Here is a 70,278-nt window from a genome sequence, read left to right on the forward strand (position 1 = left end):
GTCATCTAACTGTAACTGTTACAGTTACCTTGCCCCACCCCAACTTTGTGCCATCTTTAGAATTCAGAGCATTCATCTTTAGCTCATGCAGAGGACTTCCAACCCCTAACTCCTGACTATAAATTTGGCCCTGAACAAAGGACAGGCTCCATTTTCTGCTCTCCCATGGGAGAGGGGGCCTTGTCAGCATCAGCTGGCAATAAACTGGTTCTCCTGATCGTAGGTGTGTCTGTGTGGTTTTCTGGGATGGGGTTTACAGAAAATACCTTCAAGAGTAAAGTAAACATTCCAATTTTGATCCTGATAGCTTTTCCTCAAGGTTCAAGCCTAAGCCCAGATCTCAACCACACCCATGGGCAACGTATATGGAGAGAGAGAAACATATTAAATACAAAGGTCCATGCAAACACAATTCTTCAGCCACTACTTTACAGTGAAAAGGATTTTTTTCCTCATATCTTTATATCATTTTAAATGGGATATTCCTACTCAATATTACTGGAACATTAAAATTTTTCCCACACACCAAAAGGCAGTTCGTCTTTCTCCCATAAAATATAAAAGCAAAGGAGTTTCTCTTGTGGCAATGAAGACAAAGCCACCGCTTACCCCTCTCTTGTGTGCTCATGGGACACGAGCTTGGCAGCAGCTCTGTTTCCTTGGTCTCCACACAAGTGTCAATCCACATGCGGGAGTCGGATCCACTTGCTGGAGTTTGTCTGCCAACATCTTCCCACCCTCTAGGGGCCAAAGAAAGCTTTCCTTCAGAGCACATGGCCCTCCAGAGTCACACTTTCTCAGCTGTCCAGACTCCTCTAAGGGCTTTGAGGATGAGGTTCTGGTTTCTTGAGGTGCTAAGCACCCAGTGTTATGAGGATCTAGGCACAGACTTCTAAGGGTCAACATCATCAAGGCCATTTCTTAATTCATAAGTCATCATGGGAAATTCTGATCCCTGAGGCAAAGAACAAGAAATTAAGGTTATTATAGTGAAAATGAAGGGAGAGATTTTCTACACCAAGTCCCTTATCTGTGTTCTATATGTCCACAACTAATCAATTAAATCTATGTCTCTTAAAAGGGAATGAAAACAGGCCAGTTGTATTCCCTGAGGCGAGGTCTCCCCACCATGCCTCCTGGCATCATGGGGAGCCTGGCAGGTCAGGAGCCCACAATAACTGAGGAGTGACCACCAGGATGGCCCACGTGTACACGGAAAATGGTAATGTTTGCCTGAGCGTCAGCTTAGAGTCAGGGTCTGCTTACGAGTCTGAGACCCTGTGCCGCTCCATGGCACTGCTCTCCATTTTGCCCTCAAACCCTGTGCTTCCTTTTCAGACATAAAGTGAAGGAAACACAGGACTGAGAGGCAGACTTGGGGTTGGACCCCAGCTCTGCTACTGAATTTATGGTGTGAGAGCTCCACATTGTTCTCTATGAATGGGTAGAGGGAGATGCCCTGAAGGGCTCTTGGTGAGATGCATGGGCATACCCAGAGCACACTGGCCAGAGGAGGACACTGAGGCTGGCTGAGTGGATTGAGGCCCACTTGCCTTGCCTTGCCTTGCCTTGCCTTGCCTTCCCTTCCCTTCCCTCCCCTGCCCTCCCCTCCCCTCCTCTCCTCTCCTCTCCTCTCCTCCCCTTTCCTCTCCTCTCCTCCCCTCCCCTTCCATCCCCTCCCCTCCCGTCCCCCCCCTCTCTTCTCTTCCCTTCCCTTTCCTTCCTTCCTTTCCCTTCCCTTCCCTTCTATTCCCTTCTCTTCTCTCCTCTTTCCCCTCCTCACCCCCCCTCTGGCCTGGTCCTCTGCCCCCATCCCACTAAGTCAGGCTGTGGGAGGAAGCAACCTATGACCAGTGCCTACCCAACTTCGGTCACATCCAGATGAAGGTTATGGGCTACAGCGAAGACCCCTGCCTGCTGCCGACCCTAGAGCTGAAGTTGGGAGTCAGTGGTGGAGGGGAGTGTCGCCCTCATGATGCTCAGAGCTGAATGGAGGCTGCCATGTTTGTCCAAAGGAGTTTGGACAAGAACGAACGGAAGGAACTCAAACTCAAGGTAGGTGAGTGTGCAAAGGAGGGGAGGCCTGTTGGGTCACCGAGGGTCAGAGGTACTTGGGAGTGAGGAGCAGGCAGCAGGGGATGTGGGACATGAAGGCAGCAGCAAACACATGAGTAGACGTATGGGTCACAGGAGCCTGGCTGCAAAACCAGCTTTTTGGCTCTGTCAACTTGGCAATTCTCTTACTCTCTGGAGCCTCAGTTTCCCCAACGGAATAGTCATTCCCACATACCCAGCTGTCTTGTGAAGCTTCGAGTAATACATTTCTGATGCCTGGCGCACAGTAGATTCTTGCTTTCTCTGGATGTTTGTCATGAGTGCTGAGGACAAGGAAGCAGAGGACGTGAGTCCACTGCTGTCAACCTCCCAGTGACCACAGGCCAGGCTGTCCCCCTGCACGCCTGTGTCTGCTGCTTGTGACTGAGCTCCTGACTCATCCACTTGTTTACTCATTCCACTGTTAGAACCTGGCACAAACTCCCTTCTAGTCTTGCCTGACCTCCAAGCTTTGGGGTCTCTAGTCTTGTGGAGGCAAACAGAGGAGATAACAGAGGGACTCTTCAGATGACAAGTGTTGTGAGGGACCAGAGAAGGTAGATGGCTGGAGATATGGATGACTGGAGGTGTAGTCTGCACAGTAATCTAACAGCCCTGTTTTGAGCACCTACCACATGCCGGGCATTGTGCAATGTGCTTTGCACATTGTTATCAGCTATGACTCTCAGAAACAGGCTCAGCAGTGCATATACTTATTTTTCCTCACCTTCTGGGGAAGGGAACTGTGTCTTGGAGATGTGAATTTTCTCTCTTCAGGCCTTGCAGCTAGTGGCTGTAATCAGGACCCAGGCAATCTGACTCAGGGCTCTTGACCTCCTTGTTTTTTGCCTTTGTAGCCCCCGGCCTGTCCCTTGGCCCCTGCAGCCTTGGCCTCCTTCAAAGATGACCTAGACATTGACTTCAGAGAAGTCAGCAGAGTTACTTCATCTCCAGCTGATGAAGGATGAGGATGAGCAGCCGTGCCCTGGGCCACAGTGGTCCTAGGCCCACATGGGCTTACTGTACTGCTTCCATGACTTTGCCCTAATCGATGACACCCCCACCTTGGATGACACAGCCCCAGAGAAGCAGGTTCAGGATGCAGCCTGGCCCCAAATCTGGCAGCCATCTCTGAGGACAAAGGAGAAGAAGGATGCTCTAGTCCCAGGCCCCTTAGAGCCTGAGGAAGACTTGTACTATGGGCCACCAGACAGCCTGGAGAACCCCCATTTTGACAGGGAGCGTGGCTCTGAGCCTGACACATGGGGCTACAGTGATTCTGCTCCCCCATTTCCATCCTGGTAGCTCTGTTAACCCGAAGTGTCCTGACAGAGCTTCAGTTTTCCAATATGCCAAGTGGGAATGGATGGGAGTCAAAGGAGACAGATGATGGGCTGGAGAATTCTGTGAACTGTAAAGGAATCCATGGGGCTGGGGCTAGGGGAACGTCGACTCTTCGGGGACCATTGCTCTTCCAGTTGTTAGCTTCTTCCTCCACACTCTTGAAGGTCCAATGAGATTTTTCAGCAGCTGATTTCTCAGAAACCCTTTCTAGTCTCCTTGAAGATGGCCTGTGATGGGACCGCTCTGTGGTGCTATCAGGGCCTGGTCCCTCATGAAGGCCTCACAGGGTCCCCTCTTAATCCGTTTCAATCCTGTGGTGGGTGGTGTGATCCATCCCCTTCAGAGCTGACTGCATTTCCTCCTGGTCCTGTCCCTCCTGGGGCTCCCATGATCCTCTACTGGGATGCATGACTGAGCTCTGCAGACTCTCGACTTCATTCTTGGACAACCCTGCCCCCCAATCCACACACACACACTCATTCTACAACATTCTATCCTTACTCTGCTGCCCATGCCCTGGCCTAGCTGCCCTTCTCTATCAAGATGTCATTTTTCCAGTAGTTGCAGAGATCACTCTCCAGGCATTTCTGGTATCCCAGCTTCCTCGAATAAGGGAGTCCTCACTTCTTGAGTTCCCCGGGGGACAGGCCCATTTCTCACTGTGGCTTGCCTCCTGCCTCTTGCTCTAGGGTGCCACCTCAACCTTACTTACCTTAGTCTCCAGTGTTCCAGAGTCCTAGAGTAGGTGGCCCCTGAGCATGTGTAGAACACACCAGACCCCTCAGACAATGCCACGCCCTTGAGTTCCCAAATTTTATACTCACAGCCCCTTGACTCTCCGCATTCACCTTTCATTTTTCTTTGGTCTTTTGCAGTGCTTGAATTCAGGGCCTGGGCCCTTTGCCTGAATTTTCTGCTCAATGTAGAGTTCTACCACTTTGAACCACAGCTCCACTTGCAGTTTTCTGGTGGTTAATTAGAGGTAAATGTCTCACAGACTTTCCTGCACGGGCTGGCTTGAACCATGATCCTCATACCTCAGCCTCCTGAGTTGCTAGGATTATAGACACAGGGCTTGTCTCATATTTTATTCCTTTCTTCCTTTCCCTCCTTCCTGTCTTTTTTCCTCCCTCTCTCCTTTCTTCCCTCCCTCCTTCCTCCTTTTTTCCTTTCTTTCCTTCCTTCCTTTCCTCCCTCCCTCCTTCTCTCGTCTCTCTATTTCGTTCTCTCTTTCTTTCTCTCTTTCTCTCTTTCTTTCTTTCTTTCTTTCTTTCTTTCTTTCTTTCTTTCTTTCTTTCGTTCTTTCCTTTGTTTTCTTCTTTCTTTCTTTTTGCTTTCTCCTTACTTCTCTCCTTCCTTCTTTCCTTCCTTTCTTCCTTCCTTTTTATTTTTTTGCTGGTAACAAAGATTGAACTCAGAACCTTGTGCTCTCACTTGGCTTTTTTTGGGGGGGGGTCCAGTAGTGGGTCCTGAACTCTGGGCCTGGGCGCTGTCCCTCAGCTCTTCAGCTCAAGGCTAGTGCTCTACCACTTGAGTCACAGTGCCACTTCCAGCTTTTTTCTTTCTTTTTGCTTATGTGGTGCTGAGGAATCGAACCCAGGGCCTCATGCATGCAAGGCAAGCGCTCTACCACTGAGCCACCTTCCCAGCCCTCACTTGGCTTCTTCATTCATAGCTTCTACTTGAGCCACATCTCCACATCAATAGTTTTCTGGTTAATTGGAGATAAGAGTCACATAGAAATGTCTTTCCAGGCTGGCTTTGAACCTTGGCCCTCAGATCTCAGCCTTCTGAGTTGTTAGGATCAAATTTATGAGCCATCAGAACCTGACTGAATGTTAACATTACTCAATGGCCTGCAGACATCCCAAAGCCAGGCAAGAAGGCTTCAGGACAACATCATAGCTCCCCTGAGACCCTGTAAGCCTGGGGTCCATTGAGGGGTCAAAGAGGCTGAGCAGCTGGTGCAGGTCTTGCTGTCACTGTCCATGGCCTTCCAGTCCCCCTGCTTCCTGTAGAGCTGGGCAAAGCCCTGGGCAGCCAGCCCTGAGCTGGGCCTGGTGCTGCTGACCCATAGCAGGTCTGCACACTCACATTCTGCCCTGGCTGCCTCAGAGTGGAGCCCTTTACCTGGGCTGGGCCTCTGCATGGAGAGTGGGCCCCCACCAAGGGAGGGAGATGCCCTGTAATATGTCAAAAGGGCCTGTGACCCCTAGATCACACCCTCCCCTCCCCGGGCCATTTCTACCTCTGCAGTGGCCGTACTCAGCTCCTCTCTGTACTGATGAGTCCCAGGGTGGGCGTCCCTGCTCGTGCCCAGGTCATGGTGAGGGGAGGTGCAGCCTGTTCCTGTGCTCTGCTGGCCAAGGTGGGGCACCTGTGACCCCATCAGAGAAGGCCCGCACCAAGGCCTGAAATGAAATCCTTGCCAACAGGAAAAGAGTCACCTTCATTTACCTCCAAATTAACTTCTGTGAAACACCCATGCTCTCAGGGCAGCATGCCTGTAAGGCAGCAGCCACAGCCACAGTGGTATGACAGTGTGATGGTGTGTGGTGTGACAGTGTATGGTATGTCCTCTGATGGTGTATGGGTGGTGATGGTGTGATAGTGTATGGTGTGAAGTGTGATGGTGTGTATTGTGATGGTGTAATGTGTGACAGTGTGTGGTTTGATGGAGTGTGGTATGATGGCTTTATGATATGACTGTGTGGTGTGATGGTAGAATAGTGTGTAGGATGACAGTGTATGCTGTGACCTGTGATGGTGTGAGAATAATGGTATAACTGTGTGATGTAACAGAGTACAGTGTGACAGTATACTTTGTGACAGTGTTATGGTATGTACTATGACAGTGTATGGTATGATATGACAATGTAGTGGCATAGGAGTGTGGTTTGACATTGTATAGCGTGATGCTATGTGGTGTGAAGGTGTGATGGTATAAAGGTATGTGATATGATGTGACAATATGCAATGGGATGGTGTAAGGTGTGATGGTGTGATGGTGTGGCTGTGGTGGTGTGATGATATGGTGTTATGATGTGATGGTATGGTGGTGTGATTGATTGTATGGTAGTGTGGTGGTATGGTATGGTTGTGTGATTGTATGGTGGTATGATGGTAAGGTGGTGTGATGGTATGGTGGTGTGATTGTATGGTAGTGTGGTCGTGTGATGGTGTGGTGGTGTGATTGTATGATGGTGTGATTGATGGTATGGTGGTGTAATGGTATGGTAGTGTGATTGTGTGGTGGTGTGATGATGTAATGGTGTGGTGGTGTGATGGTGTGGTGGTGTGATGGTGTGGTGGTGTGCTGGTGTGCTGGTGTAATGGTGTGGTGGTGTGATGATGTGGTGTTATGATGGTATGGTGATGTGGTGGAGTGACAGTGTATTAGTGTGATGATGTGGTGGTGTCATGGTTTCATTGTTATGTGTACAGTGTGACAGTATAATGGTGTGATATTATAAAGGTTTATGGTGTGATAGTGTGTGATGTTAGAGTATGCAGTGTGACATTGTATGGTGTGATGGTACAGTGGTGTGCTGCTCTACAATGTGATGATATATAGTATGACAGTGTGTAGTGTGACAGTATGATAGTAAGATAGTATGACAGTGTGTGGCCTGAGAGTGGGTGATGGTATGATGGCATGAATAAACAAAAGGAAGGAAGGAAGGAAGGAAGGAAGGAAGGAAGGAAGGAAGGAAGGAAGGAAGGAAGGAAAGAAGGAAGGAAGAAAATGTGACCCGGGCACTAGTGGTACTAGTAGAAACTCAGGAGGCTGAGACCTGAGATCATGTTTCAAAGCCAGCCTGGGCAAGAAAGTCCATGGGACTCTTATCTCCAGTAAACTATTTGGGGGAAAAACAGAAGTGGAGTTGTAGCTCAAGTGGTAGAATGCTAGCCTTGAATAAAAATAAAACTCAGGGACAATGCCCAGGACCAGAGTTCAAGCCCCAGATCCAGCAAAAAAAAGAAAGAAGGAAGGAAGGAAAGAAAGGAAGGAAGGAAGGAAGGGAGGAAGGAAGGAAAGAAAAAAAGAAAGAAAGGAAGGAAGGAAGGAAGGAAGGAAGGAAGGAAGGAAGGAAGGAAGGAAGGAAGGAAGGAAGATGGATTCGTATAAAGTGTCTATGCTATGAAGATCAGACAGGATATATTTGTTGGGTGTGCAGCCTGAAGACAGTGCCCAGCCAGCCCTAATGACCCGCAGTCACCATCATCCTCATCATTGTTGAGCTGAAGCTGTGTGGATCAAACCCAGAGCTGACAAGCTAGCTTGACCTCAGGTCAGCATCCACGCATGAAGTTGCCAAATGTGGTTTGGTGGATCCTGCTGAGCAGCTGTCATGCCAGGTAGCCTGGAAAAGCCCAGTTCAGTTCCAATCTAGGATGACAGCAAGTGAGGGACAAATGGCCTGGAAATGGAAAGTCCTGGGGTAGGTAACAGGCCCCACAGCTGAGAGTGTTCCTAGTTATAAGCTACCTGAGCATCCTCCCTGTCACCCAGGGAAGGGCAGCCTGGGATGGAGGGCAAATGGGCAGCAAGGATCACCCCAGCCAGCAGGGCTGGGAAGAGGCAGAGTTTATCCACTGTCTGTTCCTTCCACTGTTCTAGGAAGTAGAAGTGTAGCTCAAGAGGTAGAGCACAGCCTTAAGTGAAAAGCCATACCACAGCACACACACTGACACACACACACACACACATAGATACAGACACACAGACAGACACACAGACAGACATACACACACACATGCACGCATGCACACACACGCATGCACGCATGCACACACAGACACACACAGAGACATAGACACACACGCACGCATGCACACACACACGCATGCACACACACATAGACACACACACATAGGCACACACAGACATAGACACAAATGCACGCAAATGCACACACACGCATGCACACTCACACGCGCACACACACATAGACACACACACATAGACACACACACACGCATGCACACACACATGCACACACACGCACACACACATAGACTCATACACACATAGGCACACACACACAAAGACACACACGCACACACGCACACACACACATAGATACAGACACTCACACACATATACAGGTTCCAAGGCTGCTGACTCCGCAGCCTTCTACATATGTCCCTCATCATCTAGCTGTCACTTTTCCTTAGCACAGAAGCCTCTTTAGGGTCCACAGCCGCATGGAAGGGAGTGAAGATGGGGCGAGGGGAGCACAACCATGTCTAAGTCTTGAGGAAGTGTCCAGAGAGGCCTGCCTGGAGGAAGTGACCTTGCTGTCTGAAAGTAAATTTCGTTTGTGCATTGTCACCCCTTCCCTCCTCTCTCACTTTTCCCTCCCATCCCACTCACAAAGTGTATAGTTCATTTCAACATAGTATCTAGTGAGCACCATTGCTGCATTGGAGTAGAAACCAGTTCTCTCCTCAAGAGTAGGGGCTACCTGGAGAGGAGACCCTATCTACCTTGCTCGCTGATGCCACCTAGTGTCTGTGACTCATGCAGCGGTTGTTGTGGTCACTTTACTTTTGGACAGGCTCAGAGGTGAGCAGGAAATGGGGAGTGAAGACCCTGGCGCCATCTTCTCCTCACAGGTGCCTGCAAGGAGCTTCTGGGACCAAGAACAGGAGGACAGGAACAGGGAGAGGCCCCAAACTGTGTTGAACTTAGAGAAGTTCATACATGAGTGTGAATGAGTATGTATAGCAGAAAGCTAGTCAAGACTCTCTTCTGATTAGAAGCTTCCAGAATCCCCCTACCCTCAGGAAGTGCCCTGTCTTGTCTTGGTCTGAAATATTAATATTAAAATCGACCCTGCACGCCCCATCCCAGCATCTCCAAGTGGACCCTGCTGTGCTCTGTGGATGTGCTGCCTGTTACAGCTGGACCACAATGTTGAGCTGCCTCCTCCAGGAAGGCTGCTGGGACGCACTGCCCTCTGACTGGGCTCCCCCACACCTAACCTGCCTTTCCTGTGTGCTTTGCCTCTCTTACCACCATGCTCTTACCACCTCCCTGTGGGCTTTGGTGCGAAGGCTGGAGCAGGAGCTGCCCAGGCTGAGGTGGGCCCTGCCCTGCCTGCCTGTCAGGCTGCAGGCTGCAGGGCCTCACTCTGGCCACTGGGTGTCCTCTGCTGGTTCAGCTGGGCACTGCCACTGCTTCCCACAGAGTCTCCAGAACTTCATGGGGAGAAAGAAGCTCTTAGCCTGTCCCTCTGTCCCTCCTCCCTTCCTCACAGCTCCTCTGAGCTCTAGCCCTCCTGGTCCTATGCTAGCAGCCCCCATCCTCAGCACCCTCTCTCCACACACCCTTCCCCATGGCTCTATAGCTCCCTGTCCTGAGCATCTGCTTTCCCCACATCTGCCTGTCTCTAGTACCAGAGGCCATGAAGCATTCCCCCTGATGCTGAGGGCTGCCTCTCCCAGCTCAGTGTCCTCCAAAGTCCTTGACACACATCACATTACCCCTGGGCTACCCTAACCCTGTCTGTGACCACTGTCTCCCGTGGGGAGTCCAGCAGGCCTGGGAGGGCCCTCACCACAGGCCCTGCACCTAGGAGGCCTTGCTCAGATGCACTCTCCTCCCATCTGCCCTTGTCCCTCTGGAACCTGTGTCAACTCTGCAGACTTGATGTCACACATCCTGTTCCCAGAGGAGACTCAAACCTCTCTGGATCTGTATCCCACATTGGCCATCCTACTGCCTTCCTGCTGGGCAGCCCTGCCCCCGGGGCCGCGCTACATTGTCCTCACAGCCCATTTCCTCAATTTCCTCCATCAAAGAAGATTTTCCCACTGTTCTGCGTCCAAGCGCAGCTCTTCCTTCCCTGCCCACAATGTGCATCCCCTCCACTCAGCACTGGTGTCCAGTGACAACATCTCCACACTCTGTGTCACTGGTCACATGAAGGTGACCCTGACAATTCTCTGAGAGTTAGATGTGCAGGCAGGGAGCTTTTAATATTTGCCAGCCCTTATTAAATCTGGGGACTCATACACTGAGCCACATCACCGCCTTAGTATTTTTCCAGGTCCCTTAGCCCAGGGTGGAGCCTGGGGCTTCTGCGACATGATACAACTTTTACCTCACTGCCCCTTAGGGCTCCCAAGAAACAGTTGGAAAAATCAGATCTGCTTTGCCTCTAGCCTCGTGATGTTGATAAGATATTTCTGGTCCTCAATTTCTCTATCTGTGAAACGGGGAGATGACCCCAGTTCAGTGTACCCCTCAGGCAGGGCTAGATGCTTCAGAAGAGCAGACACGTTCTGACAAAGGTGCCAATGAACATGGAAAGGGGGAGTTGCCTGACCGCTGGTCATCCCATGTCAGAACAGCTGAATGCAGACATGGAGACTCCCTCCTGTTCAGCCTGTGGGGTTGTGTGGAGGGGGTGGGCTCTATTAGTATATAATCAGATGGGATTGACCCAGATTGCAGGTGTTCAACAATCTGCACCCTAGGTTTCCTGATACTTGGAGGCCCCTGGCTGCAGGCAGCTGCTACTTAGTGAGCCAGACAGCCCAGCTGTTCTGCCTGGCTCTGTGCTTGTTCCTGGCTGGTCCTGGTTCTGGGTGTCAGCACCAGGGTGCAAACTCTCTTCCTGCCCCATGGGCACCCATGGCTGTGGGTGGCCACAGTGGCCACTGCTGCCCTTGCTGCTGCTGCTGCTGAGCCCTGTGAAGGTCGAAGCCCAAAAGGAGCAGGATGAATCTGGAGCCCAAGAGCAGCTGAACAGACACAGAGTGGGGTCAGAGCTTGCCCGACCTTGGGAGATCCACGGCTGGCCCAGAACCATCATATACCGGCGCTCTGAGGTGCGGGAAGGCTGGGGGTGAGGAGCCATGTGGATGCCATTTCTTCTCCAGCTTCAGTGTAAGGGAAGGTCTGGAATGAAGATCCCTGAGAGCATTTGCTCATTTGCCCACTGGCTTGGTGTGGTCCTGGGACTGAAGGCACCAAAGTGGGGAGTTAGGATGGCCAGTGCTCCAAGGACTCCTGGCAGTTCACAGCTGAGTCTCAAGACAGGATCTGGGGAATGGCCAGGGTGGAGCCGGCTCAATATGCACTCACATGAGTGCTGAGGGTCATCCACAGTTCCTTTGGGGATGGATGCTATGTTTGGATGTGTGTGGATCTGTTGTGGGTGATGTCAGTGGGGCTTTGTGTGTGTTGGGGAGAGGTTTAAGCCTCACTGAGTCAGCTGGCATCTGTAGTCTCTCTTTGTCCTGGGTCTCTTCGGCTGTAAGTTGATTTGTACACAGGGAAGGGGTCTTTCTTTTGATGTCCTCATGCTCCTTTTCCTCCCTTGGGTCCAGAGTGCCTGGAAGGTGCCCAACACCTACCTGGTGGTGTTCAAAGAATTCAAAAAGAAGCAGATGGAGAGTATTGTCCACCGCCTGCAGAGCCAGGCTGCCAGCCAGGGCCTCATGTTCGAAGTGCTGCACGTCTTCAAAGACCTCTTTCCTGGCATCCTGATGAAGTCGGACAACTTGGGCCCACGGGACCTGGTGAGCCCCAGCTCAGGCATGCACATGCCTAGGCCTGTGCGCATCCCTTGGTTGACTCACTCAGGGGACAGCAGACACTTACTGAGTCCTGAGGGTCTGTAGCTCAATGGTGCTAGTGATGCCAGCCTCCTCAGGCAGCTTCCTTGTTAGCCTGGCCAATTCCCCTATGGCACTTTGTCTATTCACCCTCATTTGAAGCAGGAGGGATCCCGGTGTATACGGGGAAGCTGGGTTCCCAGCTTCTGGTGCACCAAGCCAGTGTCCTTGGGTTGGTGCATTGCAGCCTGGGTGCACAGCTGAGGTGAGAGAAGGGTCAGGTTGGCTCAGGATGATGCACGTGTGAGGCATGCTCCAGGGCAGGGATGGGTCTGAGCACACACACTCTGCCCTCAATTCCTGCTGGTCCCTTCTCCTGCCCCATTGGCTCAGCACCCAGATGGCACCACCAGGGTTCATAGCACTATGCTCTGAAGACTGGAAAGATGTGGGAAAAGAGTGGAGTCAAGGAAGGCCAGTGCCGACATCCTGATGTGGACATGGAATCCAGACCACAAGGACTTCCCCCACTGTCCAGCCTGCCTAGAACTGGCACTGCCTGGCTCCCAGATGAGATGTGGAAGCTGAATCCCTCCCGCCACTCACGTGGGCTCAGCTACCACTTGTGGGGGCACTGGTCCCAGCTCCCCTCACCCCCAAGCCTACTAGAGGAGTGAGGACCCTTTGTCTTCTGGTCCATGGAGGGAGCCTTTTGGTTCCGGTAGGAACTGGAGGGATCAGATGCGCCAAGTGCTGGGTGCTGCTGGAAAAGTGACTCATGAAATTGAGATCCTGTGTCCTTGGTGTCTGCAGGTCCTGAGGCTGAAGCCGGCGAAGTTCATTGAGGAGGATTCTTTTGCGTTTGCACAGAGCCTCCTGTGGAGCTCACATCTAATTTCCCCTCAGTGGAATCTGATTCGGAGCACCCTGTGGAACATGCAGTGGATTTCTCCTGAGTGGAACCAGTTTCGTAGCTTCAACCACAGCAGTAAGACCACAGCTGCCATGGCCCACCTCTCCTCTCTGTCCTGGGACCTCACCTGACCCTTCCTCTCTCTGTTCTCTCCTAACCCCACTTGGACTGTGCCCCCTACTGGTGTTCTGTGCAGAATACCGGGACATTTGCCTAAGGTACAAAATTCTATTTTTTTTTTTTTTTCAAATTTGGGGCCTTGAATTCAGAGCCTGGGTACTCTCCCTTAGTTTTTTCTGCTCAAAGATGGTGCTCTACCACTTGAGTCAAAGCTCTACTTCCAGGTTTTGGATGATTAATTAGAGATAAGAACCTCACAGTTTCCTGCCCAGGCTGGGTTTTGAATAGCCACCCTCAGATCCCAGCTTCCTGAGTAGCTAGTATTCCAAGCTAGAGCCACAAGTGCCTGAATAACCATCTTCTTTTCCTCATCTTCTCTCCAGCAGGCTGTACTTGCCTTAAGAGGAAACTGAACTTGACTGTGACTTACAGTCTCTGGTCTATATAACTCTCAGTCCTCAAAACAAAACCAGATCTCCAGAGCTTCCCTCTATAGGTCTCTGTCTCCAGGCCTCCAGGCCTCTCAGGAGGAGGCAAGTAAAATATCAGTTTGTTGGGGATAGGGGTGTCTCAGTGAACCTGAGCTGGGGAAGGCAGTAAGGGCACCTGATTGGGAGAGGATCAGAGGTTCTGGCTGGACCCTGTAGTGTTGGACGAGCCTGTGCAGATCTGGGTTTGGTTTGGTGCTAGGCCTCAGGTCTGGGGCTGAGCCCAATGCCTTCTCCTTATCCATGGATCTCAGGGTCTGAGGAGCCACCTACCTTTCTAGGCCTTTCCCTTAGCTGTGAACAGGCCGTGATCAGCCTTGTCCTCCCACTGTTTAGAGGCTAAGGGGAAGCTGAGGCAGTGTCTTCAGGACTGGAAGGTGGGTGATGGTGGCAGGCTGTCATTTGGCTCTGCCCCAGCTTCCCACCTTTGTGTGGTTTTTTGCTTTCTCCTTTTACCATTCTTTTTTTCCATTTCTCTTTCAATTCATTGACTTATTCTATTTATTTGATAAGTGGTATTGGTCTTGAACTCAGGGCTACCCATGTGCTCAGCTTACTTGTTCACCCTGGCACACTGCCACTTGAGCCACATCTCCAGCCTTGCTTTTTACTAGTAAATTGGAGATGGAACCTAGAGAACTTTGCTGCCTAGGTTGTCTTTGAACCATTAATGCTCTACATCTCTCCTTTCTGAGTAGCAAGATATGTTCTGTTTTCTCCTTTAGAGTCTTGGGCTTTGCATTCAAGGCCTCATGCTTGCTAGGCAGGTTCTCTACCACTCAAGACATGTATACATTAGTTACTGTTTAGATAACTTCTCATATTTATGCCAGAACCTGGACCACAATCCTCCTTGTTATGGTTACTGAGTAGATGGGATGAAAAGCTTGTGCTACTGCACCTAGCTTTGGTTGAGGTGTGGTCTTGTGAACTTTTTGACTGGGCTGGCTTTGATCTACCCATTCTCTGACTCACAAATAACAAGGATTACAGAAGTGAGACTCGCTGCCCAGCCTTCCTCTTCATTCTTGTGTGAGGCCACTCTGCACTGGATTTAGTGCTACTTGTTCATCCTGCATGAGCTCACCTAGAAAGACATCTTTTTCAGATAAGGCCTGGTGGTGGTGCTGTCATTTGAATCCAGGACCTCACATTTGCTAGGTTACTACTTAAGTCACACCTCTAGCCAGATAGATAGGTCTAAAAGGACATGGTGTGTCTTTTCTATGGTACTAGTGACTAGCTCTCCTGAAGTTTTGGAGTAGACACAGTCCATTTCCTGCTCCCTGGTGATGCCCATGATGTCTTTGTCCCTTCCTGGAGGAATAAAGACATGGCTAGGAAGCCTCTTCTAGAATCTTCTCAAGGGCTTGGCTGGAGGAGACCCTTTAGGAGCTGTTGGACTGGGACAGGGTAAAGCAGGTCCCGTATGGATGGGGATAAAGAAGGCTGGGCCGGCCCTGCACTGTCCCTTCACTCATAGAGGCCACACAGCACAGCTGTTTGTTATCCTCAAACCCAAACCTTGTAAAAGAAAGGCAATAGCAGGAGATGGGCAGAACTTGGGGTGAGGAAGCCACAAGCCAAGAAATGACAGCAGCCACCAGGAGGAGGTGCACAAGGCGAGTGAATCTTCAGGGGGAGTGCAGCATGATCTCTTGATCTTGAATTTCTGATCTCCAGAACTGCAGTTCTGCTTGGGCAACAATAGAAAGTGTGCTGCTGTAATTCTGCCTCAAGAGAACCAGTAGTACTAGCAGGTGCTTGAGGCCCTGCCTCCTGGCCTGCTCCCAGCCAATGACAGAGATCAAGGCGGAGCTAGGCCATTTGAGTTGATAACAAGACCCAGTAACAGGCAGCATGCGATTGGGGAGTTTCCTGACTCTCTCTCATTGGCCATCTACATGGCTTAGGACAGCTCCCTGTATCTAAGTCTCATTGGCCACGTCAGTAACATAGACCGACTAGGAGTGGCTTGGGAGGATTTTTAGATGAAAGACTGCACAATTGAGAAGCAGAGCATGCCATCATTGATACATGTGACCCACATATAACATCACCCTCTTGGTTCTCCCTGTTCTCTTCTTGCACAAATGTCATTGTGGGAAGACAAGGACAACCCTGTGGAGGTGTATCTCTTGGGCACTAGCATCCGGCCTAATCACCTGGAAAATAAGGGCAGGATCAACATCTCTAACTTTGAGAGAGTGCCTGAGGAGGAGTGGCAGAGCACCAGTGTGCCCAGGACACAGGTGAGCAAACCTTCCCCAGCCCATCCCAGAGGAAGATGAGGACCACCAGACCTGGGGCACCATGGCCACCCTCCCCAGTATTAACCGTCCATCCCCAGTCCTCAGCTGTAGGCAAGGGAGGGCGGGCATTGCAATCGATCCAGTGTCTATGGGGAAATTGTGGGGCGGGTGGCTTTCTCATCTGGACTTGTGTTGGTGGAGCAGGAGGGCAATTGTGGAGGCCATGGCACCCACCTGGCAGCCCTGGTCAATGGCCAGAGTGTTGGTGTGGCCAAGGACATCAACATACACAGCCTGCGTGTGCTCAACTGCCAAGGGAAGGGCACCGTCAGCAGCATCCTCATGGGTGAGTGGCAGACCCCAGAAGCCACTTTGGCCAGATGCATTGACCTATGTTGGGTTCAATAGTGAACTTCACTGTTGATTTGGGGGGAAGGAGCTGGGGGAGGGCAACATGCCCCTCTCCAGGCAGTCATCTTGTTCTCAGTCATCTATGTTCTCTCAGGCTTGGAGTTTCTTTGGAAAAAGCTGGTCTCCAATCCCTCCAAGCGCATGGTAGTGCTGCTGCCACTGGTGAGTGGGTACAGCCAGAGCATCAACGATGCCTGCAAGCGCCTGGCAAGGGCTGGAGCAGTGCTGGTGGCCGCTGCGGGCAACTTTCAGAGCAATGCCTGTGCCTACTCTCCAGCGTCGTCTCCTGAGGTAGGTGCCAGCAGGGCTTCCTGCTCATGTCCTGCCTTGCAGGTTGTCAGAGGCCCAGCATCCCCAAACCCCAGTGTGACAAGGGGTTTGCTAGCCCTGCCTCACCTTCAAAGGCCCTGCCACATTACCCCCTCCATCCCATCCTCCCTCTGCGCCATCCCTCTCCTGCTGATTGACATTTGCAGAGCCACTGCTTTGTGTGGGGCTTGTGTGGGCCTGGCAGTATCAGGGGGAGGACAGGTGTCCCATCTCCAGGACTTCTGGGCCCTGGAAGGAAGGGAAGATACAGAGGCAAATGGGCAGTGCTGCCCTCCCCTTTCCCTCTCCCTCCTTGTCCTGCAGAAACCTTCAGACTATAGCTCTAGGGGTTTTTCCATAGATGCTGAACTTACAACCGCCTGCATCCAGCCTGGCTCACTGTGGGTTGCCTCACAGCACTCTGGCTTTTTGATAACAACATTGTCAATTTAGTGTTTTTCTCCCATTAAGTACAATTTCTACAGGGCATCAAGAGTAGTGCCTGTGTCCTGTAGAAGCCCTGGGAGAGGCTAGGGTATCAGCTGTGCCCAGGAGCCAGATTTTCCTCTGGAGAAGACACTTACATGGGAGTTAAACCGGTAGTATAGGAGTTGATCAGTCTGCCTCATAGCCTTTCCTTCAACACTTTGCCACCTTCCAGGTCATCACTGTTGGAGCTGTTGATTATCAGATCCAACCACTCATCCAGGGTCTTCTAGGGACCAATTATGGATCCTGTGTGGACATCTTTGCTCCCGGGAAGAACATTGTCAGTGCCTCCAAAGACTGTAATGTTTGCTATGTAACGCAGAGTGGAACTTCGCAGGCGGCTGCCCATGTGGCTGGTGAGTCACCATGACACTACCTGGACCACCAGGATTCCCGCGGCCCCTTTGGCCAGATTCCCCATAAGCTTGGCTATGAGCAAGAGGACCAAATGGGCAAACCCGATGGTGATGGTGCCATTTTGCATCACTAGAATCTGGAGTATAAATAGGTGTTCACCTGGTGAACACAATGGCCAATACCAAGGCCTAGATGTAGGAGAACAAGATGTGTTACTTTCTATCTTTCACTAAGCAAGGGATTGCAGGTGACTTCATTTTGGGAAGAGCACATGATATGGGTATGTGTGTGCATTTGCGTCCTAAAAGGAGTTCCCAGCTAGGATGGAAGGCCAGGCTATCACCTTGTCTGAGCTCTCCCTCCTCCATCAGGAATAGCAGCCCTGATGCTCACTGCCCAGCCAAACCTCACTGTGGCTGAGCTGAGGCAGAGGCTGATCCACTACTCTATCAGAAATGCTATCAATGACACCTGGTTCCCTGAGGAGGAGCGATTCAAGACCCCCAACCTGTTGGCTGCACTGCCCCCCCGCACCCAGGACACAGGTGAGCAGGGCAGGTGGTTAGGCAGAGGCCAGCCTGGGTGTGAGAGGCCCGTGTGGAGGTGACAATCCCCTACCTGGTCTACAGAAGTACTGTCCTCCTCAGATAGGACTCCAGGCTCAGGGTAATGATTGCAACACTGAAGTTTTAACTAAAAGTTTCATGTGATATGGAAACTCCTCTCCCTTATGTAAGACTGAAACTTTCTGTGGAGTCTCTGGGTGTCCTATGCCCCCAAAGCCTCATTACTCATGGCCTTGTTGCAGGTGAACATTTGTTCTGCAGGACTGTGTGGTCAGCACCCTGGAACATCACACTGGCAGACCCTGCAGTGGCTGAGTGTGACCTGGAGGAGGAGCTGCTGGGCTGCTCCAGTTTCGCCCAGAGTGGGAAGCGGCAGGGCGAGCGTGTGGGGGTGAGCTGCACACTCTCTGTGCCCAGTCCTCTGTCCTCTGGATTCCAATCCCTGTCTCGACTTCAAAGTCCTGGGCAGGGCCAGGTGCTCCTGGGGGACTCAGGACAGACAGCACCCTCATGGGCACAGGAGGGAAAGGACAGCGGTGGCTTCGGCTCTCTGCCTTGTCTAAAGCCATCTCTATGCTGGGTGTTTCTGTCTCATGCCTGTTGTTCTAATGACTCAGGAAACTTAGATCTGAGGATTGTGGTTCAAAAACCAGCCCAGTCAGGAAATATCATGTAGTTCTTATCTCCAATTAAGCATGAAGGGGAGTTGGAGCTCTGCTGGTAGATTGCCAGGCTTGAATGATAAAGCTGAGGGACAGCACCTAGGCCCTGAGTTCAAGTCCCAGTACTGACACACCCTTTCCTTCTCCCTGCCAACCAAGAGAATCTACAGTCATGACCCTCAGGTTGGGATGACAGTGGCTCTGTGAGTTGAGAATTTCAAAGGTGATGAAGCAGCTGATGAGGTTCCCATACCCTGGGTGGCCCTGTGATGGGAAGAGGGCTTACAGGATATGGTACCTGAGCATTTCTGTGCAGAAATCAATGTTAGGTAGGTTTCTTAGGAGAGGCTCGATGGGTCATGGGGCCCGTAGGCCCTGTGCTGCTGTATCAGGTACCCTTATCTCCAGTTACAAGGCATTGTCAGTGTTGGGAAGATTCATCTGAGCTGCACATGGCACCAGAGCCTGCCTGGGCTCAACCAGTGCTGAGGACTCAGGAACCAGACATTGCAGACTGGGTCCCTCTCAGACCAGGTTCCCCACTCCCTAGACCTCTTCACAGCAAGTTCCCATTTCTTTCTTGGACTCTCAGATCCTAGGAAAGAGACGTGTTTGCCTGGCATTTGGAGATAGTCAGGTTTCTGCAGTGGCCAGATGCTGCCTGCTCCCCCAAGCCAACTGCAGCGTCCACACAGCTGCTCCAGCCTTGGTGTGGCTGAAGACCTACACCCACTGCCCGGATCCTGACCAAGTCCTCACAGGTAGGGGCTGGTCCCGCCAGGGTGAAGAAGATGACCTACCTCCTTCTGCTCAGGAGATTGTCTCACACACTTGGTCCCTATGAGTGTGAGCAGATGATATGGGAGCCTCAGGACCCATAGCCAAACAGGATCTGCAACTTGCATGCTATGTGGCCTTGGGCAAGTGGCTTCACCTCTCTCTTCCTCTCCTGCCTCTGTAGTGGTGATAAGAAGGGTGCCAAATGTCTTCGGGCTTGGGCACTGGGAGCTGTTTAGCCTCTGTGTGGGTAGGGTGCCCTAGTTCAGGCCTGTCAGAGTGGGACACAGCTCAGGTTGAATCTAATGCATAGCTAGCAAGTTCATTCTCAGCCTTGTGGCTTAGTTTTCCCTCATTGTGAATGCTCAGCTCTAATCCTGGGACAGTTGCATTCTGGTGGCCACCCTCACCGACCATCACTTTGAAGTCCTTTCTCTGGGTTAGGGACTTTCTTTTTTTGGGGAGGGGTGTCCAGTTATGGGGCCTGAACTCTGTGCCTGGACACTGTCCCTCAGCTCTTCAGCTCTAGGCTAGCACTCTACCACTTGAGCCACAGCGCCATTTTTTGGCTTTTTTTCCTGCTTCTTTGGTGCTGAGGAATTGAACCCAGGACCTCAGGCATGCAAGGCAAGCACTCTACCACTGAGCCACCTTCCTAGGCCTGGGCTAGGGACTTTCTATAACAAACCTGCCCAGGAAAGTGGCTGGAAGTCATGCGTGAGGGCTGCCTTAGGAACTAGGGACTGTTTTTCTTGGGCTGGAGCCATTCTTAGAAGGAGCTTGGTGCCAGCGGGGAGATTTAGGGGACAGTGGGAATTATCTTGAATCACTAGGTCAGGGCTGATCTTGGCCAGGTAAGTACTGGGGAGTCTGAGGTCTGGAATAGTAAGTGTTAGGTGGGGTTAGAAGTTGGCTGGATTAGCAGCAGTCAGATGAGCCCAGTGGCTAGAGCCTTGTCTGGGACAAGAGCTCTATGTGGCTGCTGGCCTGGCAGGAAGACTGGCCTGTGGCAGAGCTGGCAGGGCCACAGGCACTCACTGTGTATCTCATGCCAAGTCCCATATGCAGGTCAAGTTGCCGAGTGTCTTTCGTAAAGCCACAGAGCTGGGAGAAGGGCTCTGGTCCTGGTTACCAGATCCTGGGTCCTGCATGGGCAGTACTGGGACTTCCCATGCATGTTTCTGCTTTAGCTAAGCAGTATCTCTGTGAGTTGCTGCTATTGCTCTAGCTGTTTTACAAATAGGGAAACTGAGACTTGATGAAGTTCAGTAAAGCGCCCACAATTTTACAGCCAGGTGCACCTGATTCCCTAGCCCACAGACTCAGGCTAATGCCAGACTGCTCTTGGTGATGATGGATGAGGAAAGGACTTGAGGTGGGAGGGGTTTGGGTAAGCAGTGGTTGATCATCCCAGGCCTGGGAACCATGCCCCATGGCTCCACTTCTTTGGTGGAGAGGAGATCATGGAAACTATGGATCAGAGCGGTTGAGCTTCTCTCCCAAAGTTCTACAAGTCAGATCACCAGCAGAGCTATGCTGGAAGTCCTCCTGCTCAGCCCAATGTCTCTTCCACTCAGAGCTGCTCCTGGGTTTCCTTGGCTTTAATCCTTACAGAGAAAGGGATGTGGTAAGAGAAAAATGATAGTCTTCCACATTCAGTGTGTTAGCTGTTCCTCCTCTGCCCCAGGATGCAGCTCCCATTGGGGGATAGATGACCCTGGTGTCTACCAGCATTCGTCAAGCCAGCAAGGTCATCAGCCCAGAAAGTGCCTGGGGCACAGGACGGCCAGTGTCCATACTTCCTGCTGCCATGCTCCAGGCCTGCAGTGTACAACGAAGAAGTACAGGCGTTTCAGTCCCTTGGAGAAGGTGAAGGGTTGTGGTTGTGTGAGGTGGGGGGTGCAGATGGCTGGGGCCTGCAGTGCCCAGGGGAGGACCTGAGCACCTGTGCTGTCAGGTGCAGTGTGTGTGTGTGTGTGTGTGTGTGTGTGTGTGTGTGTGTGTGTGTGTGTGTGTGCATGTACTTGCACATGTGTTTGTATGAGTGTCAGTGTGAGTGTGGTGGGCTTGCTTTTGTATTTGGCCAGATTAGTAAGGATTGTTCTCCAATGCCCTGTCCCCCTTTAAGGATAGCACAAATAAATATGGCATAAAGAAATGAATTGCTAAGACTGGACACAGTAATATAATGCTGTACCTGTTTCACCTGCTCCTGATAAGGAACAAATAGGAGTTCAGTTTGAGGCCCACCTGGGCAAAAAATAAAATAGAATAAAAAATAAAAATAAAAAAGAGATTCTATCTGAAAAATAATTAAAGCAAAAGCAGCCAAATTGGTGACTAATGTGGTAGAGAACCTGCTTGGCACTCATAAGTTCAAACACCAGTACTGCTTGTTTTTTTTTAAAGCACCTGTATTCATAACTATTCTGGAGACTGAGATCTGAGGATTGGGGTTCAAAGCCAAGCTTGGCAAGAGAGATTATGAAACTTATGCCCTTAATTAACTGCCCCTGAAAAAGCCAGATCAGGAGCTGGGTTCAGCTCTGGAGTTTAAATGCCAGGGTTGGTGTGTGTGCACAACAAAAAAACAAAAGAAGCACAAAAAAACCTAAGCATCGCTTCTGCATTTCACAAACCTACTGGGAGTTGTTCAGGGCTGGAATGCCTGAGCAACCATGGAAGGTTGGAGGGAGAAGGAAGCTCTCTGAAGGGAGGGCAGGTCACACTTGGACTCTTGGAGTCTGAGAGCTAGCCTCTAGAGGCCATGGCAGGAGGAGTTTGGGACCTGAGGGTGGTGGCTCTGGTCTGGGATGAGCTGCAACAAGGAGTGGAGGGCTGTTGCAAGGTCTTGTGGAGCTGCTGGGGGGATGGAGTTGCCATCACTGGGTGGGGAAGGCTGTGGGAGGTGTGGCTTGTGGGGAAGTGGGAAGTGGGAGGGGCTTTGGTTTGTTGAGATGTTTGTCTGGGCTGCAGTTTCCTGGTAAGCTGGGGTTGAAGCACCCTGAGGGAGTGTTGGGCAGTGTTGGATACAGCCCCTTTGGGGTGTGAGGGGCAGAACCAAGCCAGGTGTTCACACTTTGGTCCCCACTGAGGGTTGCTGGGAGGGACAGTGTAGCAGATGGCTTAGCAACCTGACTGTGCATGGTGGACTTAGGCTTAGTTGTCTTCCCTGGACTCTGGCAGGTCACCGTGAGCTGTGATGCAGGCTGGACCCTGACCAGCTGCAGTGCCCATCCTGAGACCTCAGTCACCCTGGGAGCTTTCCCTGTGGACAACACCTGTGTGGTGAGGCACCAGGACACTGACGAAACAGGAGGGACCAGTGAGGAGTTTGTAATAGTCACCGCCATCTGCTGTCGCATCCAGCTCTCTGACCAGCCATAGAGTGAATGGAAAGACCTCAACCTGCTGGGTGGTATTGATCAGGGCATGGTTGCGGGGGGTATATGTGTCCTGAGAGAACTTGGTCTCATTTTGGGTGCCCCTCCCTGGGAGCAGTACAGGAATACTCCCCATTAGGAGCAAGGAGGGGGTAGATTTAACAGCAAGAGGGACTCCTGGCAGACCTGCTAGAAGGCTAGTGACAAAATCACCTTTCACATACATTTGGCTCCAGCCTGGGGGAGGCCCTTGGACTAAGAAGAGCCAGTGTTATCAGGAACCAATGAGGGTGACCGGTGTTGGGGACTCCTCAGGACTTCTCACTTTATAGAAACTTCTTTGGACTGACTGATTGAGAGAAGCAGCCCCAACTAGGACAAGAATATCTCAAATGGCCATAGCGGCATGCCTCACTTTCTCTTTGCTATCCTCACTCTGTTCCACCTCTAGCTATGTCCCTGACTGGGATCAGAGAGCGACAGGTTACACCTCCATCCCTAGTTCTCCCACCCTCCCTTCTGCTCTATACCACATATACTAGCAACCTTACTTTATAGAGCAAGAAACAGGGCCCGAGGGAAAAGGGCCTGCCAAGCACAGTGAGGTGATATAAGGGGAGCTGGCAGGTTGGGCAACTTATTGCTGCAGGAAACAGTGTATGAAGGCAGCCAGAGCATGGCCTGCTTGCTCTAGGGCTGCTGCCTGTGTTGCGGGGTGGAGGGGTGGTGGTGGTAATGGGCCTATTCTTATGGTGGTGTCCCTCACGGGGGCTGGGTGGACATGTGAGGGGTACAGGTGCCATGTGTGAGGTTTGGCTTCCCACACGTGAATAACTATCCAAATAAACTAACACTGGTCTATCCTTTGGTTCTCAGTTGCCTTTGTGTGTCATTCTGGGGCTTGAACTCACTACCTGAGCACTGTTCCTGAGCTTTTTTGGCTCAAGACTAGAATCCTACCCCTGGAAAAACAGTTTTACTTCCAGGTTTTTGAGATAAGGCAGACTTTCCTGCCTGGATTGGAACTGAGGTCCTCAGATCTCAGCCCCTTGAGTATCTAGGGTTAGAGGCATGAGCCGTTGGCACCCAGTTTTCTGTGGCCTTTTTAAGGCAAGCTGATTTTCTGACCTGTTTTGCTCTTGTGACTTGATATTTATTGCAGATTTTGCCACCATTGTTATTTTTAGTTGTATTTGAGTGAGAAGGAGAGTGCTTGGCTCAGCTGGGACTGGTAGGGAGACTAGGAAGTCCCTCTGGGTACTCATCTTACAGGAATGTGGTGATTGTGGATCTGTAACCACACTAAGACCTACACACAATTGTGGTGCCTCATCCTAGGATCTGCTCTACCACGGAACCAAAGTTCCCAAGCCCTTTCCCATCCCAGGTCCCTGTCAAGAGGATTGAGCCAAGCACAGGGAATGTTCATGGAACCCCCTGTTCACAAACCTGCAGATGCTTCTAAGGAGTCAAGGTTCTTGACTTGAATCCAAGCCTGGAATGTGAGTAGCTTTCCAACTATGATGCTGCCACAATTACTCTTTGTGTCACACTGCAGCACAAATCCCCTGCCAATGGTGGGATGGTATCTGCCAGGTCCTCATGACCCCAGAGTAGAATAAGGACTAAGCATGATAAACCTCTTTTCCAGGGTGTCTTCTATTTTAGCCTGCAGTGATCGGTCCTGGAAGTAGGTGGCACTCTCTTTCAAGTTTCTGCAGCACATCTAGAGCCATATAAACTAAGAGCTTTCCAGTTAGTGGAAAGGAAAGTTTCTGAGTTTAAGGAGACTCCAAGTGACAAGACTTTGGGATAGACTGGGTAAATACAGTCCCTATTATTATCTACTCTTCTGTCAGGGACCCCTAGTAAAACTCATTATACTTATTTCAGGCTGCATTGGAATCATTATTGGGCAGTGAGTTCCATCCAGTTTAGAAGAACACTGTTCTGCCAGACCTCCCTATAGCATTCATGCAGCACATGGTGTCTCTGTCCTTTTTACGAAGATAGTTATTCCATTCACTGTGGGAACTCCTGTCCCCAGCTAATGTTGTCGAGTGTCACTATTTTAGGCAATGTCTACCTCTGCTCAGGCAGTGTAAAAATGATGGGATTTCAGCAGAGGCAAAACTCCTGCCAACCAGTCTTCTGACAATTCAGTGTCACCTGTGGGAAATGCTCACTAGTCAAGGGATGATAAAGGCTCCAATGTGAGATTGGGGTCTCCAGTTCCACCATCACCTCCACTTGCCCCTTTCATGAAGGCCCAGGACCTACCCCAAACCAGCAGGAATCAACCTGTGCCTGAATAGCTTCCTACAGAGAGTTGGTCTCCATGAGTCAGAAGGAAGCGCCTAGCCTGCAGGGAAGGAGAAATATGGAATAATACTAGGAGAGGCCTCCTGTGAGCAACCCAGGACACAAGGAACGGGAACAGAGCAGGAAACCTAGCTTTACAGAGGGGTGGGTGGGGACATGATTTGTACTGGATAGTGACTCCTTGGGAAAGCATTGAGCAGATTATGTCGTTCCTGCTTGATTTGTAGACTTTGTGAAAGATTATAAAACATCATAAAAATTGGCAGTGAAAGTGACAACTCTTCCAAGGGAAGCCTATCACAATTGACCTTTGTGGAATGACCTTGAACACAGTCCACAGCAGGTTTGTTGACTGCAGCTAAGGATAATAATGTGGTTGCTAGCAAAGCACAAATGATGCTCATTGTAGCAACAATGTAACAATTAATCAAAATGCAGAGTGCACAGTGATCCATGTAGCTTCCCAGGAGGACAGATGGCAGGTGCAGGGTGGAGGGCATCGTTTCCATAGGAAATAAGGGACTGGAAGTGGCAATTTCACTCCTGAATTTGGGCTCCTGAGTGCAGTTGCTGGTAACTACATCCCAACATATATCATTGCCAACATTTCAATATGTGTCTCACACAATCTTACAGCAAATATGGGTATGGAGAGAAGCGTGTGTGTGTGTGTGTGTGTGTGTTTGTGTGTGTGTGTGTGTGTGTGTGTGTGTGTGTGTGTGTGTGTGTGTGTGTGTTGGGGGTTATAGCAGAGCATATTGAAAATCAACTTTAGAATGTCACATGCAAAAATATAAGAACATTGGAACCACTCCAAATCCTCCACTCATCTGTGTGCTTAGGAGGCACAGTTCTCTACAATGATGGTCTTCTGTTTCTTGGGTGTGGGGCTGGTTGCAGCTTACAGCACTTAACTGGAGCCATGGACCACAAGGGACTTTTGCAGGAGGACAGTGGAAGAAAGGGCTATTCTAAGTGCAAGCAGGGAAGTCGTCACCTTTGTCATGTGGCCCCACAGATGGAAAGCCAACCAGAAAGGCACTTTGGGGCTGGTTGGGCCTCTTTGACTTGGCAACTCTAGCTGACAGTGGCAATCTGGCATTTCCCAAGGCTCCCAAGCTCTGCACACAGAGGGGGTGAAATATGGCAGAAAGTGTATCTAAACATATGAAAGAGGGCTGAAACTGAGCAATTCAACATAGAAAATCTACACAATAAAGGAAAGGTCTGTCTGGGCGCCGGTGGCTCTCACCTATAATCCTAGCTCCTCTGGAGACTGAAATCTGAGGATCATGGTTCATAGCCAGCCCAGGCAGGAAAGTCCGTTAGAGTCTTATCTCCAATAAACAAATAGAAAACCGGAAGTGGCGCTGTGGCTTAAGCGGTAGAGCAATGGCCTTGAGCTGAAGAGTGCAGGGACAGCGCCCAGGCCCAGAGTTCAAGCGCTATGACTGACAAAAAAAGAAAGAAAGAAAAAGAAAAAAAGGGAAAAGTCTGTTACCATTCCTTTCCCACTGCCCTGGGCCGCTGAACCTGACTCAAAAACTTGTGGGTGTTCAGTCACTCCTAAGGATTTCTAAGGATGTCACTCTTACAGCTTTCTTTCCTCCTTATAGTATTAGTCATTGAGGAGAAATAAACTTTCAAGGTGAGTATCAGCATTATAATTATAATGAGACTCACAAAACAGTCTCTCCCAATCCAGATAGTATAGTCAATGCTAAGGACCACAGGAGTTATGATCAGGTAACAGCAAATGATTGAAGGTCACATGGTTTAAGACCACAGTTTATTCAATGTCTTCAAGATAAGTTTTAAGAAGTCAAACTGGATAAAAATTGTATCTGAAAGTACTTTTAATATCACTTAAAAATGTGTTTTGTGAGCAACCCATAACTTCTTTAGGATGAGGGCCAAAAGATTACAGCTGGTACTTCTGAAGAACATGACATTTTTATTGCTCTTTTCAGTCTTAATCGTATCAGAAAGTACCTCCAAGAGCTTAGTGAATGTTCCAGATTTGATCCTGATAGCATTTGCTCAAGGTCCAAGCCTAAGCCCAGAGCTCTCAACCAGGCCCATGGGCAACTCTATATGGAGAGGGAGACATATTAAACACAAATGTCCTTGTAAATGCAATTTTTCAGCCACTACTTTACAGCAAAAGGGAGTTTTACCACATTCTTTGCATCATTTTAAATGGGATATTCCCACTCAACATGCTACAGACATTTAAATTTGCCCCCCCCCCCCCGCACACCAAAAGGCAGCTCGCCTGTCTCCAGTATTATATGAAAACAAAGGAACTTTGTCTTATGGCAATGGTGATGGTGATGATGAAGGTGAAGATAGTGATGGCAGTCGTGATGAGGGTGGTGATGGAGGTGGTGCTGCAGGTGATTGTGATGGTGGTTGATGTCATGTTAGTCCTGATGATGACAGAGGTGATGGGAATGATGGGAATGGTGTTCTATGTGGTGGTGATGATGGCGATCACAGTGATGATTAAGTGATGGTGGTACTATTTTGTTTGGTGGTGGTAATAGTAGTTATGGTGATAGAGTTGGTGGTGATGATGATGGTGATGGAGATGACGGTGATCGTTGTGTTGATGATGGTGGTTGATGTAAGGTGGTCTTGATAACTATGGAGGTAGTGGTGATGAAAATGATGGTGATGGTGGTGATGGTAAGAGTGAGAGGATGATGATGAAGTAGATGATGGAGGTTATAATGATGATGGTATTGATGATGGTAGCGATTATGCTATTCATGGTGATGATGATGATGATGATGATGATGATGATGATGATGATGATGATGATGATGATGGTAGTGTTTGAGCGAGTCATGACCTAATTGGGAGAACAAACAACTTCTCTGAAGGTCAGAACCAGCTGGCTACAAGGGATCCTGGTATGGTACTCTATGTGTTCATTTTTTGTTTGGTCATCTTATGTCAATGGGCACATGGGTTTCTGTTGTGCATGATGATGGTGCTCTGAGTACCAATAGGCAAGGCCAGCCACACGGTCCAGAAGAACTGAGAGAGGCTCTGGGCAGAGGGGTGACTGTCTTGGGCCAAAAGCAAGGACCTGGCAGAAGGAGCCTCACCTATTCTCCTAAAGTGTAGTCTCCTTCTGACCAGTCCTACTGCCTCCTTCATGACTTCCCTCCCTCTGCATATCCCACTGCTCAGCCACTGGAGCTGAACATACAGAGACGGCTGCATCCTGAGAGTTTAGGAATGGGCTGTGGGCACACCTGCATCCATGTGCTTCTGTTTTGCCCACAGTCTCTGCACCACCAAGCACATGGCAATGACCTGCTTTCCACTCATTCACTGAACATATAGAAACTGCTGGATTCTGAATGATGGGAACAGGCTGTGGAAACCACTGCTCCATCCACTTTTCTGTTTCTGCAGTCTCTGCACCACCAAGTGCAGGACCTGCTTTCCACTCATTCACTGCCTAGAATAAAGGGCCTTCTGCATGTCAGGTTTGGGATGAGACCTCTGGGAAATGAATGATGAGACTTGAGTTCTAGAGCAAATGGTCTCTCACTTGTTGCTGCCCCTAGTGTTGGAGAGAGTGAGTGCACAGAGCAGGTCTGGGACAGCCACAGCCCACCATTGGAGCCATGCTCTGAACAGCATCTGCTTGTCAAATGGACCCCAGCCAAGTCCAGCTTCTTTTCCTGGGCACCCAGGGAGGTCTACCGAGGCTCTGGGCTGTGTGGAAGCAGCTGTGTTCAGATGCACAGGCTGTCTCCCTTTGTCTCTGCAGGTTGCCTTTGTGCCTGCTGACTCTGACTTCCAAGGTGCCCTGTCCCCAAAGGCACTAGGCCTGCTGGAGAGCAGACTGTCTGACTTGAAGAGGTGAGTGCAGGGGTGGCCTCGTCCCATCCTCCCATCAGGCGGAGAATGAAGGAAGGAGAGGGGAAAGTGTCCAGTCCAGTGGGGGAGCAGTATCTTCTATTTTCTCTCATGACCCAGGTTTCACTTTGCCTCTCCATTTCCTGAGAACAACCTGTTACACATCATGGGCTGTTTCTCACTCTTGCTCTGGGAACTAAGTATTAATATTCCCATTGTACAGAATCTGAGACTCAGGGAAATAGAGTCACCAGCCCTAAATCTCATGGGGAGTGATGGATAAACATGGAGCCTGAACTCAGGCCTGACGTGGTTCTGAGGCACAGGCAAGAACACCCTGGCCTCCACTGACCTCTGGCTGTGTCCCTAAGGACCAGGCTGCAGGCCTAAGGGGAGTGGGGCTCAGAGAAGCTAACTTGGCTGGGGGAAGCTGAGAGCACTGGCATGTTCTGCTCCTGACAGAGTCGGCCATCTGGGAGGCAATGCAGTGGATGTTTCACAGGAGAGCTGTGCAGCTCTGCACTGAGAATAGGACGAATATGGTTTCCTTGTCACATGGGTTTTCTCGACACTTCTTTGTCACTTCCTGGTCCTGTGATCTTGGGTAGTACAGTTTGTCTCTGACCCTCACGTCCCACAGGCTACAGTACAGTGACAGAGAACAGGACACCAGCCGAGCTCCAGCTGCTGGGTTGGTGTACTTTGGGTGCATTCCAGTTTTAATCTCTGAGGCCAGGTCTCCTCACTGGGCCTCCTGCATCACAGGGAGGGTCAGAGGAGCTCACTACCAGAGCCTGGCAGCCAAGGCGTCCACAATAATTAAATAATTCCCATGGTCAAAGGAAATGACCATGTCTTCCTGGAGCCTCAGCTTAGAGTAAGGTCTGTAACCCCATGCACCTCCATGGAATTGGTCTCCATTTTCTCCTCATACCCTGTGGTTCCATGGGAGACAACAAGTGAAGGGAACACAGGACTGGAAGTCAGACTTGGGGTTTGGCCCCAGCCTTGTCACATAATTTACTCACTCTGTGAGGCCTCAGCCTTGTATCCCATGAATGGGTACAGGGAGATCCCCTGGGGGGCTCTTGGTGAGATGTGTGGGATCTCATGCCCAGGGCACACAGCCAGGGGAGGACACTGAGGCTGGTTGAGTGTATCAATGCCCACCTGGGTGTTCTCTTCTCTTCCTCTCTCTCTCTTTCTTTCTCTCTCTTTCTCTCTCTCTCTCACTCCTTCTCCCTTCCTTCTTCTCCCTATCCCTCCTTCCCCTCCCTCCTCTTTCTCTCTGGGCCCTCAGTCCCCAGTCCCCCCATGTCAGTTTGTGGGAGGAAGCCACATATGACCAGAGTCTGCCCAACTTCAGCCACATCGAGATGAAGTTCATGGGTTACAGCGAGGACCCCCGCTCGCTGCTGACCCTTGAGCTGAAGTTGGGAGTCAGTGGGAGAGGAGAAGGTGGCTCTCCTGATGCTCAGAGCTGAATGGAGGTTGCCAGGGTTGTCCATAGGAGTTTGGCCAAGAATGAACAAGAAGGAAACCGAGCTCAGGGCAGGCAAGTATGCAAAGGAAGGAGGAGCTGTGGGATCACTGAGGATGGGGGAAACATGGGAGTAAGAGGCAGACAGCAGGGGATGTGTGACACGCAGCCAGCAGCAAACACACAAGCAGACTGTGGGTCAGAGGGGCCTGGCTGCAAAACCAGCTCTTTGGCTGTGTCAACTTGGCAATTTTCTTACTCTCTGGAGCCTTAGTTTCCCCAATGCAATAGTCATTCCCACTACCCAGCTGTGTTGTGAAGCTTGGGGTAATGTATTTCTGATGCCTGGCACACCGTAGGTCCTTGCTTTCTCTGGGTGTTTGTCATGAGTGCTGGAGGACAAGGAAGCAGAGGACGTGAGTCCACTGCTGTCAACCTTCCAGTGACCACAGGCCAGGCTGTCCCCCTGCACGCCTGTGTCTGCTTGCTTGTGACTGAGCTCCTGACTCGTCCACTTGTTTACTCATTCCACTGTTAGAACCTGGCACAAGCTCCCTTCTAGGCCTGTCTGCAGCTAGACTCTGCAGCTCTAGTCTAGTAGTTAAATGAAAGAGATAACAGCGGGCCCCTTGAGGTGAAGGGCTGTGAGGGACCAGAGGACAAGGGGATGGCTGGAGATATGGATGACAGGATGTATCGTCTGCACAGCAATCTAACAGTCCTGTTTCTTGAGCACCTGTCATATGGTGGGCATTGTGCAGTGTGCTTTGCCCGTGGTTTATTAGGGATGAGTCTCAGAAACAGGCTCAGCAGTGCGTACTCATTCCTGCTCACCTGCCAGGGAAGCATACTGAGGCTCAGAGAGGTGAGCTTTCTCTCCTCAGGCCTTGCAGCTGGTGACTGTGATCAGGTGATCTGACCAGGCAATCTGACTCAGGACGACTCTTGACCTGCTTATTTTGGCCCCTGCATCCTGCTGGCCTGTTCCTTAGCCCCTGCACCCTTGCCTTCCTTCCAAGATGAGCTGGACATGGGCTCCAGTGAAGGTAGCTGCCCTGACTCATCTCCATCTAACAAGGAAGAGCTGTGCCCTAGGCTACAAAAGTTCCAGCCCCCACATGGGCCCACTGGACCCCTTCCAGACTTTGCCCTAATTGATGACACCTCCACATTGGATGACATAACAGCCCCATAGAGGCAGGCCAGGTTGCAGCCCAACAACAAAGCTGGCAGCCATCTCTGAGGACAAAGAAGGATGCTGTAGTTCCAGGCCCCTGACAGCCCTTGGAGGAAGAAGAAGACCTATATTATGGGCTGCCAGACAGCCTCAAGAACAAGTGGCTGGGCTTTGAGCCTGACACACATTCCAGATATAGAGTATGATCCCATACATTTCTCTATTGTAGAAGTGAATAAGAAAACAATGAGAGAGATTACCCTGGGATGGTGGGATTCTCCTTCAAGTATCCCATGTAAAAAGCATTACATGTAGATCATGATCACAAAATAACAGTTTGCATTTAGAAAATGCTAGTAATTGTATTTTACAGAAATAAACATAATGATAGGTCCCCAGAAAGCAGTTTATTTCCGGGCTCCTGTGAAGCCATGGAGACCAGAGTCAAGCACCCAATGTGGCATGTGCCCTTGTGGATTCTGCTCTTCTCAGGAGTTTTGAGGAAACTTCCCTACTTGGCTTATTTGTCCCCTCCCCCCCCCCCACATTTACCTTGCTGGCTGAGGCCACCTAGTGTCTGTGATTCATGCTGTGGCTCTTGTGCTCACTTTAATTTTGAACAGGCTTAGAGGTGAACAGGAAAAGGGGAGTGGAGGCCCTGGCTCCATCTTCTCCCCACAAGCTCCTAAAAAGAGCTTCCAGGATCAAGAGAGGGGAGGAGAGGAACAGGTAGAGGCCCTCAAACTATGTTAGGCTTAGAGAAGTCCATGCAGGAGTGTGAATGAGTATGTATATGCAGAAAGCCAGTCAAGACCCTCTTCTATTCAGAAGCTTCCAGAATCTCCTTATCCCAATACCTTATCTGGTCCTGGCCTCAAATATTGAAAATCCACCCTGCATGCTCCCTCCCAGCATCTCCAAGTGGACCCTGCTGTGCTCTGTGGATGTGCTGCCTGTTACAGCTGAACCACAATGTTGAGCTGCCTCCTCCAGGAAGGCTGCTGGGACGCACTGCCCTCTGACTGGGCTCCCCCACACCTAACCTGCCTTTCCTGTGTGCTTTGCCTCTCTTACCACCATGCTCTTACCACCTCCCTGTGGGCTTTGGTGGGAAGGCTGGAGCAGGTGCTGCCCAGGCTGAGGTGGGCCCTGCCCTGCCTGCCTGTCAGGCTGCAGGCTGCAGGGCCTCACTCTGGCCACTGGGTGTCCTCTGCTGGTTCAGCTGGGCACTGCCACTGCTTCCCACAATCTCCAGAAGTTCATGGGTAGAAAGAAGCTCTTAGGCTGTCCCTCTGTCCCTCCTCCCTTCCCTCCCTTCCTCTGTGCTCTAGCCCTCCTGATCCTTGACTAGCAGCTCCATCCTCAGCAGCCTCTCTCCACATGCCCTTCTGACAGTTAGAAGTGCAGGCAGCTTTTCCTATTTGCCAGCCCTTATTGCGCCTGGGCACTGAGCCACAGTGTCCTTCTCCAGCCTCTTCCAGCTCCATTGGCCCAAGGAGGAGCCTGGGGCTTCTGTGGACAAAATACAACCTTTAGCACTGTGACAATTGTGGCTCCCAAGAAATAGCTGGAAAAATCCAATTCTACTTTTCCTCTAGCCTCATGTTTCTGGCACTCAATTTCTCCTTTTGTTAAGAAGGGAGATAACCCTAGATCAGTGTGCCGCTCAAGTTGACTTCAGAGGAGTAGAAATGTGTGACAAAGGTGCCAGTGAACACGGAGAGGGGAGGGGACTGCCTGACCCCTGGTCATCCCATGGCAGAAATGCTGAATGCAGACATGGAGACTCCCTCCTGTTCAGCCTCATCTGACTGCACAGGAGAACGGTACTATACATATGTGCCGGCACGTGGGATCTTTAGCTTTATGAACCTCTCCTAAGGTCCCCTAGAACTGAGGGCTTGGTGGTTGAGGTGGTTCAGTTAGAAGGAGGTGGGATATTTGGAGGACAGGGCCTATGGGAGGCCCTTTGGGCACTGGGAATGTACCCCTGGAAAGGACTGTGGGACTCTCTTTTATGTTCCTCTCTACTCCTCCCCTTTCCTCCTCTTGCAAATACTTCCTCTTCCTCCTTCCTCCTCTTCCTTCTCCTCCTCTCCCTTCTTCCTTCTCCTCGTCTGCCTCCTTGTCCTCCTTCCTCCTCGTCCTCCTTCCTCCTCTCTACTTCCTCCTCCTCCTCCTTCTCTTGGCCTTCTTCCTCCTCCTCTTCTTCTTTCTCTTCCTCCTCTTCCTCATTTTGTACTTGGATGAATCCAAATCAGGGCTCCCAGTTACTTGGCTGGTGCTTCATCACTTGAACCTCAGCCCTTTTTGCTTTAGTTATTTTTCAGCTGAGCTTTCACATGATTGCTACCATGTATTTGGGATTACAGCTGTGAACCAACAAACCCAGCTTGCTGGTTGAGATGCGGTCTTGATCACTTTTTGCCCAGGCACTCACAGACATTCTTGCTAGTGGAGGGAGCTTTGTTGAGGAAGCTGCCCAAAGGGGAGTTGCAGACACACTTCAGTTGCCAACAGACCACAGGAAAGAGAACTTCCACCTGACGCTCTTAGGCAACAATTGAATAATTGAACACAGCTGCTCTTTTTGTGACAAAAAGGTGGTGCTTCATGGAAAGGAGCGAAGGAGTGCACCTCCCTCCTCTACATGTCACTGAGGACCCTGCTGGTCCATGGCTGGTCCAGGGTGGTCCTGTGGTTCTTTGGAGGCTCTGCAAACAGGTGGGAAGGGCAGCAGCTGTGAACCCCCAAGGGCCCAGCTCAGCACTGAGAATCTTCTGCTACCTGCCAAGCATGCTCAAGCCTCTGGGGAGAGCCCCCATGGGCTGGGCTGCCAGTCCCCCCTTTCATCCTTCTGCCTGGTGCTTTCTGGATGCTTGTCCCTTTGGGTTCTTAGCCATGTGCTAAGAAATCTTTACAAACTCAGTTGCTTGCAACACTGAGATGTGACTGCATCTGTGGGTCATCTTCCCAGATTCTAAGATCTAGCTGCTGTAGACTGGAACTGAGAATCCAGGCTATCCCTCTTTGTGGAGGCCTAGATGGGGTTGGGATGCAGGGCACAGAAGGAAGAGGGGGAGGCCAGAGAGGGATCCAGTCTAAGTTTAGAGTGCTGGGAGGAGATGGGTGGGAAGTGAGGACTCCTCCATGAGACTGAGCAGAGTCACTCACCTCACAGTCGAGGGAACCCTGAGGGGACGGTGACAACTCAAGGTGAGAGACAGAGACCTGAGGGCAGGACTCTTGTCCAGTTCCATTAGGATTTGGGACTTTTTTTCAAAACCCGCCCACTGGTTCCTTGGGCAAGGGCCATCTGACAGAGTGTGGAGGGCAGGATGAGACTGAAACCGCATGCTCCAGGCCTGCGGGTGTGTGTGGAAGGGGGTGGGCTCCACTAGTATTTAATCAGATGGGACCGTCCTGGGTTCCAGGTGTACAGCCCTCGGCACCTAGGTCTCTTTCCCCCGACTGGGAGACACTGGGCTGCAGGCGGGCCCCACACCGTGAGCCAGACAGCCCGGCTGCCCTGCGTGGCCATGTGCTTGTCCCTTCACGGGTCCTGGATCTGGGCGTCAGTGCCAGGTGCACATCTCTCCTCCTGCCCCATGGGCACCGAAGGCTCTGGGAGGCTGTGGTGGCTGCTCCTGCTGCTGCTGAGTCCTGGGAGTTCCAGAGCCCAGGAGCAGCTGGACAGAGACAGGGAGAGCTTGGGGCTCACCTTATCATTGGAGAACCAGCATGAGCCCCCAACCATCATATACTGGAGTTCTGAGGTGCAGGGAAGGGGGGGTAGTGAGGAGCCGCGTGGATGTCCTTTCTTTTCTGTCCTCAGTTTCCCCAGTGTAAGGGAAAATCTAAAGCGAAGATACCAGAGAGCCTTTCCTTCATTTGGCCACTTGCTTAGCGTGGTGCGGGAACCTTAGGCACCAGATGGGGAGATAGGTTAGCAGAATCTGCCAGGACTGGCAGCAGTGCATGGCTGTACCTGGAGGCAGAGGGTCGGGGGAGCGGTGGGGTGGGGCTAGGGCTTGTATTGCACTCAGACCACCTGCCTGAGGTCTGGCTGCGGTCCCACGGTGGTCGGGGTGGGTGCCAGCAGTAGGCATGGTGTACTCAGGTACTGGTGATGTGTCTGGCTGCTCAGAGGGGATGAAGGAGGGAAGGAGACTGGTAGATCACAGCTTGGAAGGGCCCAGAGAGATGGTTGTCACAGTCAGGCAGCTGCTGTCTCCTCCTAGCCACACCTGACTTGCTTGCTCGGCCTCTGGGATGGAGTGGAGAGACCCAAGGGGCCTGTGCTGGGCCACAGGCTGCCAGGCCCTTGATCTGCTTCAGAGCACTTTTGCCTTATTCACTGGGTCTCTTGACACCTTTCCCGGAATCTTGTGGGGCTGTGGTGCAGATAATAAGCCATGAGCTAAGCATGGTGCACTCCAGTCATTCCAGTGTTAGGAAGGCTGAGGCAAGACGACTGTGAGTTTGAGGCCAACCTGGCTTCAAAGCAAGACTGTGTCTCAAAAAATTAATTAAAATAAGTAGATAGATCATAAAGAGGGCATTTCCAGTCATCACTGCCCATTCTCTGTCGCCCCCCCCATATCTATTGTACAAGGCTGAGTGTCCTATCCTAAGAGGTGCACGAGCAGAGGCTGGAAAGCCACCGGGACCAGGTAGCAGAGGGTGTTCATCCCTGTGGGAGTTTGTTCCAGGAAGTTCCTCAGGTCCACATGTTCATCCCATGAGCACTTTGGTGGAGTCAGATTTAGAATGCATGTGTGAAGTGTGTTGGGATTGGAACTGAGGGCATCGCCCTTGCTAGGCAGACATCCACCACTGAGCATCCCTCCAGCCCCTTGGTGCTCTCAATGTCTTATTAGCATACATGAGTTGTCTAAAGGGGTTTCATTGTGGGATTTACATACATGCATAGGATGTGCTTGGATCCAATCTACTGCCTCTATCTTGTTCTGGCTATTTCTCCTTTAAGGTCAGTGGAGCTGGGATGGTAGGTGCCCACTACAATGTCTACCTATTGGCTGAGATGGGCCCATTAGGAGCTGTTGGACTGGGACAGGGTAGAGCAGGTACCATATGGACGGTACACAGCAGTCCCTTCACTCATAGAGAGGCCACACTGGCCCAGAATGAGGACTTCTTTGTGTTTTACATGTAGAAAATCATTTCAACCTATCCTTCCATTACAGTAATGAGAAACCACGGCCCACAGAGCCTCTTCTCTCCCTGTGGAAGCGGCCTTGCTCTGATTCCCTGGACGTGGTGTGATGTGGATAGAGCAGTCTCTGGAATATAGAGACTCTGAGGTACAGGATGGTTAAGTGGCTTGCTCCTGGCCAATAACTGTTGGGTGTGGTAGAGCTCAGATCCATATTTTCCTGGCTCTGAAGTCTGTGAGGCTTCTTGGGCTGCTTCTGGTGAGGAGAAATGGAGATGTGTTAGACTGGGAAGGAGGTTGGGACACTGGGTTGACTAGGAGCGATGGCTTTTAGACAAAGCTGCAGGGGTGACCAGATCTGTCTAGGGCTTGGAGAGCACATCGGTGCGCTCCCCCAGGGGACTGTTGCTGAGGGTGACCTACAGTTTCCCTAGGAAATGGATGCCTGTTTTAGAATTTTGTGGATGTGTTGTGGGTGATGTCAGTGGGGCTTTCTGTGTGTTGTGGGGAGGTTTAAGCCTCACCGAGTCAGCTGGTATCTGTAGTCTCTCTATGCCCTGGATCTCTTTGGCTCTAAGTTGATCTTTAGACAGGGACGGGGTCTTTCTTTTGATGTCCTCATGCTCCTTTTCCTCCCTTGGGGCCAGATTGACTGGAAGGTGCCTAACACATACCTGGTAGTGTTCAAGGAATCTGAGAGACAGCAGATGGAGAGTATTGTCCACCGCCTGCAGAGGCAGGCTGCCAGGCGGGGCTTCATGTTCCAAGTGCTGCATGTCTTCAAAGACCTCTTTCCTGGCATCCTGATGAAATCTGACAAAGTGAGCGCACTGGACCTGGTGAGTCCCTGCTCAGGCATGCACTTCCCTCTGCTGGGGAAAGGCCTGCACTCACCCTCTGGTGGACACTCAGGAGACTGCAGACACTTATTGAGTACTGGTGCATCTCTAGTTCAGTGATGCCAGTGATGCCAGCCTCCTCAAGCAGCTTCTTTGTTAACCTGGCCAATTACCCTAATAGTACTTTGTCCATTCACCCTCATCAAAGCAGGAGGGATCTCAGTGCAGAGGCCCCACATGGTCTCAGAGGGTAGAGCTGGACCCCTAGCTTCTGGCTCACCTGGCCATTGTCTTTGTGTTGGTGCATTGCAGCCTGTGCCCGCAGCTAAGGTGACAGAAAGGTTAGGGAGAGCCCAGGAGGGTGTGCAAGTGGGGTATGCTCCAGAGCAGAGAGAGGGATGAACACACACACACATACACACACACACACACACACACACACACACACACACACACACACACACACACACTGTGTCCTCAATTCTTTCTGGTGTCTCTACCCTCTCCCATATCCTCCAACTTCTGCATTGGCTCAGCACCCAGTTGCCACCATTAGGGTTCATAACACTGTGGTCTAAAGAAGGAAATACAGGGGAAGGGAGTGAACACCCAGGATGGCCAGTGCTGACATCATGATGTGCACATGGAGTCCTGGCCCAAGGGACTTCCCCCACTGTCCAGCCTGCCTAAAACTGGCACTGTATGGCTCCCAGATGAGATGTGCAAGCTGAATCCTTCCTGCCACTCATGTGGGCTCAGCTACCAGTTGTGGGGGCACTGGTCCCAGCTTCCTCCACTCCCAAGCCTAGAAGAGCAGTGAGGACCCTGGTTTGTCTTCAGGTCCATGGGAGGGGGAGTATGGGTGGGCAATGCTGGGGGCACTGGTGGGATCAGGTGCGGCAAGTGCTGGGTGCTGCTGGTTAAGTGACTCATGAAATTAAGATCCTGTGTTCTTATTATCCGCAGGTCTTGAGTCTGAAGCGGGTGAAGTTCATCGAGGAGGATTCCTTTGCCTTTGCACAGAGCCTCCTGTGGACCCCTCATCTGATTTTCCGTCACCGGAACCAGATTCGGAGCATCCTGTGAAACCTGCGGCGGATTTCTCCTGAGTGGAACCAGTCTCATAGCTTCAACCACAGCAGTAAGACCACAGCTGCCATGGCCCACATCTCCTCCCTGTCCTGGCACCTGGCCCCCTGCCTGTTTTCTCTCTGTCCTCTCCAAACCCCACTTCGGACTGCGCCCCCTGCTGGTACTCAGTGTACAAGATTCTTATTGTACCTGAATTTTGTAAAATTTGGGGCCTTGAACTCAGGGCCTGTGTGATATCCCTTCATCTTTTTTCAGCTCAAAGGTAGTGTTCTACCAGGTGAGTCACACATCTACTTCCAACTTTTTGCTGGTTAATTAGAGATAACAACCTCACAGACTTTTCTGTAGGGTAGGTTTTGAACTGCCACCCTCAGATCTCAGCTTCCTGAGTAGCTAGGATTACAGGCCTGAGCCCCTGATGCCTGAATAACCACCTTCATAATTCCTTCTCTCATCTTCTCTCCAGCAGGCCACTCTTTCCCGAGGAGGAGGCTGGACTTGACTGTGACTTACAGTCTCTAATCTCTATAGCTTTCAGTCCTCAAAATAAGACCAGATCTCCAGAGCTTCCCCCATCTAGTCTCTGGTCTCCCCCGGCCTCCAAGCCTCTCTGCCCACATTTCCTTCTGTCTGTGCAGAGAGAGGCAGAGGAGGAGACTAGGAAAATAACTGTATGGGGGGTGTATGGGAGTGGAGTCCCAGTGTCACAGAGCTGAAGAAGGCATTAAGGGCACCTACGTGGGAGAGGATCAGAGGTTCTGACTGGACCCTGTAGTGTTAGACAAGCCTGACACAGATGCCTGGAAATGACTTTGCTAGATAATCAGAGATGGAGTCTAGAGGACTTGTCTGCCCAGGCTGGCTTCACACCTTTAATGTCCTAGATCTCACCTTCCCAAGTAGATAAGAGGCTTGAGACACTGATAGTCAACTTTATTCATTTTTTTCCCTCCTTTACAGTCTTGGAGTGTATACTCTGGGCCTCCTGCTTGGGACGCAGGTCCTTTACCAGTTGAGCCATTTACATAGTAGTTATTTTCAGATAAGTTCTCATGTTTATACCAGAAATATGAGACCTATGCCACAATCCACCTTGGTTTGGTTGCTTAGTAACTGGGATGACAGGCTTGTGCTACTGCATCTAGCTATTGGTTGAGATGAGGTCTTGTGAACTGTTTGCCTGGGGTGGCCTTGTACCTTGATGCACTGGTCTCTGACTCACAGATAGCAGGTATTATTGATGTGAGCCACTATGCCGAGCATTCCCTTCCTTCTTGTGTGAGTCTACTTGAAATTGAATTTAGCACCATTGGTTCATCCTGGATGATCTTTCACTGGAAAGATCTCTTATCCAGAAAAGGTCTGGTGGTGGTACTGGAATTGGAATCCAGGGCCTCACATTTATGAGGTTACCACTGAGCTACACCACTAGCCTCCAGCTAGGTCAAAAAGGATCTGTTCTGGGGCCACTATTGACCACCTCTCCTGCAGGTTTGGAGTAGACAATCTGTTTCCTGCCCCCTAGGGATGCCCATGATGACCTTGTCCCTCCCTGGAGGAGTGGGTAGAGTCTTCTAGAGTCTTCTCAAGGGCTTGGCTAGAAGAGTCCATTTAGAAGCTGTTGGGCTGGGACAGGATAGAGGAAGTACCATATGGTCAGCTATAATGTAGGCTGGGAGTATTGGTGCTGTCCTTCATTAATAGAGAGACCAAGAGTACAGGTGACCAGCCTGTTTGTTATCCTCAAACCTAAACCTTTTAAGAGAATGAAGATTAGAGGAGGAGGTTCTGTGGAGATGGGTAGAACTTGGAGTGAGGTGGCTTGAAATCTCGGAAAGCCAGCAACCAGCATAAAAAAGAGGACAAGGTCATGGAGGCTTGTTATTCAGAAGCTTCAGAGGGAGTGTGGCATGGCTGATCATTTTACCTTCTATTTCTGGTTTCACTAACTGTAGTTCGAGTTGGTCAGCAGGAAAACCATAGAGCTTGTGCTGCTGTAATCCTGCCTCAAGAGAACCAGTAGTAAGAGCAGGTCACTGAGGCCCTTCCTCCTGGGCTGCTCCCAGCCAATGACAGAGCTCAAGGTGGAGCTGGGCCATTTGAGTTGATAACAAGACCCAGGCAGCATGCTATTGGGGAGTTTCCTGATTCTCTCAAATTGCCCACCTACATGGTTTTGGACAGTTTCCTATCTCTTATTTTTATTGTGAAAATACCGTACAGAGGGGTTATAATTACATGGGCAAGATAATGAGTACATTTCTTATCAAGCATTATAGCCCCCTCCTTTGTTTCCCCTCCCCATCCCTTCCCATACTTCCCCATCCCGTCCTCCACCCAGTCATCCCCACCCCATCAAAGTTGTAAAGTTTGTTTTCAACATAACGGCTTGTACATCTCTTGTCTCACTGGCCTGGTCAGTAAAATATTCCCAATAGGAGGTAGTGGGAGGACTTTTCGAAGATTAAGTTCATGTACAGTCCTTGAAACAGTGTCCATAATTGGTAAGCAGAGCATGCCATCATTGATACACATGACCACCAATAACATCATCCTTCTGGTTCTCCTTTTCCTCATCTCGCACAAATGTCACTGTGGGAAGAGAGGGACAACCCCGTGGAGGTGTATCTCTTGGGGACTGGCATCCAGCCTAATCACATGGAAATTGAGGGCAGGATCAACATCTCTAACTTTGAGAGAGTGCCTGAGGAGGAGTGGCAGAGCACCAGTGCACCCAGGACACAGGTGAGCCATCCTTCCCCAGCCCATCCCAGAGGAAGATGAGGACCACCAGACCTGGAGCACCATGGCCACCGTCCCCAGCCATCACCGTCCATCCCCAGTCCTCAGCTGTAGGCAGGGAGGGTGGGCATTGCAGTCCATCCGGGGTCTATTGGGAAATCATGGGGTAGATGGCTTTCTCATCTGGTCCTTGTGTTGGTGGAGCAGGAGGACAATTGTGAAAGCCATGGCACTCACCTGGCATCTCTGGTCAATGGCCAGAGTGTTGGCGTGGCCAAGGACATCAAGATACACAGCCTGCGTGTGCTCAACTGCCAAGGGAAGGGCACCGTCAGCGGCATCGTCATGGGTGAGTGGCAGCTCCCATTCTGTTGTCTTTCCATCTGGCCATGCGGGGAGGGGCTTCAGCCAGGGAGGAGCAATGTCTCCAGACCCAAGAGGGCATGGTAGCCTCTGTCACAGAGTACCATTGGAGGAGCGGCAGAACCCTCAAGGCTGCCAGTGCAGGTGGAGAGACTGAGGGCTCAAGGGAGCAGAGACCCAGCCCAAGTTCCATGCTCCTTCTCCATTCCATGTGCTCTGTGCTTGCAGAATTCTGTGTCATTTGTCATGTGGGTTTAGATCTCCACAGACCCTGAGGAGACAGAAAGGAAGCCAGTTTCCCCTCCAGTCATGGTGGGGCTCATTTCTCTTAGTTTGGCTCCATGTGTCACCTTGGCTGAGCAGACTTGGTGGAGGAACCGGCAACCCATTGTCCAGACTGTCCCAGGTTTCTTCATCCACTGCATGGAGAGGAGAGGTGGGGCCCGGGTCTGAGAGGTCCTGCTGAGAGCCAGGCCTGTCGTGGCCATGGACAGGGAACAAGGAGGGAGCTCTGCACAGAGCTGCGGTGGCCAAGGGCTGAGCCAAGGGCTCTGTACGCCACACCTGGGGCTGGCAGGTGACATCCATTAACAGTTAGTGAAACCAGCTAGAGAGGGCGACTTGTCCAGGCTCACAGAGAAGATACTGGCTCACAGAGAAGATACTAGGTGGCGGCTGACTCACCTTCCCCAAGAGCCCAGGCCCCTTGTCAGATGCTCAACTGCATGGAGTCCAGAGGTACACACTGCCCCAAATCTTATTCACAGAGGCTCCAGCTTTGTGTTCCATTGCAGGCAGGGATCAAGAGACCCTGGCTCATCACAGTGACCCCTGTGCCGGTCTCATGCCTCTGCTGATTGACCTTGGCCTTGACCTTTGATTCCCAAAGGTGATGAGTGGAGGGAAGGCTTTGATGCTGGGCCTGGCACAGGGAAGAGCAGCCCGTCTTTGGAGTCTAAGTCATGGCATCAACTGGCCAGAGCAGGGCTCACACAGAGGAGCTGTCACCTCCACCACAATCAGCAGTTCCTCTGTGCACAGTGACTGAAATGAGGTGTGACTGAGCACAGAGCTTTGCACAGCGTAGCGGTCTAATAACTACAGCTGTGACTGCCCTTGTCACCCCCACTGCCATGCCCACTCCCCCTCCCTCGTCAGCAGCTGTCCTCTAGGCATGTGGCAGTAAGATTCCAACTCCTCCCTTGGCCACCGAGGCCCAGATCCAGGAGTGGCCGAGGGGTATGTCCAGTTACACCATGTAACAGCAGCAGCTAAGCCTATGGGGTTGTTTTCAGCAGGTTTCTAAGGTGGAGGGGGGATTAGAACCCAGGTCTCCAGGCCATGCTGTGTGGCCAGAGGGAGCCCCATCCTCCTAGCATGGCAATCAGCTGCTCCTGGAACCCTGGAGACACCCAGAATACCTGTGCCTGTTTTACAAATGGGGTTGCCAGCTGGCATCAGGCAGCCAGGACAGGCTCAGGTTCCTGTGGATCCAGAGCTCTGCGAGACACTGGAACCAGGCCTAGAGTGTGGTGAGTGTTTGTGAAGTCTGCCTTCATTCTCAGAATGCCAGGCTTCTACCTCAATAGCCGTTTCCTGTAAAAGTGTAAGAACAGGTTGTGTGAGCATCTTTTAAACAAGGCATCTAGAGAGGCAAGCAAGGGAAGTCCTTGATATTGGCTGGTTTGAAGCTGCAGTTGCAATTAATGGCTTCCATGTGCACACATGGGACACGTGTGTATGTATGTGTTTCTGTGTGTGTGTGAGAGAGAGAGAAAGAAAGAAAGAAGGAAAAAAAAAAGAAAGAAAGAAAGAAGAAAGGAAGAGGGGCGGTGATTTAAGGAGTGGTCTTTTTACTTGGCTGGTGAGCCTGCAATCTGCAGGGCAGGCCAGGCAGGCTACTGATGCCTGCAGCAGCTGACTGCAGTCTTGAACCAGTAGGTTTATGGAGGCAGAATTCCTTCTTCTGAACCATCATGTGATTGAGCAAGGCTTACTACCTTAACAAAAGTCATTAAAATGAAGAGCAATTGATGTAAATGTTAGCCATGGAGTGTGTGTGTGTGTGTGTGTGTGTGTGTGTGTGTGTGTGTGTGTGTATGTATTAGTACTTAGATGCATTTGACCCAACATAGGGTCATCACTGCTTTTTTGGAGGGAAGGGGTTGGAAGGAAGCATGTCCCTCTCCAGGCAGTCATCTTGTTCTCAGTCATCTATGTTCTCTCAGGCTTGGAGTTTCTTTGGAAAAAGCTGGTCTCCAATCCCTCCAAGCGCATGGTAGTGCTGCTGCCCCTGGTGAGTGGGTACAGTCAGAGCATCAACAATGCCTGCAAGCGCTTGGCAAGGGCTGGAGCAGTGCTGGTGGCCGCTGCGGGCAACTTTCAGAGCAATGCCTGTGCCTACTCTCCAGCGTCGTCTCCTGAGGTAGGTGCCAGCAGGGCTTCCTGCTCATGTCCTGCCTTGCAGGTTGTCAGAGGCCCAGCCTCCACCCCCAGTGTGACAAGGGTTGGGGCTAGTCCTGCCCTTCCTGTAAAACACATCCCTACATTACCCCCGCCCCCCCTCCCGCATGGAATCCTCCACCATGCCTCCCCTCCTGACTGACATTTGCAGAGCCCCTGCCTTGTGTGGAGCTTGTCTGGCAGTACCAGGAGGAGGACACCTGTCCCACTTCCCCGATTTCTGGGCCCTGAAATGTGTGGCAGCTGCTTCTCTCTCTCTTCCCCTGAGACTGGCCCAACAGGCCTACAGAGATGCTGAACTTAAAACCACCTGTACCCAGCCTGGCTGATTAGGGGTTGCCCCACAGCACTCTGCCTTCTTGATGACAACATTATATGTTTAGTATTTGTCTCCCTATTATGTACATTAAGCATGGGGAGCACTGTCTATATCCTGTGGAAGTCCCAGAACTGGACATGGAATCAGCTGTGCTCATGAGCCAGATTTTCCTCAGAAGGGGACATGTGCATGGGGCTTAAACAGGTAGTATAGGAGTCAATAAGTCTGCCCCTGAAGCCTTTTCCTCAGCTCCTTGCCACATTCCAGGTCATCACTGTTGGAGCTGTCAATTTCCTGGACCAGCATTTCACCCTGGGACCTCTGGGGACCAACTATGGATCCTGTGTGGACATCTTTGCTCCTGGGAAAAGCATTGTCAGTGCTGACAAAGACTGTACCATTTGTTATGTAAGAAAGAGTGGGACCGCGCAGGCCGCTGCCTATGTGGCTGGTGAGTCATTACACCACTGTCCTGGCCACCAGGATTCCAGTGGCCCCTTTGGCCAGATCCTCTATATGCCAGGCTCTGCGCAGGAGGACCCAATGGGCAGACCTGATGGTGATGGTGCGCTTTGCATCGCTGGGGTTTGGAGGTTAAACAGGAGTTCACCTGGTGAACACAATGGCCAGTTCCAAGGACAATCTTTCACTAAGCAAGGGATTGCAGGTGGCTTCATTTTGGGAAGATCACAAGATGTGTATGTGTGTGCATTTGTGTCCTAAAAGGAGTTCCCAGCTAGGACAGGCCATCACCTTGTCTGACCTCTCCCTCCTCCATCAGGCATTGCAGCCCTGATGCTCACTGCCCAGCCAAACCTCACTGTGGCTGAGCTGAGGCAGAGGCTGCTCCACTACGCTATCAGCAATGCTATCGATGACACCTGGTTCCCTGTAGAACAGCGAGTCAACACCCCCAACCTGGTGGCTGCACTGCCCCCAAGCACCCAGGACACAGGTGAGCAGGGCAGGTGGGTAGGCAGAGGCCAACCTGGGCTGTGAGAGGCCCATGAGATGGTGACAGTCCCCAACCTGGTTGACAGAAGGACTGTCCTCCTCAGATAGGACTCCAGGCTCCAGGGCATTGTTGTAACTCTATAGTTTTACCTCAAAGTTTCATGTGGTGTCTTAGTTTCTCTCCCTCTCCTCGGGTTGAACCTTTTTCTGCCGTCTCCTGGTGCTCCCCAAGAGCCTCCTTATCCTGTTCTTGTTGCAGGTGAACAGATGTTCTGCAGGACTGTGTGGTCAGAACCCAGGGGCCTCAGGCTCACACATGCTGCTGAGGCTCACTGTGACCCAGAGGAGGAGCTGCTGGGCTGCTCCAGTTTCTCCCAGAGTGGGAAGCGGCAGGGCGAGCGTGTGGGGGTGAGCTGCACACTCTGTGTGCCCAGTCCTCTGTCCTCTGGATTAAAATCCCTGTCTCGACTTCAAAGGCCTGGGCAGGGCCAGGTGCTCCTGGGGGACTCAGGACAGACAGCACCCTCATGGGCACAGGAGGGAAAGGACAGCGGTGGCTTCGGCTCTCTGCCTTGCCTAAAGCCATCTCTGTCCTGGGTGTTTTTTTCTCATGCCTGTTGTTGTAATGTCTCAGGAGGCTTAGTTCTGAGGATCGTGGTTCAAAAGGCAGCCCATTCAGGAAATGTCATGTGGTTCTTACCGCAAATTAAGCGTGAAGGGGAGTTGCAGCTCTGCTGGTAGAGTGCCAGGCTTGAATAATAAAGCTGAGGGACAGCACCTAGGCCCTGAGTTCAAGTCCCAGTACTGACACACCCCTTCCTTCTCCTTGCCAACCAAGAACATCCACAACCAGGACCCTCAGGTTGGGATGACAGAGGCTCTGTGAGCTGAGAATTTCAAAGGTGCAAAAGTAGCTGATGGAGTTTCCAGACCCTAGGTGGCCCTGGGAAGGGTAGGGGGCCATGAAGGTGAGGTGGGTGAACATTTCTGTGCAGAAGTCAATGTTAGGGAGGTTTCTCAGGCGAGGCCTGGTGCGTCAGGGAGCCCGTAGGTCCTGTGCTGCTGTCTCAGGTCACCTTGTCTCCACTTGGAAGCCATTGTCAGTGTTGGGAAGATTCATCTGAGCTGCACATGGCACCAGAGCCTGCCTGGGCTCAACCAGTGCTGAGGACTCAGGAACCAGAAATTGCAGACTGGGTCCCTCTCAGACCAGATTCCCCATTCCCAAACCTCTTCACAACAAGTTCCCATTCCTCTCTTGGACTCTCAGATCCTAGGAAACAGACCCGTTTGCCTGGCATTTGGAGATAGTCAGGTTTCTGCGGTGGCCAGATGCTGCCTGCTCCCCCGAGCCAACTGCAGCGTCCACACAGCTGCTCCAGCCTTGGTGGGGCTGAAGACCTACACCCACTGCCCGGATCCTGACCAAGTCCTCACAGGTAGGGGCTGGTCCCGCCAGGATGAGTCAGAGGCACTACCTCCTGCTGGTCAGGAGCCTTGTCCCACACTTGGTCCCCATGAGTGTGAGCAGCAGATTTAGGAGCCTCAGGAGTCATAGCTAAGCCAGATGTGCAACTTGCATGCCATGTGGCCTTGGGTAGGTTCACCTCTCTCTCTGTTTACCTCTCTCTTCCTCCCCTGCCTCAGTGGCAGCGATGAGAGGGATGGCAGATGGGCTCCGGCTTGGGCACTGGGAGCTGTTTACCAGCTGTGTGGTGGGGAGCCATAGTTCAGGCCTGTCAGAAGTGGGGCACAGCTCAGGTTGATTCCAACTGCCACTCAGTAGCTGGCAAGTTCCTTCTCAGCCTTGAGCCCTAGTGTCCTCATCGTGAATGCTCAGCTCTAATCCTGGGACAGTATGCTTTCTGGTGACCACGGTTATCGGCCATCACTCTGAAGTCCTTTCTTTGGGCTAAGGACCTTCTGTCAAAACTTGCCCAGGAAAGTGTCTGGAAGTCATGGATTAGGGCTGCACTGAAAAGCTAGGCACTGTGGATCTTGGGCTACAGCCATGCTCCGAAGGTGCTTGGTACCAGGTGGGGCTTAAGGGGCTCTAGGAATTATCTTGAATCACTAAGTCAGGAGCTGATCTTGGACAGCTAAGCACAGGGGAGACTAAAGGCTCTGGAATAGTAAGGGTCAGGTGAGGTTAAAAGCTGGCTGGATTAGAATTCTCAGCAATCAGATGAGCCCAGTGTCTAGAGCCTTGTCCAGGACAAGAGCTCCATGTGGCTGCTGGCCTGGCAGGAAGCCTGGCCTTTGGCAAAGCTGCAGAACCACAGGCACTCACTGCGTAGGCCATGCCAAGTTCCATTTGCAGGTAAAGTGGCTGAATTCATTTCTTAAAGCCACACAGCCGGGAGAGGGGCTCTGGTCCTGGCTACCATAACCCTAATGTGGGCAGAGCCCGGGTCCTGCATGGGCAGTTCGGGGAATTCCCTGGCATGTTCTGCTTCAGCTAAGCAGGAATTCTGTGGGTCCATGGTATTGCTCTGGCTGTTTTCGCAAATAGGGAAACTGAGCCTTGATGAATTCCAGCAAGCCATTCAGAATTTTACAGCCAGGTGCCCCTGATTTCCAAGCCCACAGATCCAAGCTCAGGCTGATCTTCTAGCTGGTGATGGATGGGGAAGGGACCTGAGGTGGGAGGGGGTTGTGGTGAGAAGTAGCTGAACATTTCTGGCCTGGGGATCCTGTCCCAGGGCTCCCCTTCTTTGGTGGAGAGGAGACCATGTGATTCCCAGGAAACTATGGCTCAGAGCAGTTGAGCTGCTCTCCCAAGTTCCTACAAGTCAGAGCTAAGCCAAAAGTCCTGCTGCTCAGGCAATGTCTCTTCTACTCAGAGCTGCTCTTGGGTTTCCCTGGGTTTGGATCCTAAAAATAAAGTGTGTGATTGAGGGAAAGGGTGTCCGGCATCCCAGGGTGTGAGCTGGCCCTCTTCTGTTCCAGGCTGCAGCTCCCATTGGGAGGTGGAGAATCTTGGTGTCTTCCCACATACCACACCTAAGAGAGGTACTAATCTGCCCAGACGGTGCGCGGGACACAAGGAGGCCAGTGTCCATGCCTCCTGCTGCCATGCTCCGGGCCTGCAGTGTACAACGAAGAAGTACAGGCCTTTAAGCCCCTTGGAGAAGGTGAAGGGTTAAGGTTGTGGGAGGTGGGTTGGCGATGGCTGGGCTGTATCCTCTTGGGGTGGTCAGTGCACAGTGGAGGATCTATTCACCTGTGCTGTGTGTATGTGTGTGTGAGTGTTGTGGCTTGAATTTGTTTCTGTCCAGATTGGTAAGGTTGCTCTCCAGGTGCCCTGTCCCACTTTAAGGATAGCACACATGAACAGGGCATAAAGAAATGCAGTGCTGGGCTGAGAATGTGGCTCAGTGGTAGAGTGCTTGCCTCGCACACACGAAGCTCTGGTTTCAATTTTCTCAGTACATCGTAAACAGAAAAAGCCAAAAGTGGTGATGTTGCTCAAGTGGTAGAGTCTTGAGCAAAAGAAGCTCAAGGACAGTGCCCAGGCCCTAAATTCAAGCCCCAGGATTGGCAGAGAGAGAGAGAGAGAGAGGGAGAGAGAGAGAGAGAGAGAGAGAAAGAGAGAGAGAGACAGACAGACAGACAGACAGACAGACAGACAGACAGAGACAGACAGAGAGAGAGACAGAGAGAGACGGAGACAGAGACAGAGACAGAGACAGAGAGACAGAGAGAGACAGAGACAGAGAGAGAGACAGAGACAGAGAGATAGAGAGACAGAGAGAGAGACAGAGAGAGAGACACAGACACACAGACACACAGACACACAGAGACAGAGAAAGAGCAAGAGGGAGGGACAGAGACAGAGAGAGACAGAGAGACAGAGAGAGAGACAGAGACAGAGGGAAACAGAAAGACAGAGAGAGACAGAGAGACAAAGAAACAAGAAATGCATTGCTGAGTCTCAAAAAGTAATGTAATGCTGTGCTTGTTATACCTGCTACTTTTCAGGAAGAAGTAGGATCTCAGTTTGAGACCCACCTGGACAAAATGTAAAGAAATAATATCTAAACAATTAAGCTGGGTATGCTGGTACAACTGGACTAGCAGCTGGCACTTTCTCTCTCTCTCTCTCTCTCTCTCTCTCTCTCTCTCTCTCTCTCTCTCTCTCTCACACACACACACACACACACACACTTTCTCTCTCTCTCTGTCCCTGTCTCTCTGTCTCTCTGTTGCTCTGTCTCTGTCTCTCTGTCTCTGTCTATCTGCCTCTCTCTTGCTCTCTGTAAGTAGCATAAATAGGAGGAATGCAAAGAACTATAGAAGAAAGGGCCAGAGTTGTGACTCAAGTGCTAGAGAGCCTGCTTAGCATTCATGAATTCATACCCCAGCATTACCTTAAAAAAAAAAGCAACCCAGTAGTCTGTACTCATACCTGTATGTCGAGCTACTCAGGGAGCCGAGATCTGAGGATTGGGGTTCAAAGCCTGCCAAGGCAGGAAAGTCTAAGAAACTCTTACCTCCAATTAACAGCCTCAAGAAGCCAGAAGTGGAGCTGTGGCTTAAGTCTAGATTTCTAACCCCAGGATTGGTGCTCTCTCTCTGTCTCTCTCTGTGTCTCTCTGTCTTTGTCTCTTTCTCTTTCTTTCCCTCCCTCTCACTGTCTCTCTTTCTCTCTCTCTCTCTCTTACACACACACACACACACACACACACACACACACACACACACACACACACACACATTAACACCTGTGCACTTAACACACCGAGTGGGAGTTGTTCAGGGCTGGAATGGCTGAGCAACCATGGAAGTTTGGAGGAAGAAGGAAGATCTCTGAAGGGAGGGCAGGTCACACTTGGACTCTTGGAGTCTGAGAGCTAGCCTCTAGAGGCCATGGCAGGAGGAGTTTGGGACCTGAGGGTGGTGGCTCTGGTCTGGGATGAGCTGCAAGGAGGAGTGGAGGGCTGTTGCAAGGTCTTGTGGAGCTGCTTGGGGGATGGAGTTGCCATCACTGGGTGGGGAAGGCTGTGGGAGGGGTGGCTTATAGGGAACTGGGAAGTGGGAGGGGCTTTGGTTTGTTAAGATGTCTGTCTGGACCCCAGTGTCCTGGTAGGCTGGGGTTGAAGCACCCTGAGGGAGTGCTGGGCAGCGTTGAACACAGTCCCTTTGGAGTGTGAGCGGCAGAACCAAGCCAGGTGTTCACAGTTTGGTCCCCACTGAGGGTTGCTGGGAGGGACAGTGTAGCAGGTGGCTTAGAGACCTGACCATGCATGCTGGACCTGGCCTTACTTGTCTTCCCTGGACTCTGGCAGGTCACCGTGAGCTGTGATGCAGGCTGGACCCTGACCAGCTGCAATGCCCATCCTGAGAACTCAGTCACCCTGGGAGCTTTCCCTGTGGACTATACGTGTGTGGCGAAGCACCAGGATCCTGATGAAACAGGAAGGACCAGTAAGGAGTTTGTAATAGTCATCGCCATCTGCTGCCGCATCCAACCTTCAGGACAAGCATAGAGTGGATGGAAAGACCTCAACCTGCCAGGTGGTGCTAACCAGGGCAGGACTGGGGTGGAGACTCTTGCCCTGAGAGAACTTGTTCCCACCTGAGTGCCCTTCTCTGCCAGAGTTACAGAATGGGCCCCCATTAGGAGCAAGGAAGGGTGGTTTGACAGCAAGCGTGGTTCCTGGCAGACTTATGAGCAAAGTCACCTTTCATGTGCATTTGCCTCCAGGAGTTGACACGGGTCTGCAGGAGGCACTTGGATTGAAAGGAGCCAGTGTTAGCAGGAACAAATGAGGGTGACTGGGGCTGGGGACCCCTCATGGTCTTCTCACTTTGTAGAAACTCCTTAGGAATTACTGATTGAGAGGGCCACCCCGTCTAGGACAAGCGTGTCCCAGGTGACCATAGGGCCATGCCTCAGTTTCTCCTTGCTCTACTCCACCTCCAGCTATGTCTCCGACTGGGAGCACCTGCAGTAGAGGCTGACAGATCATATCCCCATCCCTACTTCTCCTGATCCCTGTTCTGCCCTACAGTATATGCACTGGTTACCCATGCTTTATGGAGCAAGATACAGGGCCAGAGAGGGGAGGGCCTGCCAGGCATACAGTGGGAAGTGAGGTGATATAAAGGGAGGTGGCAGGTTGGGCACCTTATTTCTGCAGGGAACAAGGTGTGAAGGCAGCCAGAGCCTACTTGCTCTAGGGCTTGTCCCTGGGGGCATGGGCCTTCTCCTGTGGTGGTCTCACTCCTGGTGTCTGGGGGAATATGTTAGGGTGCACGTGGCATGTATAAGGATCAGCTGCCCACATGTGAATAAATATCAGAATGTACCAACACTTGTCTATTCTTTGGGTCTTTGTTGGCTTTGTGTGTCAGTTCTGGGGCTTGAACTCAGGGCTTGAGCACTGTTCTTGAGCCTTTTTTTTTTACTCAAGGCTCGTACTCTACCCCTTGAGCCACAGCTCTAGTTCCAGCTAGTTGAGTAAAGATATGAGTCTCACAGACCTTTCTGCCTAGACTGGAACTGAGATCCTCAGATCTCAGCCTCTTGAGTAGCTAGGATTAGAAGCATGAGCCATTGGCACCCTGTTTTCTGTTGCCCTTTTATAGCAAACCAATTTTCTGACCTGTTTTGCTTTTGTGACTTGATATTTACTCTAGCTTTGGTAACCATTTTTATTTTTAGTTATATTTGAGTGACAAGGAGAGTGCTTGGCTCCGCTGGGACTGGCAGGGAGACCAGGAACTCCCTCTGGTGCTCATCTTACAGGAGCACAGTGAATGTCGATATGAAGCCACCAATTGTGGTGCCTCTTCCTAGCCCAAGTTCCCAACCCTTTTCCCATTCCAGGCCCCATCAAGAGCACTGGGCCTAGCACAGGGAATGGTCATGGCACTGCTGCTCACAAACCTGCAGATGCTTCTGAGTCAGGGTCCCTGCATGATTATGGTTCTTGACTTGAACCAAGCTTGGCATGTGACTAGCTTTCCAACCATCATGCTGGCATGAAGTTACTCTTGGTGCCACACTGCAGCACAAGTCCCCTGCCAATGGTGGGATGGTATCTGCCAGGTCCACAAGATCCCAGAGAAGAACAAGGACTAATCATGATAAACCTAACTTCCTGGATGTCTTCTATTTTAGCCTGCAGTGACCTCTTCTGGCAGTAGGTGGCACTCTCAGGCAGGTTTCTGCCCCAGATCTAGAGCCATATGAGTTAAGAGCTTTCCAGTTAGAGGAAAGGAAAGTTTCTGGCTCTTGGGAGACTACAGGTGAGAAAAGTTTGGGAGAGGCTGGGGAAATACAATCCCTACAATTATCTACTGCTGTGTAAGGGACGCCTTACAGAACTCATTCTACTCATTTCAGCTGGCATTGAGTTATTATTGGGCAGTGGGTTCTATGTAGTTTGGAAGAACCCTTCTGCTAGGCCTCCTTATAGAATACATGTAGCACAAGTTGTCTTTATCCTTTTTACAAGATATAGTTATCCCATTCAGCGTAGGAACTCCTATCTCTAGCGAGTGTTGGCAAGTGTCACTGTTTTTAGACAATGTCTACCTCTAATCAATCAATGTATAAATGATGGTGCAAAACTCCTCTCAACTTCTCTTCTGAAAATTCAGAGCCAAAGGTGGGAAGTGCTCAATAGTCAAGGGGTAATCATGGCTCCAATGTGAGATCTCTACTTCCAGGTCCAGTGTCAGCTGTGCTTGCTTGTTCTTGGAGGCCCAGAACTGACCCCAAGCCAGGTGGCCTGATACCTGTGCCTAAATAGCTTCCTACAGAGACTTGGCCACCATGAGTCAGGAGGAAGGGCCTGGCCTGCAGGGAAAGAAAGATCTCGAATAACACTACGGAGAGACTCATGTGAGCAACCCAGGACACAAGGAATGAGAACAGAAGGAAGACTTTATAGGAGCAGGCCATGGGGGAGACACGATTTTTACTGGGTAGTGAACTCCTTGGGAGAGCCAACGTTTCAGGAGGATGTCTATAGACGATTAGCCTGAGTTTGGCATCTTTGCTTGACCTTTACAAAGGAGTCCCGGGTAGAGGAAAGATCTCAGAGGGACCAGGACACCCACAGATCCTTACTGCAGAATGGCCCTGACCACCAGCCAGAGCAGTGTGGGAAGGGAGCATTGCGCCACCTAGGGCCGGTCCTCAGACCCTTGTGATCTGGCTCCCCACATGCACCTATTGTGGTATTCGGAAAAAAATGTCTGTGAGACTAACTCACTCATGTTTGGAAATTTTATTTTATGCTCTTACAAGCTAAGCTCTCTTGTTCACATGAACCAAGCTTAGAATTAAGATTCCTCCTTAGTTTACGACTTTCTTTTGGACTTTTATAAACAGAGAGGGAAATTCCAGTCTGCTGGTTCAGAAGCTCAGAGTTCTGCACAGGCCTCCATGTCAGCAGGGAGGGAAAGGTGAGCCACATGTGCCTGATGGCTCGTGCTCTAGGTCTTTCAACTTTTGTCAGTGGCCACACCAGTCTGCCAGGAGAGCTGTGGGCAAGCTGCTCACAGGGTGCTTGCTCATCTGTCCCAGGGTACCTGCAGGTCCCTCGAACAGCCTGGACTCAGGGCGCTTCTGGAGTATGTTGTGCAATTCCTGCTTGATTTGCAGACTTTGTGAAAGATTATAAAAACGTCATCCAAAAATTGGCATTAACAATGACAACTCTTCCAAGGCAAGCCTGTCACAATTGTCACTTTGTGGTAAGACATTAAAAACAGTCCTCAGCAGGTTTGTTGACTGCAGCCACAGGAAATGGGGTGGTTGCTGGTAAAGCAGAAATGATGCTCAATGCAGCAACAACATAACAATGAATCAAAGCGTAGAGTGGACAGGGATCCTGATGTAGCTTCCCAAGCGGATAGACGGCAGGTACAGGGGTGGAGGGCATCATCATTTCCGTAGGAAATAAGGGACTAGAAGTGTCCATTTCACTCCTGAATTTGGGCTCCTGAGTGCAGTTGCTGGCAACTATATCCCAACACATACCATCACCAGCATTTCAATGCATGGTCTCACATAATCTTTCAGCAAAAATGAGTGTGCAGAGAAGTGGCGGGGATCGGAGGGATATAGTAGAGAGCATGGAGCCTTCAGGAATTCAAAATCAACTTTAGAATGTCACATTCAAAAATATAAGAACATTGGACCCACACCAAATCCTTCACTCATCTGTGTGCTTTGGAGGTATAGTTCTCTTCAATGCTAGTCTTCCATCTCCTGGGTGTGGGCTTACACAATTAAACTAGAGCCCATGGACCACAAGGGACTTTTGCAGGGGACCCACTGTCTCCTATTCTAAGGGCTATTCTAAGTGCACAGCAGGGAAATTGTCACCTATGTCCTGTGACCCCACAGATGTAAAAAAACCAGAAAGGCAATTTGGGGCTGGTTGGGTCTCTTTGCCTTGGGAACTCTGGCTGACAGTGGTAATCTGGCACTTCCCAAGGCTCCCAAGCTCTGCACACAGTGAGTGGGAAATATGGCAGAGCATGCATCTAAAGCTGAACGAGGGCTGAAACTGAGCCATTCAACACACAAAAGGTACACAACACAGGAAAGGTCTGCGTCCACTCCTTCCCTACCGCCCTGGGCCTCTGAACCAGCCCCATCAGGAGAATGCTACCTAACTGTAACTTTGTAAAATGATCTTTAAGTAGTTTTACAAAGAAATTCCCATTCTACAAAACAGTATATGAGTACAAAGTGTCGGACAACATTGTAACCCATTTTTCTTAACCCATGCCTTCTCTCACTTTTTTTTTTTAATTGAGATGAGGGGATTACATAAATGTCACATATTTCACAGTGTTGTGGAATAGTGATACTTAGAGTCACAAACACATTTTAACTTTCACAAGGCAAATTGTCATGATCATGGTCTATACAGTTTGTGACTTCTCTGAAGGTTGACAATACAAGTTATTTTTTCAGGGGATGTTTACATTTCTTTCCTTTTGCTTAGTGTAGGTTGTTCCTACTTATTCTATTCCTCCTCTTGGCTTCCCTCTGTTGCATGCTTATATCTACCATCTATATGGTCTAGAACATGGAGCCATTTAGCAAAGCTATAACAAAATGGGTGGCTGTCCTTTGTTTCTTGAGTCCTGTTACTTTGCCATATCTTCTTGTATTTTGGCTTTAGCAGCCACATATCAGGAAGACCATGTGCTATTTGTCTCTTTGTTCTTGGATTACTTCGCTCAAAATAATCTGTTCTAGTTCCATCCATTTCCCTGCAAATACCATTATTTTGTCCTTTCTAATGTCTATGTAATATTCCATTGTACATAGGTACCACAATTTTTGGATTCACTCATTAGTAGTGGGCATCTGGGATGTTTCTAAATCTTGGCTATTGTGAACAGTGCTGCAATAAACATGGAGGTGCATATGTCTTTGTATCCTGGTTCCTGTTGTTCTTTGCCATTTTTAGCTCTTCTTCTGAGAAGTCTCTCTTTAGTTCCCTTGCCCATTTCATGATTGGTTTGTTAGATTTGTGAGGGGTTAGTTTCTTGAGTTCCCTGTATATAATGGATATTAGACCCTTGTCTGATATTTTGCTGGTAAATATTTTTTCCAAATGAGTTGGCTGTTTTTCTAGTTTGGTTGTTATTTCTTTATCTGTGCAGAAACTTTATTTTAAGGTAGTCCCATTTGTCCAGTCTCTCTCCTATCTGTTGTGACCCTAGGAGTCTGTTCAGGAAGTTTCTGCCTGTTCCTTTAAGTTCAAGTGTCTCTCCTACTCTGTCCTGCAGTAGTTTCAGAGTATCAGTTTGATGTTAAGGTCTTTAATACATTTTGAGTTTGTGGTAGTGCATGGTAATAGGCTAGGGTCCAATTTCATTTTTCTGCATGTGGCCACGGAGTTTTCCCAGCACCAGTAATTGAAGAGGTTATGATTCTTCCACTGTATGTCTTTGGCTCATTTGTCAAATATCAACTGACTGTACATATGCGGCTTTATTTCTGTGTCCTCTAGTCTGTTCCATTGGTCTTCGGGTCTCTTTTTGTACCAGTACCAAGCTGTCTTTATTATTATGGCTCTGTAGTAGAGCTTGAAATCCGGTATCGTGATCTCTCCTTCATTGTTTCTGTTGCCTAGAATTGCTTTGGCTATTCTAGGTCTTTTGTTGTTCCATATGACCATTTGGACTGTTTTCTCTATTTCAGTAAAGTATGTCATTGGGATTTTAATGGTGATTGCATTGAACCTGTATATCAATTTTGGCAGTATGGCATTTTCACTATGTTAATTCTGCCTATCCAGGAACATGGGAGATCTTTTCATTTCTGGTATCCTCTATGATTCCTTTATTTGGGCTTTTATACTTTTCATGAAATAGATCCTTTACATCTTTGGTTAGTTTAATTCTTAGACACTTTCTTTTTTGTGTTTTGAGTTTATTGTGCATGGGGTTGTTTCCTTGATTTCCCTTTCTACTTATACATTGTTGGTGTACAGAAAGGCACCTGATTTTTGTGAGTTAGTTTTGTATCCTGCTACTTTGCCAAAGTGGTTTATAAGCTCTAAGAGTTTGGGGATGGAGCCTTTGGGATCGTTAAAGTATAAAATCATGTCATCTGCAAAAAGAGATAGTTTAATTCTTCCTCTCCTGTGCAGATCCCTTTAATGTCTTTTTCCTGCCTTATTGCTCTGGCTAAGGACTCCAGAACTATATTAAATAGGAGTGGAGGGAGTGGGCATCCTTGCCTTGTTCCTGTTTTTAGGGGAACTGTTTGTAGTTTTCCCCATTAAGTATGATATTGGCTGTTGGTCTGTCATATAAAGCTTTTATTGTTTTAAGGAATGTTTCTTCTATTCCAATTTTTTCCAGAGATTTTAACACGAATGAATGTTGGATTTTATCAAAAGCCTTTTCCGTGTCAATGGAGATAATCATGTAGTTCTTGACCTTGGATCTGTTGATGTGATGGATTATGTTTATTGACTTATGTATGTTAAACCATCCCTGCATCTCTGGGATGAAGCCTACTTGGTCATAATGTATGATTTTTTTGGTATGTTTCTGGATTCTGTTGGCTAGAATTTTATTTTGGAGCTTTGAAAATGTTCACCAAAGAGATTGGTCTGTAATTCTATTTTTTGTTGGGTCTTTGCCTGGTTTGGGAATGAGTGTGATATTGGCTTCATAGTATGAGTTCGGGATTATTCCCTCTGCTTCTATTTCTCTGAAGAGCTTGAGGATTATGAGTATTAGCTCCTCTTTAAAGGTCTAGTAGAATTCCGTAGTGAATCCATCTGGTCCTTGGCTTTTCCTTGTTGGAAGATTTCTGATTGCTTCCTCTATCTTGTTGTAGGTTATTGGCGTATTTAATTGATTTATTTCTTCTTGGTTCAGTTTGGGCAATTTGTATTTCTCTAAGAATTCATCCATTTCTGCTAGGTTTTCCTTCCTTTGTGAGTATAGAGTCTGGAAATATTTCTTTATTATTGTTTGGATGTCTTGGATGTTTGTTGTAATTTTTCCTGTGACATCTTTGATCTTATTGATTTGGGTCTCTTCTTTTTTTAGTTAATCTTGCCAGTGGTCCATCAATTTTCTTGTTTTTCTTTTAATAAACCGGGTTTTGGTTTTATTAATTTTATTAACACTTTTCTTAGTCTCTGTCTCATTAATTTCAGCTCTTATTTTGGTTATCTTGCCCGTCTAGTGACCTTAGGTTCAAGTTTTTCTTGTGTCTGTAGCAGTTTTAGTTGCATCATGAAATTGTTTATTTGGTCTGTCTCTGTTTTCTTGATGTGCACACAGAGCAATAAACTTGCCCCTCAGGACTGCTTTCGCTGTGTCCCATAGGTTTCTTTGTGATGTGTCTTCATTTGCATTGAATTGTAGGAACTTTTTAATTTCTTCTGGGACCCATGTGTTGCTCAGCAGTGTGCTATTTAATTTCCATGTGTTTGAGTTTTTTCTACTGAATTCCTGGTTATTGAGAACTAGTTTGATTCCACTATGGTCAGATAAAATACAGGGGATTATGTTGATCTTCTTGTATTTGCTAAAATTCTTTGTATGAACTAAGATATGATCTATTTTAGAAAAAGTTCCATGGGCTGCTGAGAAGAATGTGTACTGAGTTATTGTTGGGCAGAAAACTCGGTATATGTCAGTTAAGTCTGTTTGAGATATGTTTATTTAATTCAGAGACTTATTTGCCAGTTCTTTGGTTGGTGGTCCTGTCCTTTGGTGAGAGTGGAGTATTTAAGTCTACTAGTATTATTGTATTTGGATCCATCATTTCCTATAAATTGGAGAGTATTTGCTTAACATATTTGGGTGCAGCACTGTTTGAGGTGTATAGATTGACAATGGTGATGTGTTCTTCTTGGATTGTTCCCTGTATTATATATAGTGACCTTCTTTGTCTTTTCCTAGTGATTTAAGTGTAAAGTTTATTTTATCAGATATCATAATGGCAGCACCTGCCTTCTTTCTGGAGGCATTTGCACGGTAGATCTTTCTCCATCCCTTCACTTGGAGTTTGCTTTTATCTTTGGTTGTTAGGTAGGTCCCTTGAAGACAGCAAATTGATGGATCTTGTTTTCTGATCCAATCTGCAGTTCTTGTTTTCTTTTTTCTTTTTTTTTTGTCAGTCATGGGGCTTGAACTCTGGGCCTGGGCGTTGTTCCTCAGCTCTTTAGCTCAAGGCTAGCACTCTACCATTTGAGCCACAGCACCACTGTTCTTTTTCTTTTGATTGGTGGATTGAGTCCATTGATAGTTATGGTTATTATAGAGAGGTCTTTTATATTTCCTGTCATCTAACTGTAACTGTTACAGTTACCTTGCCCCACCCCAACTTTGTGCCATCTTTAGAATTCAGAGCATTCATCTTTAGCTCATGCAGAGGACTTCCAAACCCTTTACTCCTGACTATAAATTTGGCCCTTAACAAAGGACAGGCTCCATTTTTTGCTCTCCCATGGGAGAGGGGGCCTTGTCAGCATCAGCTGGCAATAAACTGGTTCTCCTGATCGTAGGTGTGTCTGTGTGGTTTTCTGGGATGGGGTTTACAGAAAATACCTTCAAGAGTAAAGTTAACATTCCAATTTTGATCCTGATAGCTTTTCCTCAAGGTTCAAGCCTAAGCCCAGATCTCAACCAGACCCATGGGCAACGTATATGGAGAGAGAGAAACATATTAAATACAAAGGTCCATGCAAACACAATTCTTCAGCCACTACTTTACAGTGAAAAGGATTTTTTCCTCATATCTTTACATCATTTTAAATGGGATATTCCTACTCAATATTACAGGAACATTAAAATTTTCCCCACACACCAAAAGGCAGGTCATCTTTCTCCCATAAAATATAAAAATAAAGGAGTTTCTCTTGTGGCAATGAGGACAAAGCCACCGCTTACGCCTCTCTTGGGTGCTCATGGGACACGAGCTTGGCAGCAGCTCTGTTTCCTTGGTCTCCTCACAAGTGTCAATCCACATGCGGGACTCGGGTCCACTTGCTGGAGTTTGTCTACCAACATCTTCCCACCCTCTAGGCTCCAAAGAAAGCTTTCCTTCAGAGCACATGGCCCTCCAGAGTCACACTTTCCAGCTCTCCAGGTTCCTCTAAGGGCTTTGAGGATGAGGTTCTGGTTTCTTGAGGTGCTAAGCACCCAGTGTTGTGAGGATCTAGGCACAGACTTCTAAGGGTCAACATCATCAAGGCCATTTCTTAATTCATTAGTCATCATGGGAAATTCTGATCCCTGAGGCAAAGAACAAGAAATTAAGGTTATTGTGAAAATGAAGGGAGAGATTTTCTACACCAAGTCCCTTATCTGTGTTCTATATGTCCACATCTAATCAATTAAATCTATGTCTCTTAAAAGGGAATGAAAACAGGCCAGTTGTATTCCCTGAGTCGAGGTCTCCCCACCATGCCTCCTGGCATCATGGGGAGCCTGGCAGGTCAGGAGCCCACAATAACTGAGGAGTGACCACCAGGATGGCCCACGTGTACACGGAAAATGGTAATGTTTGCCTGAGCGTCAGCTTAGAGTCAGGGTCTGCTTACGAGTCTGAGACCCTATGCCGCTCCATGGCACTGCTCTCCATTTTGCCCTCAAACCCTGTGCTTCCTTTTCAGACATAAAGTGAAGGAAACACAGGACTGAGAGGCAGACTTGGGGTTGGACCCCAGCTCTGCTACTGAATTTATGGTGTGAGAGCTTCACCTTGTTATCTATGAATGGGTAGAGGGAGATGCCCTGAAGGGCTCTTGGTGAGATGCATGGGCATACCCAGAGCACACTGGCCAGGGGAGGACACTGAGGCTGGCTGAGTGGATTGAGGCCCACTTGCCTTGCCTTGTCTTGCCTTGCCTTGCCTTGCCTTCCCTTCCCTTCCCTCCCCTGCCCTCCCCTCCTCTCCTCTCTTCTCCTTTCCTCTCCTCTCCTCCCCTCTTCTCTCTTCCCCTCCCCATTCCCTCCCCTACCCTCCCATGCCTTCCCATCTCTTCTCTTCCCTTCCCTTTCCTTCCTTCCCTTCCCTTTCCTTCCCTTCCCTTCTCTGCCCTTCCCTTCCCTTCTATTCCCTTCTCTTCTCTCCTCTTTCCCCTCCCCCCCCCCCCGGCCTGGTCCTCTGCCCCCATCCCACTAAGTCAGGCTGTGGGAGGAAGCAACCTATGACCAGTGCCTACCCAACTTCGGTCACATCCAGATGAAGGTTATGGGCTACAGCGAAGACCCCTGCCTGCTGCCGACCCTAGAGCTGAAGTTGGGAGTCAGTGGTGGAGGAGAGTGTGGCCCTCATGATGCTCAGAGCTGAATGGAGGCTGCCATGGTTGTCCACAGGAGTTTGGACAAGAACGAACCGAAGGTACTCAAACTCAAGGTAGGTGAGTGTGCAAAGGAGGGGAGGCCTGTTGGGTCACTGAGGGTCAGAGGCACTTGGGAGTGAGGAGCAGGCAGCAGGGGATGTGGGACATGAAGGCAGCAGCAAACACATGAGCAGACGTATGGGTCACAGGAGCCTGGCTGCAAAACCAGCTCTCTGGCTGTGTCAACTTGGCAATTCTCTTACTCTCTGGAGCCTCAGTTTCCCCAACGGAATAGTCATTCCCACATACCCAGCTGTCTTGTGAAGCTTGGAGTAATACATTTCTGATGCCTGGCACACAGTAGGTCCTTGCTTTCTCTGGGTGTTTGTCATGAGTGCTGAGGACAAGGAAGCAGAGGACGTGAGTCCACTGCTGTCAACCTTCCAGTGACCACAGGCCAGGCTGTCCCCCTGCACGCCTGTGTCTGCTTGCTTGTGACTGAGCTCCTGACTCATCCACTTGTTTACTCATTCCACTGTTAGAACCTGGCACAAGCTGCCTTCTAGTCTTGCCTGACCTCCAAGCTTTGGGGACTCTAGTCTTGTGGAGGCAAACAGAGGAGATAACAGAGGGACTCTTCGGGTGACAAGTGTTGTGAGGGACCAGAGAAGGTGGATGGCTGGAGATATGGATGACTGGAGGTGTAGTCTGCACAGTAATCTAACAGCCCTGTTGTGAGCACCTACCACATGCCGGGCATTGTGCAATGTGCTTTGCACATTGTTATCAGCTATGACTCTCAGAAACAGGCTCAGCAGTGCATATACTTATTTTTCCTCACCTTCTGGGGAAGGGAACTGTGTCTTGGAGATGTGAATTTTCTCTCTTCAGGCCTTGCAGCTAGTGGCTGTAATCAGGACCCAGGCAATCTGACTCAGGGCTCTTGACCTCCTTGTTTTTTGCCTTTGTAGCCCCCCGACCTGTCCCTTGGCCCCTGCAGCCTTGGCCTCCTTCAAAGATGACCTAGACATTGACTTCAGAGAAGTCAGCAGAGTTACTTCATCTCCAGCTGATGAAGGATGAGGATGAGCAGCCGTGCCCTGGGCCACAGTGGTCCTAGGCCGACATGGGCTTACTGTACTGCTTCCATGACTTTGCCCTAATCGATGACACCCCCACCTTGGATGACACAGTCCCAGAGAAGCAGGTTCAGGATGCAGCCTGGCCCCAAATCTGGCAGCCATCTCTGAGGACAAAGGAGAAGAAGGATGCTCTAGTCCCAGGCCCCTTAGAGCCTGAGGAAGACTTGTACTATGGGCCGCCAGATAGCCTGGAGAACCCCCATTTTGACAAGGAGCGTGGCTCTGAGCCTGACACATGGGGCTACAGTGATTCTGCTCCCCCATTTCCATCCTGGAAGCTCTGCTAACCCGAAGTGACCTGACAGAGCTTCACTTTTCCAATATGCCAAGTGGGAATGGATGGGAGTCAAAGGAGACAGATGATGGGCTGGAGAATGCTGTGAAATGTAAAGGAATCCATGGGGCGAGGTCAAGGGGGACGTCGACTCTTCGGGGACCATTGCTCTTCCAGTTGTTAGCTTCTTCCTCCACACTCTTGAAGGTCCAATGAGATTTTCTGAGATTTTTCAGCAGCTGATTTCTCAGAAACCCTTTCTAGTCTCCTTGAAGATGGCCTGTGATGGGACCGCTCTGTGGTGCTATCAGGGCCTGGTCCCTCATGAAGGCCTCACAGGGTCCCCTCTTAATCCGTTTCAATCCTGTGGTGGGTGGTGTGATCCATCCCACTCAGAGCTGACTGAATTTCCTCCTGGTCCTGTCCCTTCTGGGGTTTCCATGATCCTCTACTGGGATGCATGACTGAGCTCTGCAGATTCTCGACTTCATTCTTGGACAACCCGCTCCCCAATCCACACACACACACTCATTCTACAACATTCTATCCTTATTCTGCTGCCCATGCCCTGGCCTAGCTGCCCTTCTCTATCAAGATGTCATTTTTCCAGTAGTTGCAGAGATCACTCTCCAGGCATTTCTGGTATCCCAGCTTCCTCGAATAAGGGAGTCCTCACTTCTTGAGTTCCCCTGGGGACAGGCCCATTTCTCACTGTGGCTTGCCTCCTGCCTCTTGCTCTAGGGTGACACCTCAACCTTACTTACCTCAGTCTCCAGAGTTCCAGCGTCCTAGAGTTGGTGGCCCCTGAGCATGTGTAGAACACACCAGACCCCTCAGACAATGCCACCGCCTTGAGTTCCCAAATTTTATACTCACAGCCCCTTGACTCTCCGCATTCACCTTTCATTTTTCTTTGGTCTTTTGCAGTGCTTGAATTCAGGGCCTGGGCCCTTTGCCTGAATTTTCTGCTCAATGTAGAGTTCTACCACTTTGAACCACAGCTCCACTTGCAGTTTTCTGGTGGTTAATTAGAGGTAAATGTGTCACAGACTTTCCTGCATGGGCTGGCTTGAACCATGATCCTCATACCTCAGCCTCCTGAGTTGCTAGGATTATAGACACAGGGCTTGTCTCATATTTTATTCCTTCTTTCTTCCTTTCCCTCCTTCCTGTCTTTTTTCCTCCCTCTCTCCTTTCCTCCCTCCCTCCTTCCTGCTTTTTTCCTCTCTTTCCTTCCTTCCTTTCCTCCCTCCTTCCTTCTCTCGTCTCTCTATTTTGTTCTCTCTTTCTTTCTTTCTCTCTTTCTTTCTTTCTCTCTTTCTTTCTTTCTCTCTTTCTTTCTTTCTCTCTTTCTTTCTTTCTTTCTTTCTTTCTTTCTTTCTTTCTTTCTTTCTTTCTTTCTTTCCTTTGTTTTCTTCTTTCTTTCTTTTTGCTTTCTCCTTACTTCCCTCCTTCCTTCTTTCCTTCCTTTCTTCCTTCCTTTTTATTTTTTTGCTGGTAAAAAAGATTGAACTCAGAACCTTGTGCTCTCACTTGGCTTTTTTTGGGGGGGTTCCAGTAGTGGGTCCTGAACTCTGGGCCTGGGCGCTGTCCCTCAGCTCTTCAGCTCAAGGCTAGTGCTCTACCACTTTAGCCACAGTGCCACTTCGCCTTTTTTCTTTCTTTTTGCTTATGTGGTGCTGAGGAATCGAACCCAGGGCCTCATGCATGCAAGGCAAGCGCTCTACCACTGAGCCACCTTCCCAGCCCTCACTTGGCTTTTTCATTCATAGCTTCTCCTTGAGCCACATCTCCACCTCAATAGTTTTCTGGTTAATTGGGGATAAGAGTCACATAGAAATGTCTTTCCAGGCTGGCTTTGAACCTTGGCCCTCAGATCTCAGCCTTCTGAGTTGTTAGGATCAAATTTATGAGCCATCAGAACCTGACTGAATGTTAACATTACTCAATGGCCTGCAGACATCCCAAAGCCAGGCAAGAAGGCTTCAGGACAACATCATAGCTCCCCTGAGACCCTGTAAACCTGGGGTCCATTGAGGGGTCAAAGAGGCTGAGCAGCTGGTGCAGGTCTTGCTGTCACTGTCCATGGCCTTCCAGTCTCCCTGCTTCCTGTGGAGCTGGGCAAAGCCCTGGGCAGCCAGCCCTGAGCTGGGCCTGGTGCTGCTGACCCATAGCAGGTCTGCACACTCAGCATTCTGCCCTGGCTGCCTCAGAGTGGAGCCCTTTACCTGGGCTGGGCCTCTGCATGGAGAGTGGGGCCCCACCAAGGGAGGGAGATGCCCTGTAATATGTCCAAAAGGGCCTGCTCCTCCTAGATCACACCCTCCCCTCTCCGGGCCATTTCTACCTCTGCAGTGGCCGTGCTCAGCTCCTCTCTGTACTGATGAGTCCCAGGGTGGGCGTCCCTGCTCGTGCCCAGGTCATGGTGAGGGGAGGTGCAGCCTGTTCCTGTGCTCTGCTGGCCAAGGTGGGGCACCTGTGACCCCATCAGAGAAGGCCCGCAGCAAGGCCTGAAATGAAATCCCTGTCAACAGGAAAAGAGTCGCCTTTATTTACCTGCAAATTAACTTCTGTGAAACACCCATGCTCTCAGGGCAGCATGCCTGTACGGCAGCAGCCACAGCCACAGTGGTATGACAGTGTGATGGTGTGTGGTGTGACAGTGTATGGTATGTCCTCTGATGGTGTATGGGTGGTGATGCTGTGATAGTGTATGGTGTGAAGTGTGACTGTGTGTAATGTGATGGTGTAATGTGTGACAGTGTGTGGTGTGATGGAGTGTGGTATGATGGCTTTATGATATGACTGTGTGGTGTGATGGTAGGATAGTGTGTAGGATGATTGTGTATGCTGTGACCTGTGATGGTGTGAGAATAATGGTATAACTGTGTGATGTAACAGTGTACAGTGTGACAGTATACTTTGTGACAGTGTTATGGTATGTACTATGACAGTGTATGGTATGATATGACAATGTAGTGGCATAGGAGTGTGGTTTGATATTGTATAGCGTGATGCTATGTGGTGTGAAGGTGTGATGGTATAAAGGTATGTGATATGATGTGACAATATGCAATGGGATGGTGTAAAGTGTGATGGTATGATGGTGTGGCTGTGGTGGTGTGATGATATGGTGTTATGATGTGATGGTATGGTGGTGTGATTGATTGTATGGTAGTGTGGTGGTATGGTTGTGTGATGGTGTGGTTGTGTGATTGTATGGTGGTGTGATGGTAAGGTGGTGTGATGGTATGGTGGTGTGATTGTATGGTAGTGTGGTCGTGTGATGGTGTGGTGGTGTGATTGTATGATGGTGTGATTGATGGTATGGTGGTGTAATGGTATGGTAGTGTGATTGTGTGGTGGTGTGATGATGTAATGGTGTGGTGGTGTGATGGTGTGGTGGTGTGATGGTGTGGTGGTGTAATGTTGTGGTGGTGTGATGAAGTGGTGTTATGATGGTATGGTGATGTGGTGGAGTGACAGTGTATTAGTGTGATGATGTGGTGGTGTCATGGTTTCATCGTTATGTGTACAGTGTGACAGTATAATGGTGTGATATTATAAAGGTTTATGGTGTGATGGTGTGTGATGTTAGAGTATGCAGTGTGACATTGTATGGTGTGATGGTACAGTGGTGTGCTGTATACATTGTGATGATATATAGTATGACAGTGTGTAGTGTGACAGTATGATAGTAAGATAGTATGACAGTGTGTGGCCTGAGAGTGGATGATGGTATGATGGCATGAATAAACAAAGGAAGGAAGGAAGGAAGGAAGGAAGGAAGGAAGGAAGGAAAGAAGGAAGGAAGGAAGGAAGGAAGGAAGGAAGAAAATGTGACCCGGGCACTAGTGGTACTAGTAGAAACTCAGGAGGCTGAGACCTGAGATCATGTTTCAAAGCCAGCCTGGGCAAGAAAGTCCATGGGACTCTTATCTCCAGTAAACTATTTGGGGACAAAAACAGAAGTGGAGTTGTAGCTCAAGTGGTAGAATGCTAGCCTTGAATAAAAATAAAACTCAGGGACAATGCCCAGGACCAGAGTTCAAGCCCCAGATCCAGCAAAAAAAACAAAGAAGGAAGGAAGGAAAGAAAGGAAGGAAGGAAGGAAGGGAGGAAGGAAGGAAGGGAGGAAGGAAGGAAAGAAAGAAAGAAAGAAAGGAATGAAGGAAGGAAGGAAGGACAGAAGGAAGGAAGGAAGATGGATTCGTATAAGGTGTCCATACTATGAAAATCAGACAGGATATATGTGTTGGGTGTGCAGATTGAAGACAGTGCCCAGCCAGCCCCAATGACCCGCAGTCACCATTATCCTCATCATTGTTGAGCTGAAGCTGTGTGGATCAAACCCAGAGCTGACAAGCTAGCTTGACCTCAGGTCAGCATTCTCACATGAAGTTGCCAAATGTGGTTTGGTGGATCCTGCTGAGCAGCTGTCATGAGACTCTGCCAGGTAGCCTGAATATGCCCAGTTCAGTTCCAATCTAGGATGACAGCAAGTGAGGGTCAAATGGCCTGGAAATGGGAAGCCCTGGGGTAGGTAACAGGCCCCACAGCTGAGAGTGTTCCTAGTTATAAGCTACCTGAGCATCCTCCCTGTCACCCAGAGCAGGGCAGCCTGGGATGGAGGGCAAATGGGCAGCAAGGGTCACCCCAGCCAGCAGGGCTGGGAAGAGGCAGATTTCATCCACTGTTCCTTCCACTGTTCTAAGAAGTAGAAGTGTAGCTCAAGAGGTACAGCACAACCTTAAGTGAAAAGCCATACCACAGCACACACACAGACACACACATACACATATAGATACAGACACACAGACAGACACACAAACAGACACACACACACATGCACGCATGCACACACACACATGCACACATGCACACACACAGACACACACAGAGACATAGACACACACGCACGCATGCACACACACACGCATGCACACACACATAGACACACACACATAGGCACACACAGACATAGACTCAAATGCACACAAATGCACACACATGCATGAACACACACACGGGCACACACATAGACACACACACATAGACACACACACGCGCATGCACACACACATGCACACACACAGGCACACACACATAGACTCATACACACATAGGCACACACACATAAAGCCACACACGCACACACGCACACACACACATAGATACAGACACTCACACACATATACAGGTTCCAAGGCTGCTGACTCCGCAGCCCTCTACATATGTCCCTCATCATCTAGCTGTCACTTTTCCTTAGCACAGAAGCCTCTTTAGGGTCCACAGCCGCATGGAAGGGAGTGAAGATGGGGCGAGGGGAGCACAACCATGTCTAAGTCTTGAGGAAGTGTCCAGAGAGGCCTGCCTGGAGGAAGTGACCTTGGTGTCTGAAAGTAAATTTCATTTGTGCATTGTCACCCCTTCCCTCCTCTCTCACTTTTCCCTCCCATCCCACTCACAAAGTGTATAGTTCATTTCAACATAGTATCTAGTGAGCACCATTGCTGCATTGGTTTAGAAACCAGTTCTCTCCTCAAGAGTAGGGGCTACCTGCAGAGGAGACCCTATCTACCATGCTCGCTGATGCCACCTAGTGTCTGTGACTCCAGCAGCGGTTGTTGTGGTCACTTTACTTTTGGACAGGGTCAGAGGTGAGCAGGAAATGGGGAGTGAAGACCCTGGCTCCATCTTCTCCTCACAGGTGCCTGCAAGGAGCTTCTGGGACCAAGAACAGGAGGACAGGAACAGGGAGAGGCCCCAAACTGTGTTGAACTTAGAGAAGTTCATACATGAGTGTGAATGAGTATGTATAGCAGAAAGCTAGTCAAGACTCTCTTCTGATTAGAAGCTTCCAGAATCCCCCTACCCTCAGGAAGTGCCCTGTCTTGTCTTGGTCTGAAATATTAAAATTAAAATCCACCCTGCACGCCCCATCCCAGCATCTCCAAGTGGACCCTGCTGTGCTCTGTGGATGTGCTGCCTGTTACAGCTGAACCACAATGTTGAGCTGCCTCCTCCAGGAAGGCTGCTGGGACGCACTGCCCTCTGACTGGGCTCCCCCCACACCTAACCTGCCTTTCCTGTGTGCTTTGCCTCTCTTACCACCATGCTCTTACCACCTCCCTGTGGGCTTTGGTGGGAAGGCTGGAGCAGGTGCTGCCCAGGCTGAGGTGGGCCCTGCCCTGCCTGCCTGTCAGGCTGCAGGCTGCAGGGCCTCACTCTGGCCACTGGGTGTCCTCTGCTGGTTCAGCTGGGCACTGCCACTGCTTCCCACAATCTCCAGAACTTCATGGGGAGAAAGAAGCTCTTAGCCTGTCCCTCTGTCCCTCCTCCCTTCCTGACAGCTCCTCTGTGCTCTAGCCCTCCTGGTCCTATGCTAGCAGCCCCATCCTCAGCAGCCTCTCTCCACAAGCCCTTCTGACAGTTAGAAGTGCAGGCAGCTTTTCCTATTTGCCAGCCCTTATTGCGCTTCGGCACTGAGCCACAGTGTCCTTCTCCAGCCTCTTCCAGCTCCATTGGCCCAAGGAGGAGCCTGGGGCTTCTGTGGACAAAATACAACCTTTACCACTGTGACCATTGGGGCTCCCAAGAAACACCTGGAAAAATCCAATTCTCCTTTTCCTCTAGCCTCATGTTTCTGGCACTCAATTTCTCCTTTTGTTAAGCAGGGAGATAACCCTAGATCAGTGTGCCGCTCAAGTTGACTTCAGAGGAGTAGAAATGTGTGACAAAGGTGCCAATGAACACGGAGAGGGGAGGGGACTGCCTGACCCCTGGTCATCCCATGCCAGAACTGCTGAACGCAGACATGGAGACTCCCTCCTGTTCAGCCTCATCTGACTGCACAGGAGAACGGTACTATACATATGTGCCGGCACGTGGGGATCTTTAGCTTTATGAACCTCTCCTAAGGGTCCACTAGAACTGAGGGCTTGGTGGTTGAGGTGGTTCAGTTAGAAGGAGGTGGGATATTTGGAGGACAGGGCCTATGGGAGGCCCTTTGGGCACTGGGAATGTACCCCTGGAAAGGACTGTGGGACTCTCTTCTATGTTCCTCTCTACTCCTCCCCTTTCCTCCTCTTGCAAACTCTTCCTCTTCCTCCTTCCTCCTCTTCCTTCTCCTCCTCCCCCTTTTTCCTTCTCCTTGTCTGCCTCCTTGTCCTCCTTCCTCCTCGTCCTCCTTCCTCCTCCTCCTCTTCTTCCTCCTCCTACTCCATCTCTTGGTCTTCTTCCTCCTCCTCTTCTTCTTTCTCCTCCTCCTCTTCCTCCTTTTGTACTTGGATGAATCCAAATCAGGGCTCCCAGTTACTTGGCTGGTGCCTTATCACTTGAACCTCAGCCCTTTTTGCTTTAGTTATTTTTCAGCTGAGCCTTCACATGATTGCTCCCATGTATTTGGGATTACAGCCGTCAACCAACAAACCCGGCTTACTGGTTGAGATGCGGTCTTGATCACTTCTTGCCCAGGCACTCACAGACATTCTTGCTAGAGGAGGGAGCTTTGTGGAGGAAGCTGCCCAAAGGGG

General features: G+C 50.0%; 2 protein-coding genes across 2 annotated transcripts; both read left to right on the plus strand.

Annotated features, from left to right (window-relative positions):
* Positions 1–15,620: 15,620 nt before the first annotated feature.
* Positions 15,621–22,737, plus strand: LOC138803508 (proprotein convertase subtilisin/kexin type 9-like). Its single transcript, XM_069987618.1, has 9 exons — positions 15,621–15,779; positions 15,984–16,125; positions 16,285–16,481; positions 17,161–17,344; positions 17,717–17,890; positions 18,154–18,302; positions 19,166–19,334; positions 21,038–21,219; positions 22,537–22,737. Exons 1-9 carry the CDS (start codon positions 15,621–15,623, stop codon positions 22,735–22,737), a joined length of 1,557 nt encoding a protein of 518 aa, XP_069843719.1.
* Positions 22,738–41,281: 18,544 nt separating this feature from the next.
* Positions 41,282–51,025, plus strand: LOC138803509 (proprotein convertase subtilisin/kexin type 9-like). Its single transcript, XM_069987619.1, has 10 exons — positions 41,282–41,440; positions 41,645–41,786; positions 44,029–44,225; positions 44,850–45,033; positions 45,364–45,537; positions 45,796–45,944; positions 46,807–46,975; positions 48,486–48,548; positions 48,629–48,693; positions 50,825–51,025. Exons 1-10 carry the CDS (start codon positions 41,282–41,284, stop codon positions 51,023–51,025), a joined length of 1,503 nt encoding a protein of 500 aa, XP_069843720.1.
* The last annotated feature ends 19,253 nt before the right edge of the window (positions 51,026–70,278 follow it).

Source organism: Dipodomys merriami, unplaced genomic scaffold, assembly GCF_024711535.1.
Source record: "Dipodomys merriami isolate MVZ:Mamm:240054 unplaced genomic scaffold, mDipMer1.0.p SCAF_34, whole genome shotgun sequence".
Taxonomy (NCBI): Eukaryota; Metazoa; Chordata; class Mammalia; order Rodentia; family Heteromyidae; genus Dipodomys; species Dipodomys merriami.

Coding starts and splice junctions, on each gene's coding strand:
- LOC138803508 (XM_069987618.1), top strand. CDS start 15,621: ATGTCATTGTGGGAAGACAAGGACAACCCTGTGGAGGTGTATCTCTTG. Junction 17,345..17,716: donor GGCGGCTGCCCATGTGGCTG/GTGAGTCACCAT, acceptor CTCCTCCATCAG/GAATAGCAGCCCTGATGCTC. Junction 19,335..21,037: donor TCCTGACCAAGTCCTCACAG/GTAGGGGCTGGT, acceptor CCTCTGCCCCAG/GATGCAGCTCCCATTGGGGG.
- LOC138803509 (XM_069987619.1), top strand. CDS start 41,282: ATGTCACTGTGGGAAGAGAGGGACAACCCCGTGGAGGTGTATCTCTTG. Junction 44,226..44,849: donor CTCCAGCGTCGTCTCCTGAG/GTAGGTGCCAGC, acceptor GCCACATTCCAG/GTCATCACTGTTGGAGCTGT. Junction 45,034..45,363: donor GGCCGCTGCCTATGTGGCTG/GTGAGTCATTAC, acceptor CTCCTCCATCAG/GCATTGCAGCCCTGATGCTC.